This window comes from Crocuta crocuta, unplaced genomic scaffold (assembly GCF_008692635.1).
Source record: "Crocuta crocuta isolate KB4526 unplaced genomic scaffold, BGI_CrCroc_1.0 scaffold127, whole genome shotgun sequence".
Classification (NCBI taxonomy): Eukaryota; Metazoa; Chordata; class Mammalia; order Carnivora; family Hyaenidae; genus Crocuta; species Crocuta crocuta.
The window spans coordinates 8400335-8465322 of record NW_027532008.1 but is presented as its reverse complement, the minus strand read 5'-3'; the positions used below and the strand labels follow the sequence as shown (position 1 = coordinate 8465322).

At 50.2% G+C, this 64988-nt stretch overlaps 2 protein-coding genes across 2 annotated transcripts; one reads left to right on the top strand and one right to left on the bottom strand.

Moving 5' to 3' along the window:
* Positions 1-18587: 18587 nt before the first annotated feature.
* On the bottom strand, positions 18588-24333 carry LOC144241314 (group IID secretory phospholipase A2-like). Its single transcript, XM_077775873.1, has 4 exons — positions 24294-24333; positions 21008-21152; positions 20211-20317; positions 18588-18849 (listed from the first exon to the last, which is right to left on the bottom strand). Exons 1-4 carry the CDS (start codon positions 24331-24333, stop codon positions 18704-18706), a joined length of 438 nt encoding a protein of 145 aa, XP_077631999.1. The 3' UTR covers positions 18588-18703.
* Positions 24334-42759: 18426 nt separating this feature from the next.
* On the top strand, positions 42760-49865 carry PLA2G2F (phospholipase A2 group IIF). Its single transcript, XM_077775492.1, has 5 exons — positions 42760-42875; positions 43493-43545; positions 46508-46652; positions 47519-47628; positions 49654-49865. Exons 1-5 carry the CDS (start codon positions 42760-42762, stop codon positions 49863-49865), a joined length of 636 nt encoding a protein of 211 aa, XP_077631618.1.
* The last annotated feature ends 15123 nt before the right edge of the window (positions 49866-64988 follow it).

Below are 64988 nucleotides of genomic sequence, written 5' to 3'. Positions count from 1 at the left end.
CCCCCTTACAACGCGGAGCTCACCCACTCCGCTGGGTTCCTGAGGGACGCTCGCAGTCCCGGACCTCCCCCTCTCTCCACGGTCCGCGGGGCCTGGCGGAGCCCCACGGCCACACCCCACGTTCGGAGAGTCCCAGGAGAACGACTCTGGTCACAGGCCCCGGGAAGGTCCCCTTGTGAGGTGGGCCCTCTGACGCGGGGAGCCCGCCCCTCACTCCAGGCCGCCGGCTCCCCTCTTGCCCCGAAGACAGCGCCCCTTCTCCAGGAAGATACGTTTACTTTTCAGTTTCTGCAGTCGGATTATTGCTACCACCCTCTAGAGAATTTTTCCTCCAGGCAGAAGCAGAACTGACCCCCTAATTCTGCCATAGAGATGTTAAAAAAATTATTCTTAAAAAAATTTTTTTACTGTTTATTTTTGAGGGGGGTAGACAGAGAGAGAAAGAGAAAGAGAGAGAATGAGCAGGGGAGGGGCAAAGAGAGAGAGGCTCCAGACTCCGAGGTGTCAACACAGAGCCCAACGCGGGGCTCAAACTCACAAACCAAAGATCACGACCTGAGCCAAAGGCAGATGCTTAACCAACAGAACCACCCAGGTGCCCCTAAATAAAATTTATTCGTAAGACACATTAAACCACAGGGGTATTCTCCTCGGCCCTGGGGGAATCGTCTGCACCTCTTTCTCTGTCGCTGGGACCCTCCACTCAAAGTTCACCACAGATTCTCAGGGATAGAAGGTGCAGGTTCATAAACAGAAGGTTTCCTGGGACAAGATCCAAGCCTTCTTTGGGGTTCATCTCCTTAAACCTTGGGGTTCCTCCCTGGCCAACCACTGGGTTTCTGTTTTCCTTGGGGAGGTAGGGGAAAGATGACACAGTCATGCCAGTTTGGGCCTCCAGGCCAGCGAGGGCCACATTCAAATCCCAGCAGTGGCTCCTCCAGCTGTGTGGTCTCAGGCTTGTTACCTAACCTCTCTGATTTCCGGTTTGTCTTTAAAACAAACAAACAAAAATCTATAACGTTTCTTGTAATGTAAAGTGGGAATCCCAAGGACACTTAATGCATATACAGGAACGCTGAGGTTCTGTGATCTCAGAGCAGGACATTTAAAACAATAGAGTTCAGCTGAAGGGTTTATTTTTACCCAGTGAGGATTCTAAAAACCCACCTCATCTATCAGTTCATAAAAGAAGGGACGTTCTGATACAGAGACTGTAGGAAGACAGGACGCCCTCCAAAGCAAAGGAGAGTCCTTTCCAAGAAAGGACTGACCTTTGGCTTCCTTATGCGGACAAACCCCAACCATGTGATAAATGGGGTCTGGAGTTAAAAAGCTCCAATGCTGAACATTTTCAAAATAAAATCTAATTTTACGAGATGACTCCAAATGTACTAGTGTCTTAGAGACATTTGATACGGACCCGGGTCTGTGTTTGATGGTGTTACACAGAATGGGGCTCAAATGACCACTTGGCTCATCAGATTTTTTTTGGATCAAAAGCATTTCCCAAATCCCATGTTAAATGGGTGTGTAGGCGATTTGAAGCTTTCTTTGCCCTAATGCCATGTCTCTCTAGTTGCGATACCCTGGATGGCAGAGAAGAGCCCCCAGCCGCAGTTTCTCCCATCTTCCATCAGGGTCAGGCGGCAAACAGGACTGGTCTTGCCGCCAAATTCTGCAAGAGGGGCTGCGTGCAGGCTACTGTCACCACGCATCCCAGCCTGGAGCACCAGCTTCAGACAGGCGGACAGGCATTTGTGGACAAGGGATGCTGTGAGGTCACGAAAGCAACACCACAGGCTGAGATGGGCATCAGCTGGAAGGGTCCGTGGGGAACTTTTATTTATCTACCAGGAAACTGAAGTCCAGAGAGGTTAGGAGACTTTCTCAAAGTCACACAGCACATCAGTAGCAGAAGTTAGAGTTAGACCTCAGATCCTGGTTCTAAACCCTGGGCTCTGATCACTATCCTGCTGGCTCCGGCCCACAGAGAGAGAAAACAGAATCTGGGGCAGTTCAAGGACTCATTTGTATTCCCCAATTCTCCGAAGGATCTTCTGGATTCCACCTGGGGCCAGGTTCTATTTTTCTTTTTTTGTTCTTAAGGGTTTTTTTTTAATGTTTATTTATTTTTGAGAGAGAGAGAGAGCTCAAGCAAGGGAGGGGCAGAGAGAGGGAGGGAGACACAGAATCTGAAGCAGGCTTCAGGCTCTGAGCTGTCAACACAGAGCCCAATGTAGGTCTCAAACTCATGAGCCGAAGTCAGACACTCAACCGACTGAGCCACCCAGGCGCCCCACGAGGGCCTTGAATAACAGAGGCCATCCCTGGGTTGTTTGTCTGGTGGGGGCTCTGGCTTCATCCTTTGTAGAGGGGGCCCCCATGAGGTCCTCCATCGTGGCTGCCCCGGACCCTCTCTCACTGCGTGGGCAGCTCTGGGGAAAAGATGAAATTCAGCGATTGCTGAAACCTGGGAGGAAGCTTTGACTCTTATTTGACTATCTCTTGCATGATGAGTAAACCTTCCAGGAGGTCATCTCTCAAAATTGCCATGCTCCCTCAAGGGGTGGACCGTCCTGGGTCCTACTGTGTCCCTTAGCTTTGCTGGAACTACATTTCCCAGAAATGCCATCCCCATGGAATTCCAGGTTAGTGTGGGTTTCGGAGACGGTCTGCATGAGATGTGGAGGCAGTCGTGGCATAGAAGCGGGAGCGGAGTCAGAGCGGGGCATGAGACGCCGTCACAGCTGACACATGTTGTCCCCTTTCTGCTGGGTGACCCTGTCAAGGTCGGGAAGCTCTGGAGAGGCGGCGACTCCCAGCCCCGCCAGGTCACCCGCTTCAGCTCCTGTCACCGGAGGCGGCCAGATGGGGAAGGGTGTTCTGGGCTGTCCTCATAGCTTCATCCTCGCCATTCCAGTTTCTGTCACTCTGGCCACAGAACTGCAGGCGGCAGCACCAGCAGAAAAAGAAACCGCCTTTTACAGACTGTTTTACCGGCTCCCACAATCGTGGAAGTCAACCCCCTATGAAAAGTTCTTTATTTTATATATCGGTATCTCCTGGCAGGTCTGATCAAGCCCTGGTCGATGCAGCAGGCTTCCTGGTGCCTAAGTGAATGCTTGACACATAGTAGGTGCTCGGCAAGTCTTTCTTCCACCTTTTCTTGCATCACTCTCTTCCTCTAAGGTCTTCAGTGGCTCCCCATTGCCTCTTCAGCCTGACGTTTAAGGTCTTTCTGCTGCTGGCTGCATGGCCCTTCCATTTTGATCCCCCAATCATTCTCTCCTTCCCCAACACTCCACTCCTCCCATTTTCCCCTGTGTGTTCCACTCTGCCTCCGTTCTCGCTGTTTTTTCCCCTCTGGGATGTGGCCCCCTTTCCTTACCTGTGAGTTGCTTTTTTCCCTTACCGGTAATAATAACCGTAAAAGCTACCCCTTACTGACTGCCTGCCACGTGCTGAGACTTTCATGTGGGTTGTACCCCCTTGATCTTCCCAACAACCTGACGGGCAGGTGTAATTATCCCACTTAATGGGTGCGTAACTTGAAGCTGAGCGTGTAACCTTGGCCACACAACCAGAGAAAGGTGGAGTGGGGATTTGAGCCTGGGACTGTGCAGATCGGGAGCCTGACCCGATCGGGGGCAGGGTCTACACCTTACTGCAGCCTGAGCCCCATACCTTGCTTGGCACACAGGGTCTGACACAGAGGGGGTGCTGGGTAGATGTCCCCTGAGTCAGACCCCCTGCACCATTCTGCCTCTGTTGGTGCCGCCTAAGGTCAGAGACTCCCAGATAGCAGGGCTCGTGTCTGCACCTTCTCAGGAACCACAGCGAAGAGTTGGAATTAGGAATGCAATACAGAAAACCTGGTTTTGGGGGCGGGGCTGACCACAGAGATTCCCACGGGCTCAGTGAGAGCTGTGGCCACAGCCATGACCCAGAGGCACTTTGTGCTTTACGTGCGTCCCAAACGCTCTGAAAACCATGGGATTAGACGCTGTCTAGCTGTCGGGACTTTGTACCCCAAACCATCCAAATACGTCCTCCACACTCGACTGGGTTAACATCCTATTTATCTGAATTTAATCTGGGATAATGAGAAGTATCAGGAACTAGATGCTGGGCTCTAGTTCTGACCTTGGACGCATCTTGGGTGGTCTTGGGCAGACCCCTTCCCCTTCTTGACCTCAGCTTTCCCATTTTATGAAAGCAGGTGTTATTTTTGTTGTTGTTGTTTTATTTTTGAAAGAGAGAGTGAGAGAGATCAAGTAAGCAGGGGAGGGGCAGATAGAGAGGGAGACAGAGGATCTGAAGCAGGCTCTGTGCTGGTAGCTGAGAGAGTGATATGGGGCTCAAACTCACGATGGTGAGATCACCACCTAAGCCAAAGGCAGCTGCTCAAATGACTGAGCTACCCAGGTGCCCGAGAAGAGCAAGTCGGACAGATGATTTGAACTATAGTCCTGGTCCGTTAGTGGATGGTGAAATCGGTTTGGAGGGTGGTATCTGGTGTGTGTGTGTCTGTGTGTGTGCGCGCATGCGCGCACGCGTGCACGTGCACGTGTGTGTCGTGTGTGCGTGCTGATTTATGCGTGTGTGAATATAACACAAGTAGTAAAGTGCTGCCTCAGCAAATTGTTCTCTGCTGTATGGNGGGGGGGGGGGGGGGGGTGTTGGCTGGGTCCAGGTGTAAACATTATTACTTTCTGTGAGTTGTTATCAAAGGATGTGAGAAATGCTTGTTCACGTGACCTCTGAGGACTTGCCTGGGTCTGAGTGGCTGCCATGCCTTAGCCTTAATTGCACAAACTCCCAAAGGTGCCCCTGCAGCCCGGTGCCCTGGACCCCCTCATCCTTCTCCTCAATCATTAGATCAGAAGTGGGCTTCTTCTGCTCATAGATCTCCAAGCCCATGATGCCATCAGTCCCTGAACATTCTGGAACCACCCAGCAGAGGAACTGGACATAAACACGTGTCTTTGGCTCCTTACTGGGAAACAGAGAGCCAAGCTGTGAGTTTAATTAAATCATGGCGAGCAGTGTTTCAGGGCTTTGGACCAGATAGGGGCTCAGGTGGTGGCTCTGTGTATTTCCTCACCATGTGACCCCAGGCCTATGATTCCAATTCTCTAAAGCCTCAGTTTCCTCAGTTGCCAAACAGGCTAATAACACCTTCCTGAATAGGCTGCTGGGAATATTTGATGATATGATGCACATAAATTAGCTGGTGCGGTGCCTAACAAACAGTAGGCACTCAATAATGGCACCTCTCACGGGAGAGGACCACCAAACCCAAGCCCAAGAGTTTGACTCCAACCGGTTGGCTCTAAGCACAAACCTTATGGGGTAGGGTTGGTGTCCAGGGCAGAAGGTGGCCCCAGGTTACACTTTCCCACCTTGGATGTGCACCTACCACATTGGATGTGGCCCTTGGTGACTCTGTGGTTATAGTGACTCCATGGGGAGCACTGTCGAGCTCTCAGGTGGGAGTAGCTGCGGTTGTAGGTGACATAGCACCTGTAAGGACCCCCAAGCTGGGCCTGGGGCAAGTGGGCCCTGTAGCCAGTCAGAGACGGCGAGTTTCTGCTCCTGTGTGCCCCATGTTGCTCTGTGCCCCATGCCGCCTGTCTACCCCCCTCCCACCACCTGCTAAATCCCTCCCATCTGCACACAGGTCGGCTGTGTGCTCCCTCCGGGTGGCATCTGTCCCAGCCTCCCCAGCAAAGGTCATTCCTCTCCAAGGCTCCCATAGAGTACCTGTCATATGTCCATTCGAGCGCCCCCACGAGGCCTTCACTGCACATCTATGGAGTGTCTGCTGTGTCAGGCCTGGGCGAAGCCCCGGACACAGAACAGCAATGATAACAATATATGAATCTTTCCCTCAAGAAGCTCAGTCAGGGAAGGAGATAGGTGCTCCGTGACGTGGCAAGAACGAGACGTCCGAGGAAAGAGTTTTGAATGGAGCCAAGAGGCTGCCGTGTAAGCAGGAAGGCTGTGGGCGACGCCGCATGCAGCCTCTGTCCCCGCGGATGCTCTTGGTTCAGCCTGGGCGGCTGTACTCCACCCCGTCTCCACCCAAGCTGGCAAACAGCAGTGTGCTCTGCGCACAAAGGCCCCAATCTGCACCCGCTTAGGCCTTGGAGGGGTCTCTAGGCCACACCGCCAATACCAGGAACCTGGTGACTAGAGCATAAACATTCAGCATCGTGCACTGTCTGCAGGGATCGAAAGGGTTAGGAACTGAATCCTGGTGGAGATGGGAAGGCTCTGCCCCAGGACACCTGATGCCTATCTAGACCTGACGTCTAGCCTGGCAGCTAAGAAGGGCTGTGGTTACAAATACCAATTCCCCAGGCTGGGTCAGAACTTCTGGTCTGGGGACCAGAAAACTGTATTTTATTTATTTATTTATTTATTTATTTATCTATCTATCTATTCATTTATTTAAATGTTTATTTATTTTTGAGAGAGAGAGTGACAGAGCATGAGCAGGGGAGGGGCAGAGAGAGAGGGAAACACAGAATCCCAAGCAGGCTCCAGGCTCTGAGCTGTCAGCACAGAGCCTGATGAGGGGCTTGAACTCAGGAACCGTGAGATCATGGCCTGAGCTGAAGTCGGACGCTCAACCGACTGAGCCACCCAGGTGCCCCCAGAAAACTATATATATAAATAAATATATATATATATATTTCTTGTTTATTTCTTTTTGAGAGAGAAAGAGAGAGAGGGGAGGGGCAGAGAGAGAGAGAGAGAGACACAGAATCTGAAGCAGGCTCAAGGCTCTGAGCTGTCAGCACAAAGCCTGGTGCGAGGCTCGAACTCATGAACCATAAGATCATGACCTGAGCCAAAGTCAGACGTTTAACCCACTGAGCCACCCAGGCACACCCAGAAAACTATATTTGTAAACAAGTTCTCGGGTTGATGCAGGAAGCAGTGGGGTGTGTGGACACCAGGAGGCTGCGTGGGTCACAAAAATGAGCAAAGCTCACTTGATAAACTCACGTATATCCGTGGGCACAGCCTGCTGACATCCACAGAAACTCGGACGACCTGTGTTCTTCCTGGCCCTAATTTTATACATCTCTAAATTTGGGACGGTGCCTCCAGGGGTAAAGGTGGAGGAGGTGTGCCCTCCTCATAAATACAGAGTTATATATTACCATCCTCTCCACCTAACATATGTACATTTTATAACTTTCCCTTGTAATGAAAAAATTTATTTAACACAGTTGTCATTTTTTACCATAAGACATTTTCTTAAGATGTGTTACCTCTCCACCATTTAAACCCAGTACAACCCCTGCCACCTTGTTACTGAGACAGATGCTCCTTAACCAAACTTTACCCAGGCTCCTCTACGCCCTTGTTTGACTGGGTCCTGTCCCTGAGCCTTGTCCCCAAGAGCAAGAATCCTGTTAAGTCAGTTTAATGAGGATCATTAGAACGTGGCTGGATCTGTAGTGTTCTACTTTCCAGATCTAATGAGCCTCTTTTTCTTGTTTTGAAAGTTGTCTGTGCTCATAACAATTTAGTAGACTATACGTTTGTGAACAGAAATGAAATATTTATGTTTTCTCCTTACCTGCTCCCTTCAAAATTCAGCAACTCTTATCAGGTATTCTCATTTCCATGGCAATATCATGATTTGCCCGAGTTCAGTAAGAATCAGTTCCCCTTGTAACAGATCATCAGTGGAAACGTGGGTTATATAACCAGGGCTCTGGTGGGTATGTCAATTTTGAGAACGATGTGCGTGGAATCAGATATGACAAGAGTTTTGAGAACCTAAGGTTGAATTTATAGTGGAGCCAATGCTCATAAAGCTATCTTGAAAAAACTGATTTGGTGCCTGGATTTACTGGGCTCCTGGCCTTACAGGTGAGTGGGGAAGATCACTTCCTGGCTGACCCAGGGATCTTAGGATATCCTGGGGACCTTGAGAAGAGAGGAATTCACCCAAATCTATAGGTACAGAAGGCAAAGTCTGGAAGTGAGTTCCTGGCTTGGCCTCCTAGCTTCCAGAGGCTTCTACGTGACTAATCTGAGATTCTTCATGAAAGCTTCCAGGTCAGCAAATTCAGAAAGGCGTATGTGGTCAATCACAGTATTTGCAACCCTTATGTTAATAACCAAGCCAAATCTCATGACGCTGGAATAATTTTGTAAACAATTACAAAAGAACAATCATGCTTGGATTATCTTTGGTCAAAATGAGATGTAACTGCAGAGAGAAATTTTGTGGGAGCGCCCGGGTGGCTTAGTTAGTTGAGCGTCCAATTTTGGCCCAGGACATGATCTCATGGTTCGTGAGTTCGAGCCCCGCATCGGGCTCTGTGCTGACAGCTCAGAGCCTGGAACCTGCTTCAGATTCTGGGTCTCCCCATCTCTCTCTGCCCTCCCCCAGCTCATGCTCACTCTCGCTCTCTCTCTGTCAAAAATAAAAAATAAAAACTTTTAAAAAATTAAAAAAAGAAAGAAATTTTGTGTTTTCATAGAAAACTACAGCCTACCCTGAGGGATTGTCCAGTGTCTGACTCTAATTTCCTAGCTTAAAGTTTCCCATTGTTCTCCCACCTTCCTGCTTCGGCATCTCAGAATACTAAAACTGCCCTTTCCCCTCCAATGTCTGGTCAACCGAAGCAGGGTGACTTGACATAAACTTCAGAGAAGGTGCCATAGATGGTGTCCGGGCAACCTTCATGCCTGCTGTTGTGTGAGCTGCTTTGAAGTTTCTGGAACCCTAAGGCCATCACCAGTGATATTGGAAGTGAAAGCCGGGAAGTTTGTTGGATCGACACTGCTGTCCTCACTCCATCATGTACACACTACCAGCCCAATATCCAGAAGTCTTCCACTGGCTGCCTTCTGGCCTCAGAAACTGGGTTCTCAACTACTAAGCTTTGTCTTTTTATAATTTTCATAGAAATTGTCCCCACTCAATACCGCACTGCTCACGCCATCCAACAAATAGCCTCTATGACCAAGTCTCAACTGGTGGGTTCGCCGATCCTTCACGAACAAAAGGAGACCAAAAACAAAAGGACTCATGCTTCTTTCCTTGAACAGGAAGAGGGACTGGTGAAGTCTCTCCTTGACCAAATTTGGTCAGGCTCCTTCAAACCTTTTGTGGCTTGGCCTCATCCTCAGGAGCAAGAATCTTGTTAAGTAGGTTTAGCCGGAACCCTCATCCTCGGTACCTGATCACCTTGATATCTTATCAAATTTCTCATCTCCCATCCTCCTGCAGGTGATGTTTGATCACCCAGGCCTGCCTTCAGCGAGAATCCCATTGGGTCGGTTTAGCCAGAATCCCTCCTTTACCCCCTGATGGATCCTCTTAGTGATTCCTCCCACCTGCTTCTTGACTGCACACCCCCACGTCTCCGTGCTATATTCTGAACTAAGCCCAATCGTACATGGGAGCTCTCATCTCCCATTGGAATCGTTCCTGGTTAGAATCTACCTTTACCCCTCTAACTGCTGCCCAGCTCTGGTTTTCCTTGGACTTTTACCCTTTCCTGGAAGATTCTTGGTTATCGTGTGAATTCCTCCACACTGACTTTCCTGCTAAACTTCAGTGCCCCATCCTTTTTCCAGCAAGGAGCTGGGGAGAAAGGGAGGTGGATCTTCTAGAAAGAAAAGTCTCATCTCAGAGGCATCGATCTGTCAGTACCAAAATGGTGGATTCTGGTGCCACCAAAATGGTGGCAAACAACTCATTTATCAAGTTGGAGAACTCCTGAGGAAGAGAATCAGAAAATTGTTTGGTTGCCATGCCCCAAAACTCTTTGAGTCACTTCTAAACAGCTGATTTAACAAATCTGGAATGTTGCACAATCAGTTTCCTATAAATCAAAGGGAGCCAGCTGTCAGACGCTGAGATCACTCAGGTTTCAAATAAACTTGTTGGTTGTAAACCTTGAACCTCTTATTATCTTCTCTAAGGACCTCTTTATCTAGAAACAGTAGTGCTATCATACTGAGCCTCCAATCAAAGTTCTCACATGTTTCAGCTTCCAGGCTTCCTTTCTTGTTTTTTAGTTTTATATTTATTTTGAGAGTGACAGAGGGAGCATGAGCGGGAGAGGGGCAGAGACAGAGGGAAAGAGAATCCCAAGAAGGCTTCACACTGTCAGTGCAGAGCCGAACACGGGGCTTGAACTCATGAACTGTGAGATCATGACCTGAGCTGAAATCAAGGGTTGGATGCTCAATGGACTGAGCCACTCAGGTGCCCCCAGGCTTCCTTTCTATGTAGAATACTCTAGACCTTTTAATATTTTATGCTTTTCAAAGTGCTGTCAAATCTAGGATCCAGAATAGCCTCAAACCATCCCATTTTACAGAGTGGGAAACAGAGACAGAGAGAAAAGTGGCCTGTCGGATCCCCACCCAAGTTAGTGGTGCCAGGTCTTGAACCAGTTTCTCGGATCCTGAAGGTTGGGTGAGGCTCTCCCTCATGGGAATGGGGATCTCTTGAAGGCCGGGACTAGCACTTCTTTACGAGCCCCACTGCCTCGCCTGATGCCGGATGTGATAGAGCAGAGCCCAGTGTAGACAGCATCTCAAGTGTGCTTCACCACCTCATTTAGGTTCCACTGAATCCTCATATTAACCCACAAAGGAAGTACGATGAACACCCCATCCTGTGCGTGGAGATACCGAGGCACAGAAAGGTCAAGGAGCTTGCCCCAGGAACCACAGCTGGTAAGGAGAGCAGAAGGCGATGAACCCCACCCTCTTTGCCCAGGAAAGGCACACTGAATCAATATGGCTGGTCCCTGCACAAGATGATGCTCAGCCAAGGTTTCAGTTCGGACCGTGGCCAGCCAGCCTGCTGTCTCCTGACATCCACAGGCTGCCATGGCTCCCCCCAAACCACAGTGACAGCCACTGGTGAGGTGGCTGAGGTGGGGTCGCTTCTCCATGGCCTGCTGGCTAATGCCACAGAGCTCCACCAAGCAGGCCTGGCTCAGGACAAGCCCTGGGGAGAAGTAAGAAACATCAACAACCTACAGCTGTTGCGAACATCCCTTCAACAATGAGTAGGACAACAGCCGCTATGGGCTCCACGGGCTGGTCTTTACATGCCGGACAGGGTGCAAAGTGGCTTCCAGGGGTCAGTCATTTACCGCTCCCAACACCTCAAGTAGACCGTGTAATAACTCCCACTTTATAGGTAAAGAAACAGGCTCAAGGAGGTTTAGTGACTTGTGCCCAAGATCCGACAGCTTGGAGTCAGGAGACCCCAGAGCTGACAGACCCTGCGTGTGGGTCCCTGAGCCCACACTCTTGACTACTACGTCAGAGCCTTTTTCCTGCTACCTTTTCACACGGTGCATTTCTCCCATACAGTCCGGATGGACATATTGTTGTACATCTTGTTCTATTCATTTTTCATTTAACATGAGCTTTTTCACCCTAACCACTTTGGCATCGATGGGGACTTGCAGGCCAGTGTTGGTGAAGAAAACTTTTCCCCGAACTTTTTATGTTCTTTTCATGGGGGCCTGCAAATTAAACCAACAAAAGACAGATTAACAGGAGAAAAGGCACAGGGTATTTATTAACATTGACATGCATAGGCGTTCCCAGAAAAGAAAACTCAAAGAAGTTAGACCCAGAAGATTCCATTTTAGCAAAGGAAAGAGAGAGAGTTTGGACTTCAAGGGACATAACTTGGAAGGAGATGACCAGACGATATAGGGGGGAACTATGGAAGAAAGCCTATCCTAGAAAAGTCTATTTATGCAAACGGATCTTGGTGTTTGAGTTCCCAGCTTTGATGATAAGGCTCTTCTCTCCAAGTAGGAGGGTTGGGGGCACCTTCCTCTTAGGGAAATTTGTTTCCTGCTTTTAGGCAGATAAGGGGTAGGCGGAGAACCCTTCCTGCATCTGTCAGTTCTTAATTGCCTTCAGCTCAAATAATTCTTATGCAAAGTGGCACATTCAGGGATGGCACATTCCGGAACCGGAACCGTTTGAGGCCCTGGGGCAAGAGAATGATGGAAGCCAGCTCAGCGTGGGAGTCTCCCAGCCCTGTCTAGCTCACCAGGACCGCCTTCCTCCCCAGCTCTGTCTGGGCTCCCCCAGGGCAGACCCTGTTCCGCCTCCGTGGTCTCCAGGACCTTCTACAGCATCACCCAGCTGGTGTCTCCCACCGCACCCCCACACACCTGGCTGGGCCTCCCCAGAGAAAAGAACAAAGAGTCAGAGAGCCTGACTCCTTCTCTCTCCAGTTCCTTCCGGTTCTTCAGAATGCATCAAGGTCAAGGTGGTCTCTGCGTGGAGGCTGGGGGTCTTCGGCACCTCTCCCGTGTTTGCTAGTTCATCCAACTATTGACTGTGCACGTTTTTGTCTCCAATAAGAGTTTAAAATATATTTTTTAAGTTTATTTATTTATTTTGAGAGAGAGAGAGAGAGCAAGCAGGGGAGGGGCAGAGAGAGAGGGAGACAGAAAATCCCGAGCGGGCTCTGTACTGTCAGCCCAGAGCCCGACCTTGGCCTCAATCTCATGACCATGAAATCATGACTTGAGCTGAAATCAAGAATTGGAGGCTCACCCGACTGAGCCACCCCGGCACCATCCCAAGAAGAGTTTTATTTTTATTGCATTTATGTTTATGGTCATCGTCTGTTGACAACAAGTGATACTGGCTTTCCTTATGCCAGAGTGGAATGAATTTCCTTCTTAAATACTTACTTAGGTTAGGAAACATTAAAAAAAACAAAGCAAATTGAAACATTAAACCAAACATTGGGAAGTGGTGTGTGACGGTCTGGGGCTTGAGAAGCACAATCCTTGCCACTGTCTGATCTGGCAGATTGAAATAGAGGCCAAAAGAACGGTGCTGGCACGGAGTGTATCTAGAAGGTGGGTCTTCAGGGGCACCTGGGTGGCTCGGTTGGGTAAGTGTCCCACTCCTGATCTCAGCTCAGGTCACTATCTCACTGTTGGCTCGCGAGTTTGAGCCCCACACCGGGCTCTGCGCTGACGGTACAGAGCCTGCTTGGGATTCTCTCTCTTTCCCTCTCTCTCTCTGCCCCACCCCTGCTTGCTCACCCTTTCTCAAAATAAATAAAAATAATAAATTAAAAAATAGAAGGTAGGTCTCCAGTCTTTCAGCCCAGTGAGTTGTGCTGGCACAGGATGGGTTATCAAGCTGGTCATAGGGGAGGTGAGGGGATGGGGATCCAGGGATAGAGGAGAGCAGGCCTGCATCCTTTTCAGACTATGGTCCTGAGCCAGAGACCTCAGAATCTCCACAGCGCTGGTTCAAAATACAGATTCCTCGGGGCGTCTGGGTGGCTCAGTCGATTAAGCGTCCGACTTCGGCTCATGTCATGATCTCAGTTTATGAGTTCGAGCCCCGCATCGGGCTCTGTGCTGACAGCTCAGAGCCTGGAGCTTGCTTTGGATTCTGTGTCTCCTCTCTCTATGCCCCTGCCCTGCTCTTCCTCTGTCTCTCAAAAATAAAATTTAAAAAAAAAAAATACAGATTGCTGGGTCTCATCCTTGACTTACAGAATCAGACCTTCTGGGGGTGGGGCCCAAGAACCTGCATTCTAAACACTCTCTGCCGGGGGATTCTCGTCCTCTGTGAGGTTTCAGAGCCTTAGGGAGCGCAGCATCTCGGCTGGAGAGGGTGGCACTGAGGAATCAGAGCGTGACATGGGTGCCCGGACTCTGCCGCTTCTCGCAGAGTGAGTTACTTTGGGCGAGATACTTTACTTCTCAAAGCCGGTTTCCTCCTCNGTGTTATCAGGTTCCTAGGAACTCCAGGCCAGCCCGGGGCCGCCGGGGCTCCAGAAGACGCAACGCTTCCAGAATGATCTTTGACCCCAGGGTCTCCTGGGAGTAAGGGAGTGTTCTTGGCAGAGGGAGGGGGATTGATTTCTGATAGTTCTGAGGGAGGGGCTGGGAGGTGACAAAACACGCCCGCTTTCCAATCTAAGATCAACAAATGGCTAGGTGCGTACGTGATTAAGAAAACCAGCAGAAAAGGTTAGCAGAGAATGAAAACAAGGCAGGGAGACTATCAGGGTGGATGCGGTTGGCTGCTTTGGGTGGAGAGGGTGGGACCTTTTCTCTGAGGGAGAGACTGTCAGCTGAGCTCTGGATGACAGAAGGGGCTGGTCTTGCTAAGAGCCGGGAAGTCCTTCTAGAAGAGACCCCCCCCCTAAAGCGAATGAGGCTTGGCCAGGAACCTAAAACAAGAGAAAGGAAGGAATCTTTCTCTGACCTGCTTCGAGTTTTCACAAACTATTTTAAAATCTCTTCTTCTTCTTCTTTTCTTCTAAGTTTATTTATTTTGAGAGAGCACGGCGGGCTGGGGGTGGGGGGCAGGGTCAGAGAGAGAGAATCCCAAACAGGTTCTGCACGGTCAGTGTGGAGCCCAATGTGGGACTCGAACCCACGCACTGTGAGATCATGACCTGAGCCGAAGTTGGACGCTTAACCGACTGAGCCACTCAGGCGCCCCTAAAATCTCCTCTTTGTTTCAGCTTGGAAAAAATAATAGAGGACCCGCCCCCACCAAGCTCCACAGCCAGCCAGGGCCTCAGTCCCAGGCCTTGGGGCTGCCTGGCTGAGGTGGGATCTAGAGCTGACCTCAGTAGTGAGCAAGGATGCTGCGCACCCCAAGCGAACACCCCCAAACCCCTTCCAGGGGGCACTGGAGCAGGGAGCGGGGTGTGGAGGGGAGACAGGAGCCCCAGCCTCACCTGCACGTCGCAGTGACAGGGAGGCTGCGTGAAAGGAGCGTGGGTATTTGGATAGAGGCTCCTGCTGGGAAAACAGGCAGAGACATGGAGAAGACAGCCACCCATGGGCCCCTGAGCTGGGCCCCCACCCCCTGGAGGTGGCACCCTGGGTCAGGGTGGCCTGGGGAGTGGATCAGCCAGTGGTGGGATAAAGCACTCTCAGTGTGAGGGCTCTATCTGAACGGACTGTCACTGTTGCTGCAATTATCACTCACCAGCCCTCTCCCTAGGCTTCTTGCCTTGCCACACTCACCCTCCCCTCCCCGTCCGGGGGTGTGGCTCCTCCCCACCTAGGGGCACCCGGGGTTGATTCGCCAAGTGTCCCAGTAAAGAGTGTGGGAGGTAGGATGAGACATGACCATGCAGCCAGAGAGGACTGGGTTCGAGTCCCGGCCCTGCCATTTATCAGCCAGTGACTCACACTCCAGTTTCAGTTTCTGCACCTGGAAAATGTAGGTGACAATCCCAAAGCCCCAGGGCGTTGAGGGAAGGGGGTGAGTGGGCACCACATGTGTTCGATATCAGGTGCTCGTGTTGGCTCCACCCTTCCCCCCGGATTGTCCCTCTGCGATTCTGACCCCGGAGGGAACAGGAAGCACGAAGACTGTGTCCTTCTATCTGCCTCCTACATCCGGGGCTGCTGGACAGATGCGGGCGGGGAACAGAAGCTGCCCGTGAGTCTCTCCTTCCTTTGTGCCTCTGACCCAATTCCGGGGATTGGAAATTGGCCCAGAGTGAGAACTCACGGGGTGGGGGGTGGGGAGTCTTGCTTTACTCTGGGGACTCGGTCCTGGCTGCCCTGAGACCCCATCTGTCCATCCCACCTCTTAGTCCAAAGTTCCATGACTTTACCAACCTAGGATTCATTCAGTCACTGATTCATTCATAACAAATGACTGTTGATCACCTGCTGTGACCACCACTAGGCACTGAGCTCACACAGGGACAGCCCCGCTCCTACCCAGCCCCAGACTTGCCCACCCAACACCATCGTATTGCCCTGATAGCTACCTGCCGCTCAAGGATATTAACTCTGTCTCCTCTCAAGGGCAAATAAATCCTGAGGAATCTAAACAGACCAGACTAATCCCACCACCTCGAGCCACTCTGGCTTAGGGTGGCCAGGCTGCGGGGGAGGTCTGCCGGGTGGAGACGGTAAGGCTCATTGACAACAGACAGGAAGGGGACAGCGTGTTCCCTGCTGGCTGTCTTTGTGCCCAGGCATGAGGTCTGGAGCACCGCTGCACCCTGAGGCTGGGAGGAGCCCCCCAGGGGACAAAGCAGCACAGCAAGGGTGGCAGGAGAGACACCAGGTACTGATGACATCACCAAGCCACTTAAGGAGCCACCTTCTCCCTGGACTTCTTGTCCTGTGAGATCATGAACGCCCCCATTGTTGAAGTCCATCCAGACCTAGGAAGCCTCCTAACCGGTACAAATGGGACAGGGTGCCAGGGAGCGGAGCGGGAGCGGGGGAGGAGGGGGGCGAAGTCTGGGGTGGGATCCGGCTGTGGGACCTCAGACGTTGCCATCCCTGTTCTGAGCCTCAAATGGGGAAAATAGCCCCCATCCTTTGCCAACACTGATACTGTCACTATCACAGGCGCCCTAACGGGCGAGCAGGGGGCACCAGCTCTTGAACAAATGAACGTCGTGTGTCAGGATCTAATGGACAGGGCTGCACAGTCGTGTAGAAGGCAGAGAGAAGAACTGGGTGGAAAGAAGGGGGACGTCGGTTAACTCCTTTCTCCTGATTTACCTTGATTCCAGTTTTGGTCATTACAGTGCAGCCAGATCAAGAGTAATACAGTTAACGTTAAAAAAATTTTTTTAATGTTTATTTTTGAGAGAGAGAGAGACAGACAGAGTGGGAGCAGGGAGGGACAGAGAGAGAGGGAGACACAGAATCTGAAGCAGGCTCCAGACTCTGAGCTGTCAGCACAGAGCCCGACGCGGGGCTCGAACTCACGAATCAGGAGATCATGACCTGAGCCGAAGTCAGACGCTTAACCGACTGAGCCACCCAGGCGCCCCTACAGTTAACATATAAAGGAGCATTGCTGTGGGCCAGGCACCGCACTAACCGCTTCATGTGAATTAATCTAGTTTATTACACTGACCTCTGGCCTCATCTTATTTTCTTCTTAATTTCAGATATACTTCACATGCGAGGAAACCAGGATTCCTTAGGCAAGGTCACATGGCTAGTCGGTGGGATAACTGGAATTTGAACCCAGCGCCCATGGTTCTTAACTCCTGTTATCCTGCCTCACATGAGCCCCTGAGCTTCATGTAGAAGGAAAAGTGACGGGTCAGCTGTTTCACTTATGTGCATCGTGGGCTGGAGGACGGAGGTGGCTCCAGGGGCTCTGGCCCTGTTGCTGGTGACACAGCTAATCACATACAAATGACAGAGAGTGGATCCTTATAGGAAGAAGGCATCCATCCGTCCATCCATCCATCCATCCATCCGTCCATCCATCCCAAGTCAGTTTCCCCAGAAGCCGAGCCTGAGACAGGATTCTTGTGCAAGTGGGTGATTTACTGAGGGCGTGTTCTCAGGAGAAACCTGTAAGGCAACAAAGGAAGCAGGCCAGGCCGGTACAAAGGGAGGCAAAGAGGTGTTCCAGACGTCTGGCCTCAGCCTGATCCCACGAGGCGCTCTGGGGTGTGCAGCGTGCCACCCAGATGGTCCTGCACAGAGACAGGGATGGGGCAGTGATGCTCTTCCGGTATCCCGCCCCCTAGTCACCGGTTAGAGGTGGGAGGGCAGGAGGGGTGGTAGCTCCCCGCAGACAGGTAGGAGGAGACAGATGTGAGCCCGTAGCAGCCCGGGTTGGGGGCCCGGGCCAGGAGGGGATGTGGATGAGGCACCAGTAACATCTGCCACCACCTCAATCCATCCGTGATGGGCTCATTGGTCCATAAGCATTAACTGAGCACCTATTATGTCGGGGAGCAGAGGAAACAAAGATGAGGAACATAGCCTCTGTCCTCCAGGATCTCCAGTCTGATTGGAGGGCTTCAGAAAACCCCAGATATTATATATCACTCAAGGTGAAGCTTGGTAAATTGCAGTGCTATGCGGGCTTGGAGGAGGGAGTGAGCCCTTGGAGCCGGAGGGGGGGGAGGGGAGGAGTCAGCCAGGGGACACTTCTGCCCCCAGTAGCCCTTGGGCCCTGAGGAGCCTAGATTGGGACTGGCCACCTGGGGACAGCCAGTGAGGCTCTGCAGAGGTCCCAGCCTGCGCAAGCACCTGGAAGCAGGAAGGGGCGTGTGCGTGCAGAGCTGGGCCTGGAGCAGGACCAGGCCGCTTCAGCTGGCCCTCTGCTTGAGGGGGATTTGTGGAGCCCTTTCTCGGCCGCGGGCACTGCTTTGGGCACAGGGATGCAACTGAATCCAAGACAGTCGTGGGTCCTGCCCGCCAGGACCTCCCAGCCTAGTTGGGGAGAGTGACCTAGCGCCAGAGATTACAGGTCCCAACCTCCTCGACAGGCCCTATCCCGGGGTGGTGGGGGGCTTTGGGGTTTTAAGAAGTAGAGCCATGTGGACAGAGAGATCAACACTGTCCTTTAGGCCACCCCAGGTGCAGCGGGGACAGCGNTGGCGGGGGGCCCCAGCCACACCGTGGCCCCCAAGCCCCCACCCCCGACATGTGCTTCTTCGGCCCAAATGCCACCCCTAGGGGCCTCCTGGCCTCGGCTTTTCCTCCGATCTCAATCCATCCTCAGAAGAGATAGCTGCTGCGTATCCGGAAGACTTTGAAGGTCCGGGAGCAATATGGAGGGTGGGGCTATGCTGGGAGCCTCCCAGGCTGGTGCAGGGGCTTAGATCGTAGGGAAGAGATGTCAGCATCTCACGGGACTTGCAGAGCTCAAGATGCTGAGGAACAGGGTAGGGAGCGCGGGCCGGCCGGGCGGGACCCTTCTAGCACATAGGGGTCTGGCCTCTGCAGTGGGGCCGCCAGTAGAAGTGCAGGCGTTTCTTGTAAGTGTCCAGGTTCTGCTTCAGGCAGAAGGCAATCTCCTTGTCGCAGGCGCACAGCTGCTGCTCACACCAGCTGCCCTTGTCCGCTGCGGGGTGGAGGACACGGGAGCTCAGTGTCTGTCCCTTCCCGAGGCAGAGCCCGGGCGTCGGGGTCTAGGGTCCCTGGACGGAGTTTCTGGAGATGGCGCAGTGATAGCTCAGCTCTAGAGTCCCTTTCCCAGCCGCTACGACTAGCCGCCTGACCTTGGGCACGAACTGTGACCTCCCTGAGTGCCATCGCTCCTTTATTTATTCATCCCTTTCATAAACGATTGAGAGCCCATCATCCTGTGGCAGGGCCCTGGAGGGACCGGACTGACCAGAGTGGGCACCTGAGGTTCACACTCCCGTGGCGGCAGCAGGTATTAGAGGGCCACGGAAAGGAATGTCATATACTGTTCCTCTCGGAAGTAAGAAATGCTGCAAGGGCTACAGGATGGTAAAGGAGCGCGACCGGACTCAGCGTCAAGAGCCATGTGAGCTGAGATCGGAAGGGTCTGCTCCCCAGTGGAAAGCAGAGTGGGGGAGGGAGGGGGAGGGAGCAGTGTTTCAGGCAGATGGAACTGCACGGGCAGAGACCTTGGTACCTCAGTGTCATTATTTGTACGTGGGGGTGAGGGTAGTTACGAGCTGCCTTGGGGCTGTTGGGAGTATTAGATAAGGCAGAGCACTCAGGACACAGTAGGTGCTCAATAAATGTTGGCTATTGTTGTTGTTATTACTGAGACTTTAATGAACAGGGACTGGTGTGGTGAGCCCACGTGATTCCCAGCTGAGAGCTGCCACCTGTCTCCAGGCATGGACCCAGGGGTGGGGGTGGGGGGACCCGAGGTCTAGTCCAGGCTCTGTCACCTGCAGCAGGGTGGCCCTGGGCCAACACCTCTTCACTCTGGTCTCACTTTCCTTGTATATAAAATGGAGATCATCAGGATGGCGCAGCTCCTGGCCGGGCTGCTCTGTTAACTTACAATAGCAACGTAAGTTGTAACAATGATACTAGTAGTGCACTGAGCATGCGCCTTGACAGCAGGCGTGTCCGAGGCTTATTCTGTCTGCTCTCATTTTAGTTCTTGAGTTAACTTTAGCCGCGAGAACACTGTTATCATCCCGAGTTTACAGAGGAGAATACCGATGTTCAGAAAGGTTAAGGGATGTGTTCAAGGTCACACAGCTGGTTGATGGCGGCTCCAAGCTGAGATCCGCCAGCCTTCCAAAGCCTGAAGGGGCCTTATTGGACCTCTCCATACTCCCACCCCCGTTCCTCCACAGCCCAGCCACTATCACTGGACACGTGGGAAAAACAGAGAGGGCGAGCAACTTGTGCCTTGTCACACAGCACATGAAGGCAGTAAGTGCCAGAACTCCCTTCCTCAGCCTCTACCGCCAGCCCCGAGGCCCGGGCACTCACAGCACTGGATGTCCCCCTCGGAAAAGGTGTAGTCGTAATTGTCTGTGTGGACGTGGCATCGGTGCTGCCTCAGGTGAGCATAGCAGCAGTCGTGTTTCTGACAGCACCTGGAGCGAGAGGACAGGAAGCGGGACAGGCGGGGACCACAGCTGCCCCAGGAGTAGAAACCCAGTGCCCCCCACCTAGGAAGAGTCAAGGCCTGCAGGCTGCAGTCGGTATGATCACTCGAGCAGACACCTACTGAGTGCTTTCTACGCACCAGGCGTTTGTTTTATCATGAATGTTCTCTTAATCTTCGCTACCACCCTATGACAGAGGCACTGGTAGAGTCCTCATTTCACAGATGAAGAAACAGACTCAGGGAGGTCAAGCCACATGCCCAAGGTCACACAGCCTGTACGTGGTGGATCAGGGAAGTGACCCCAGGGCCTGGAAGGCTCTCATCTCTCCTAGTAGATTCCTGGGATTATTGTGAAGATTGAATGAGATAATGGCACAAAGAAGTAGGCATTAAAATAACAAAACCAGCATGTGATGGTGACGGCAGTGGGGGGGGGGAGAGCGTGTGGTGGGCATTATAACTAGATCAGGAGTTGTGGGTACAAGGAGGGGCCTTACAGAGACTCTGAGAACCAGCTAGAAAGCAAGTTCCAGGGAGGCTGGAACTATCCCCGGCTGTAGCACACGGCATAGACCGAATTCACAGAATGCATACAAGGGGGAGCAGGGGAGGGGAGGGCCCGGGGGTGGGGCCAGGACAGGACTGCCACTCGCAGCCCTGCCTGGGAAGGGATTACCAGTCTGAGGCATCTTTGGGTTGACCTTTGCCACCAGGTCCACAATGACAGCCATAGGGCCAATAGGAGAAGATGGGGTTTTTTCTGGTCACTTGCTGGACCATCTTGCTCAGGTTCAAGATCCCGCCGTGGGTTGGAATCACACCTGTGAAAGCGCCCAGTAACAGATGTCAGAGGAGGCCTGTGAGACACACGCCTGGCACTTCACTCTGCTGGACCAAACCAGTGAGCTTGGATAAGAAAATGACAACAACCACTACTAGGTTTATTAAAAATATAGTGATAGCGGGGCGCCTGGGGGGCTCAGTGGTTTAGCGTCCGACTCTTGGTTTCGGCTCAGGTCATGATCTTGCAGTTTGTGGGTTGGAGCCATGAGTGGGGCTCCGCACTGACCGTGCAGAGCCTGGTTGGGATTCTCTCTCTCCCTCTCCCTCTCTCTCCGCCCCTCCCCTGCTTGTGCTCTCCCTCTCTCTCAAAATAAACAAATAAACTTAATCTATCTATCTATATATATATTAAATATGGTGATAGAGAGGGGTCATTATGAGTCTTTTCATGTAGTAATTTATTGACTCTGTTCAACCCATGAGATAAATACTGTTTTCTTTTTCAATTAACTAAACTTTTCGTTTGGTATATTCCAGAAAAGTTGCAGAGTTACAGAGAGTCCTTATACATGGCTCACCTAGTTTCCTCTGATGTTATTACCAGCTTGCATAATAATGGTGTATTTAGGGAACTAAGAAACTGACATGGGTACAACGAGAACTGCATTTAATGCCCATTTTATAGATGAGCAGATTGAGGCTTGGTGCCCTGCTCCAGGTCACAGTGGCCAGTGCGTGAAGAAGCCAGGATTGACACCCAAGGCAGCTTGGTCCTAGTCACTGCCTCTGCACTGACTCCCCATTCTGTAACAGGAAGGCTCAACCTTCTCCCCGCACCCACCCCTGCCCTGCGCATCCCTTAGAGAAAACCGCACATTAAAGCCCTGGAGAGACGCACCTGGGGAGGCCGTGTGATTTAGATATCAATGATTTTCATGGATATTTTTCATTTTAGTTATAATTGCTACTGGTTAGAATTGATCGTGAAAGGATTTTATTTTATTGGAGGAGAGGAATGCATCATGTTGAGATAGGAGGAATAAAGTGCATTAAGCCGATGAATTCAGGGGAGACCCGGGGTGGGGGGGACAGACAAGATAAGGAGACTGAGGTGTACATGTGTGTGGCCTGGAGAAATCGTTCAGGAAGACAGATGGAGCTGAGTCTCAGGGGGACTGGGCTGGGCGCACCCCTTCGAGTGACTGTGGACTTCCACCCGATTCCCCGCTAAAGGGTATTATCATGAAAGCTCTATGTGCAAATGAAGTAAACAATAAAGCATGGTGTGAGCCCCAAATTGGAAGAGGTAGAGGTGGGAAGAGGGGGTTTGGGAGGGGCTGGTGCAGCAGGTCAAGGGTGAGATCCCAAACGGGTTGCCTTGGCTTGTGGCCACGGTGACTGGTGGGTGTCTGGTACGTCCAGGCCTACTGTGTCCCCAGTGTGTCCCCTCCATGTGCAGGAATCCACCTTGCCACTCCTGTCTGACGTGGTGGCTCCGGCGGTACCAGTGTTTAAGAGAAACCTTGCTGAGCTTTGACAGAGCTAATGACTGACCCCAGGCCCGCTGGAATCACGGACGCTGTGCAAAGGAACTTGGAGGCAAACCATTGCAAGGTGAGTGGCCACCCACCTTGTGGGCCTGAATTCAGAATCTCGCCTTTCTGGTGTACCTCGTCCCTCTTTCTGCCTTAAGTCTGGCCCTTCCCACGTCAGCTTAGCAATACACAAATAAACTCACTCCCGAATGATGCATCTCTCCCTTGCCAGGCCAGCAATCCGTTTAGCTTTGATTCAGGAAGCTTTCGGATGGTAGTCTTATTGCTTATAATTTTACGGTGAGGCGGACCCAGCCCTGAGACATCGAGAGACCCAATTTGTGGTTATGGGAGCTTTGGTGAACTGGCTTAGCTCTCCTGGTAGCTCTTTCTATCCTTACCTGCCGCCGAGAGGGATGGATCCTCTCCCCCAAAGAGCGAGTATGGGCAACACCTCATCAGGCATTCCCTGTGTGTTAAGCTATTGCTTGCTTGCTGTTACTTAACACTCACTAAACACTTTGGATCCATTTTCTCATTAGAGACCTAACAACCTTACGAAGAAGGTGCTATGATGTCCGTTTTGCAGATGAGGACATAGAGAGGTGAGGTGACTTGGCCAAGGTCATACAAGAGACAGTGGGCCAGCATTTGAATGCAGGTTCATCTGTACATTTTATCTCTACAGTGTATTGCTTCTTTATGTCTGAGAGATGAGTTTCTGTAGCTTGATTGCAAGTTTCCTAACAGTTTTCGCTGTAACCCTGGAGTTACTCTCTCCTCTCTCTCCTGGGAGTCCCAGGAGAACAGAAAACCACATTTTAAAGTACAAATCCTTGGGGTGCCTGGGTGGCTTAGTCGGTTGAGCGTCTGACTTTCGCTTAGGTCATGATCTCGCGGTTCGTGGGTTCGAGCCCCGCATCGGGCTCTGTGCTGACTGACAGCTCCGAGCCTAGAGCCTGTTTCAGAGTCTGTGACTCCCTCTCTCTCTGACCCTCTCCTGCTCACGCTCTCTCTCTCTCTCTCTCTCTCCTAGAAATAAATAAAAAACATTTAAAAAAAATTAAAGTACAAATCCTTTCTAGCACTACATACTTTGAGCTGGATCGAGAAATAAAAACCCCCAATTTGCTGGCAACCACATTTTTACATTTGCTCTGCTGAAGATCAATGGACACCCCCCCCCCCAACCTGCTACTACAGTCAACAGAGCCCTCTTCCCAGGTTCAAGGGAGACAATGAACTTGAAAGAAAGGTAGAGTGCTGTGCATAAGTGAAACATTGTTATTAGCTGGTCAAAGTGACAGAGGGGAGCAGGGTGGGGGAGGGGGGAGATCCCTTTCTGTAAACTGTGTTTAAAGTGCCCCAGGTGTCCGCTCAGCGGGTCCTGGTGTCTGAGTCTCTAGCTGTCCATCCTCACGGCTGACCAGAGGCACGCTGCCCAGCGTGACAGCCCAGAGCTCCCTGGCCGAAGCCAGCATTCCAGGGACCTGGCCGCTGCTCCTGGCTCCTGGCGGGGACAGAAGGGTTGGGACTGTGGGGACCGGGACAGTGGGGATCAGAGCAGAGGACAAGTCTAGGAAAGAGCTATAGCCTCGTCACATCCCACCTTCCCTTCCCAGCTGTGAGTCCTGCCCCACTCACCAGCAAACACCAGCAGGGTGCACAGCAGGGAAGCTTCCATGGTCCCAGCAGAGAGAAGTGGAAGCAGCTACTGGAAGTCTCCTTCCACGCAGGCAGCCGCTTAAATCGGGGCACCCCCACCCAGCTGTGCCCACCCCTGGCCCTCCCAGCTCTGGCTCTGGCATCTGCTCTTTGTGTTTCCTGTTTCTGGCCATAAGGAATTTTATTTTTATTTTTAATATCTGTGTTTTTTAAAAAAATATTTGGATTGCAAAAGGAACACATTCAGTGTAGGAGATTTGAAAATCATCGACAGTAAAATAATTAAAATCACTTATGAATCTGTTAAGCACCATTCACTTTTTTTGACTGAAATGCATTTGACGTAAGTCATTGTGTAAATTTAAGGTGTGCAACATGTTGAGTTGATACCCTTATATATTATGCTATGATTGCCAGTGTAGCAATAGTTAGTACCTCTATCTAGCACCTCGTATGATTGCAATTTCTTTTTAGTGGTTGGAATAAAGGTCTAATGTCTTAGCAAGTTTGATGCTTACAATGCAATATTGTTGTTGTCTGTATTCACTAGCCTGTGCATCAGATCCCAGGACTTACTATTTGTTGCGTACCTGTAAACAATATCTGTCCTGCTTTCACTCTTCCCTGTCGCCTGGTGACCGCCATTTTATTCTGTGTTTATGAGTTTGGCTTTTTTAAACTCCCCATATAAGTGAGATTATACAGTATTTGTCCTTCTCTGTCTCACTTTTCTCCCTTAGCATAATGTCCTCAAGGTCCGTTTGTATGGTCACAAATGGAGGGATGGCTTTCTGTTCATGGCTAAATAATATTCCATTTTAACACATCTACCACATTTTCCTTATCTATTTATCCACGGAGAGGGACTCGGGTTGTTTCCACCACTAATATTCTAGCGTATGCTCTTCTGGTTTCTATTGCTGTATATACTTTTCTGTACTTTTCACTGACCAAATTAGAAAGATGTTACAAGCAACTCAGGCAATAAGAGATGTTGGCGAGGATGCAGAGAAAGAGGATCTCTTTTGCACTGCTGGTGGGAATGCAAACTGGTGCAGCTGCTCTGGAAAACAGTATGGAGGTTCCTCAAAAAATTAAAAATAGAACTACCCTACTACCCAGCAATTGCACTTGTAAGTATTTATCCAAGGAATAAAGGTGTGCTCTTTCAAAGGGGCACATGCACCCCAATGTTTATAGCAGCATTATCAACAATAGCCAAAGTTTTGGAAGAGCCCAAATGTCCATCGACAGATGAATGGATAAAGAAGATGTGATATATATACAATGGAGTATTACTCGGCAATCAAAAAGAATGAAATCTTGCCATTTGCAACTATGTGGATGGAACTAGAGGGTATCATGCTAAGTGAAATTAGTCAGTCAGAGAAAGACAAATATCATAGGACTTCACTCATATGAGGACTTTAAGATACAAAACAGGTGAACATAAGGGAAGGGAAGCAAAAATAATATAAAAACAGGGAGGGAGATAAAAACATAAGAGACTCTTAAATATGGAGAGCAAACAGAGGGTTACTGGAGGGGGGGAGGGGGTGGGCTAAATGGGTAAGGGGCATTAAGGAATCTACTCTTGAAATCATTGTTGCACTATATGCTAACTAACTTGGATATAAATTTAAAAAATAATAAAAAATAAAAAGCTTACAAGTAACACTTTGTAGTCTGTCTTTTCACTTACCCATATAACTTGAACATGTTTCTATGTCATTAAATATTTTTCCGCACTAACAGTTTTCAAGGCGACCTCACATTCTTTTATACATCTACGCTGTTTATGTAATGAATCCCCTTTTGATGGACATGTAGGTTGCTTCCAATCAAGTGTTTACTATTATAGTCCATACGGTGGTACAACAAAAGAAATCCTTGTGGCTAACTCTCAGTTTGTGTCCAACATTATGTCTGTAGGATCCATTCCTTATGTGGACTCAAGAGTCAAAGCACATGCACGATTTGAAGGCAACTGATGTGTGTTGACCACTTTCTCTGCACGTCTGCCCCAGTTTGCATATGAGATCCCTACTGAGGTAGGTGGTGTGGACCCAGCCTAAGCTGGGTGGAGGTGTTGGTGACAGGACCCACAGGCATTATAGAGACGGTCTCTCACAGATGCTCCACCGGCAACCTTCCAAGATGCAACGGAGGGTCCATGGGTAGCAGAAATTGGTTTCCTCCCATGCCCGTTAGATGGCTGTCCAAAGACATAGAACACAGAAGGACCTCTTTGCTGCCAGTTCACCCAAAAGTATGCCACCAAAAGTCACCACTGGGAGTTCTTTTTTTTTTTTAATGTTTTATTTATTTCTAGGAGAGAGAGAGAGACAGCGTGAGCAGGGGAGGGTCAGAGAGAGAGGGAGTCACAGACTGAAACAGGCTCCAGGCTCTGAGCTGGCAGTCAGCACAGAGTCCAACACGGGGCTCGAACCCACGAACCGCGAGATCATGACCTAAGCGAAAGTCGGACGCTTAACCGACTAAGCCACCCAGGCGCCCCTCACCGCTGGGAGTTCTTTCTCTTGAATCTAGTTTTTCCTTTGTTCCTTGACTCGGTCACCGACTGACCACCTCATCTGGGAGAAAATAGTCTGCATGCAAAATAATTAGCCAGCCAGCAGGCTGCATGTCTCTGGCATATTCTTTGACACGCCTCCCTCGTGTGTGCTGTATGGTCACTCCCTTAGACTTTTCCCAACGTGGGACCTCCTTGTACCGTCTTCCAGATCTGGCCTCCCGCTGGGGCACGTGGGTAACCCCCTGCCCCCCGAGTCCCAGTTTCCCCAGATTTGGTTATCATTTGGGCAGGAGCAAAAGTAGCCAGGACCACAGGCCCTTTGTTGATTCCAGAAGGCTTTTTCCCTAACAGGAGAGAAGAGATGCTATTGATGCTATGAAGAGGCCCCAGAAGCGGCTGTACCAGACACCTCCCGAGGCCCCAGGGCACACCCAAAAAGCTAGGTTTGGAGCCAGAGGGACCTGCTTCAAACTCCGGCTACTTCTCTTACCACCTGTGGGGCCCTGGGCCAATCACTTCCCTCCATGGGCTTTCCTCATTTGCAAATAGGGACAATATGGGGACAACAGTCCCTCCCTCCTCTGATTGCTATGGGGTTTGGCGGCCACATGCATTCAGCACACTGTACCAAGTCTCATTCACAGAAAGAGTCACCACAGTGACCTCAGTGAGGGCTGCACTGCATTCGCAGAGGAGGAGAGAGCGGGAGGTAGTGTTCAAACCCAGGCCCTCTGGGTTAAGGCTGGTCTCTCTGGTGCTCCCTGTCCTTCTTTGCCTGGAGTAAGTTGCTCAGCAACACGTCTTCGGCTTCCTCAAGTGTAAAATGGGGCAAGGACAGTGCCTACATCATAGGCCTGTCGCAGGGATCTTTAAACAACATGGCGGGTCAACAGGGCTTGGTCGGCAGCTAGAGGTCAACAGACGGTAGGTATGATTATCCCCATCACCATCATCTTCGTTGGCGCCATCACTGCTGATAAGGACGAGAAAATACCTAGACTTTCCATCTGTATTGTCAAATCTGCCACAGTCCTGTCTACTATTCCTTCCGTAGGAGTGGGTTCTTAAACATACAGAATATAGTTATCGCAAGTGTTTTAATGGCTTTCTCTACTAAGTCTATCATTGGGTCATTTCTGGGTCTGTGTCTATTGATTGCTTTTTTCTTGATGATGACTTTTAGGTCACCTCTGCCCATTATTATAGATAACACTGGCGTGATAAAGCCTCATCTATGTTTAAAGGGCAGTTTCTTGAAAGTAGATTTCCAGAAGTGAAATTGCTGGGTTGGAACAGAGAAGGGCTTTAAGCTCCTTCCACTCTGTGAGGTCTGTAGGAGTTTAGAAACTCTCTGGACTCTGCCTCCATCAGCACATATGAGTTCCCGTTAGGACTGGTCGCTCCTCGGGACTCGTCAGCAAGTCTGTGTTCCTTTACTTGCCTGGAAATGGCAAGAAAAACACTTGATGTTGGGCCACAATCCATCCAGATCTCCAGGTGGGGGGCACAAAGGAGCAGGAGGGGCTTAGATGCTGGAGGGCAAATTCTGTTAGGAATAGTTACCACAGGCTAAGCCTCTACCCCGTGTCAGGCACTGGGTTGTTGTCTCTCTTAATTTTTGCAACCACACCATGAAGAAGATACTGCTTATTCCCATTTTATTTATTTTTTAAATGTTTATTTCTTTTGAGGCGGGGAGGGACAGAGAGAGAGGGAAAGAGAGAGAATCCCAAGCAGGCTCCTCACTGTCAGCACAGAGCCTGACTCAGAGCTGGATCCCACAAACCATGAGATCATGACCTGAACCGAAATCAAGAGTTGGACGCTTAACCGACTGAGCCACCCAGGTGCCCCCTGCTATTCCTATCTTACAGGTGAGGAAAGTGGGGGCTCAGAGAGGTTAGAAACTTGCCCAGGGTCACACAGCAGGTACACGGCAGAATTTGGGTTTGAACACAGATGTGCCAGAGCCACACTTACTCTGTGCTGGGCACTGCTCTAAGTCATTCACATATCGTATGTAAGGTAGGTCCAGCCCTGATTCCCATGGTACAGATGAGTCACTGCGCCCAGGGGCTTGGCCGTACTTTCTTGCCCTCTGAACACAGATGGAAGTGGAAATGAGGAGAGCTAGCAGAGTCTGGAAACCTGATGCCCAAACCTCCTTGCAGAAGAGAAGAAAGTAGACCCCCATCTCCTAAGAGGTACCCCCGTGGGGTTGAGCACATCCTTTCAGCCAGTGATAGAGTCCTCCTCTCCACCCGTCCCTCCCTGCAAAGCTCCATTCACTGGGACGGTCCCATGGTCTGGATTCCATGCACAGGGACCTGCAGAGGGTATTAGGAGGCTCAGAGTCCCCAGAGGTTTGCAGCCGAGGGTGAAGTAGCGGAGTTGGCTTCCCTAGAGGCTCTGAGCTTTGTCTTTGATACTCTGCCCAGGCAGGGGGTGAGAAGGGAGGGAGAGATGGAGATTCCTTCATGGGAGAGTGACCACTTCCATTCACCAGCCAGGATTGAGGGACGTGAAGACAGAGAGCCATTCCCAAGAGGGCTGAGGGTGCTGCTTATGCTTTCTTTGCTTGGCTGTGGGTTATACTGGCGTGCTCACACTGTGGACATTCATTCAACAGCTATCCACTTTTGACTTGTGTATTTCCCTGTATATATGTTATACTTCAATATATTTGAGAGATGATGATGATGATGATGATGATGGTGATAAAATTAAATGGGCTCAAACTTCAGCAGGGAGTACATCAAGTATCTTCCAGATTACCCAGTATCTTTGAGATTATCCAATATTCTCCTAGATTACTTGATATTCTAAATTATCAGGTGCCCTCTAGATTATCAGATATCTTTTAGATTATCAGATATCTTCTAGATTATCAGCCACCTTCTAGATTATCCAATATTCTTCTAGATTATTTTATATTTTCCAGATTACCAGGTATCTTCTAGATTATCTGATATTCTTATAGATTATCTGATAACTTCTAGATGATCGAATATTCCTCTAGATTATTAGCCATCTTCTAGATTATTAGCCAACTTCTAGATTATCAGATATCTTCTGGATTATCTGATATTCTTCTAGATTATCCAATATCTGCTAGATTTTCATGTGTCCTCTAGATTATCATGTATCTTCTCGATTAACTGGTATCTTCTAGATTATCTAATATCTTCTAGATTATCAGATATTCTTCTAGATTATCCAATATTCTTCTGGATTATCAGATATCTTCCAGATTATGGGCTGAGCTTATGTAATAGAAAGAAAACCTCAGCTTTGATATCAGCCAGATGTGGCTTCAAACTCTATTTTAGCAATGGCATTACCTTCATCCCACTGCTTCATCTCTCTGAGCCTCAGGTTTCAAATCTGGAAATTGGGCCAATGACGCATCCCCTGCCGGCTTGCTGTCATGAGTACAAGTGGAATGATGGGGGTCACAGGCACACAGTTGGTGATCAATAAATGCATAGCACCAAGTGACCCCTTCTCCTAGGAGGAAAGAGTCTAAAATCCTGACCACAGCAAGGGGCTGGACAAACTGACCTTCCCACATGACTCAGGCTCAGAGTCTCTCGTTTCTAAATGATGCAACGTTGGGCACACACAGGAAGGGGGTTTCCACTGTGGCCTCTTAGTTCATTCAGAGTCAGAATGTACTTTCAGAATCACTCAAAATCCCCACAGCCAGCGGCTTCTCAGTGGTTATTGCTGGAAGCTTCTTCCATCCTCAGACTCAGCCCAGCCCCTGCTTCCTTCCTCAAGGGACACAGCTGGGAGGCGGCAGAGCCTGGGTGTTCAGAAGGACCTGGGGTCAGACAGGCCTGATGTAGAACCTGATTGCCCATCTGTTTCTGCATCTGTTGATGAAAATGAGGAAAATGAGAACCCCCTCATCAGGGGTTTTTGTGAAGATTCCCAGACATGGGGCATATACAATGCTTGGCTTGTACACCGTCAGCACTCAATAGTGGCAGTTGGTGTTGTTATTAATATAAGCTTATGGGAGGCAAATGCCACACTTCCAGGAAATCCCACAGGAAGCCAGCAAATGATCCCATGCAATAGGCATTTCCTGAGCACCTACTATGCGCTAGCTGCCAGCAGGCCCAGCGTGCTGTGTAGTGTGCAGAGAGGAAGGAGGAAAGCAGGTCCCTGCTAGGAACTTACCATGTCCCTAGAGCAACCAGACACTTGAGCTGGTAGGAACCCAGCCTCTGTAGACCGCTGGTGCCCCATCTGGTGGGTGCACATGGGGGCCTCGCACCAATTTGCATGAGTTGATTTGCATGGAGGTGGGTCGATCTGCCTGAAGAGTCAGAATGGGGTGATGACTGTGGACGCCAGGATATATGTTGGGTGGGTTCGGCCAAAGCCCAGTGGAGAGGACCATGTGGAAGCTCCAGGAAGAGGCTATGGTCCCCAGACAGGGCACAGGGGACAGAGGGGACAAACAGGGCACAGCATGGGACTGGGCGCATGGCCCCTCTTCTGTGCAGAACACAGTGTGGCTCTGAGGCTGGAAGGTAGGGCTGTCCCATCAGGCATTGGAGAGCCTGCAGCTCTGGGGTGCGGAGGCCTCCACGGACAGCTGTGTCGGTCTCACGGGGTCCCATGCAGAGGAGGGGACTAGGAAACGCCTGGGGTTCCCAAGGCTCCTGCAGAGACTCCCAGAATTAACAGCAAGACTTTATTTGGGAAGTGGGGGCTCAAGAGGTTCTGACTTCCACGGGCCGGATAACAAGCCAGGGGCATTTCTTCCTGTTAATATGACCCACCAGGGGCGCACAGCTTCCTGGAGACCCGGTGAAAGGGTTAGCCCGGAGGGATGCACCATTAACTCTGTGAGAAATGACAACACGACGCCTTGCACAGAGTCTTTGCTCTCACTCCCTCCTCAAAGCACAATTTATACGGTGGCAATATTTTCCCCACTGACAGAGGAGGTTAGTGGAGCTTTAAAAGGCCAAACCACTTCTCAAGCAGAGGACTGACCAGACCCAATGTCACTCCCAAGTGTGGTTTTTCCTAATTGGCTGTAGCCATGAGCGATGTGGACAATGGGTGTTGTCATGGGTTGAATTGTGTAAACACCCCCCCCATTTATATGTTGAAATCCTAGCCCCCAGTACCTCGGAATGTCTTCGTGTTTGGAGAGAGAGTCTTTAAAGATGTAATTAAGTCAAAATGAGATCATTTGGGTGGGTCCTAATCCACTCTGACTTGTGTCCTAACAAGGAGGGGGTTGGGACATAGACAGGTAGAGAGGGACAGCCACGGGGGGACATAAGGAGAAGACAGCCATCTGCAAGCCAAGGAGAAAGGCCTCAGAAGGAAATCGCCCTGCCGACATCTTGATCTGCACCTTCCAGCCTCCAGAAGTGGGAGAAAAATAAGTGTGCGTCGTTTAAGCCACCCAGTCTGTGGGACCTTGTTACGGCAGCCTGAGCAGGATAACACAAGTGTTAGGAGAACCCTGGGGGTGGGGGTGGGGAGCGCCTGGGTGGCTCAGTTGGTTAAGCGTCCAGCTTTGGCTCAGGTCATGATCTCACCAATCGTGGGTTCGATGCCCGAGTTGGGCTCTGGGCTGACAGTGCGGAGCCTGCTTGGGATTCTCTCTCTCTCTCTGCCCCTCCCTGACTCACAGTTTCTCTCTCTCTCAAAATAAATAAACTTAAAAAAAAGAGAGCCCAGAGAAAATAATAGATGCACAGGCAGGCTCCCTGGAGGAGGTGAGTAGCTGTCAGTCCTTGCCCTCTTCTTCTGCTTGCCTCGCCACACACACCACACCTGCAGTACAGGGATCTGATGTGACGACTGGCCTGAGCCTGGGGACGCTGCCTGTAGACAGGCCTTCCGTGACTCACCAGACTGAGACACATGGCTTCCAGTTCATGGCCTCAGTTTCCGCCCCCATAAAATGGGAACAGTGTCCTTTGATGCCTCACTCCTCCACAGTCAACTGCTTAATGATTAGGAATGATTTGGCAAAACAATCATTATAGATATGTATATATAAAACATTTTTGTTCTAAAAATAGAAGCAATATGTTTTTCTCATAAAAGTTTTTTGTTTTGCTTTGTTATGCCCAGATCGCGATCTCCCCAAAATCCCAAGACCACCAAGGAGTCCGAGTCACGTATGCAAAAGCAAAGGGCTTTATTACGGGCTTAAGCTCGGACTCCCAGACTTCACCATCGTATGGATCTGTGCTGAGAGCCTCGAACAAGGGCAGAGTAGGGTTTTTATGGGGTTTGAGACGGGGGAGTTACAGAAGTTGTGACATGGGAACAGTGATCCAATCATAATAATTCAACATCATTGACAGCGGGTTTGACCATACACATTGTCTAGAGTATTAGTTACTTTTGGCGGGATCCAATTACAACATTTAGAGTACCTTTAAATTCAACCAATCACAGAGAGAGCCTAGGGTCTTGTTCGGCGACTAACAGGTTAACTTTAACATTAGGTAACAGGGTCCTATCTATAGTTTCTATCTCCAGGCCTCTCCCTTAGTAATGTGGAGGGTGGTCGCTGGACTTTCCTGATTGGGTGTTGCAAGGGTGGTTTCTCCTGCCTTGGGCAATGTGTAACTGCCTGATAGTTTCGGGAAAGCTGAAACTCAGGCCTTCTAGTTCAGAGCGGAAACTTAAAGCCTGTCATGGAGTCAGTTTGGTTTAGACGTTTAGACTTGTGGCCTTACAGCTTCAAATCAACTTTATTGAGGTACGATTTGTATAAAACAAAATGTACCAATAAAATATTTCAAGTTCAGTGGGTTAAAAAAATTTTTTTAATGTTTATTTAGTTTTGAGAGAGAGAGACAGACAGACAGAATATGAGCAGGGTAGAAGCAGAGAGAGACACACACACAGAATCTGAAGCAGGCTCCAGGCTCCCAGCTGTCAGCACAGAGCCCGATGCGGGGCTTGAACCCTCGAACTGTGAGATCATGACCTGAGCTGAAGTCCTCTGGACTCTCAGCCAACTGAGCCACCCAGGCCCCCCTCAGGTCCAGTGAGTTTTGACAAAGGTACACACCTGTTTGACCATTTCCCCAGTCGCCACATGAAACATTTCCATTCCCCAGAATAGTTCCCTGGGGTCCCCTTGAGATGGTGCTGTCCCATGTAACGGGGCTCCCCTCCTTGTAATTGCTGAGTGGTACTCCATCATATGAATGTACCACAGTTTGTCTTTTTTTCCAAATGATGAACATTTGGCTTGTTTATAGTAGTTGGCTGTTATGAATAAAGCTGCGAAGAACATCTGTGTGCCCGTCTTCGTATGATACATGTTTCCTTTCCTCTTGGGTAAAAACCAAGGGATGGGGGGCGGGGCGCCTGGGTGGCTCAGTTGGTTGGGCGGCCGACTTTGGCTCGGGCCATGATTTTGCAATTCTAAAGTTCGAGCTCCACGTCAGGCTTTGTGCTGACACCTCAGAGCCTGGGAGCCTGCTTCAGATTCTGTGTCTCCCTCTCTCTCTGCTCCTCCCCCACTTGTGTTCTGTCTCTCTCTCTCAAAAATAATTAAAAGCATTTTAAAAAATTAAAAACAAAACAAAACCAAACCAAGGGGAAGAATGACTAGGTTATGTGGTGGCGGGTGTATGTTTAACTTTATAAGAAATGGCCCAAGATTTTTTAAAATGTTTTTTAAATTTAATTTTGAGAGAGAAGAGAGACAGCGTGAGCAGGGGAGGGTCAGAGAAAGAGGGAGACACAGAATCCGAAACAGGCTCCAGGGCTGGCAGTCAGCACAGAGCCCGATGCGGGGCTCGAACCCACGAACCATGAGATCATGACCTGAGTCAAAGTTGGACACTTAACCAAGTGAGCCACCCAGGCGCCCCTTAGGCAGTCTAATAAATGTGTAGTAGAATTTTATGTGGGTATTAGCTTTCATTTTCCTAACGGCTATATGATACTGAGCACCTTTTATTTTATTTTTTTTAACACAACATTCATTGTATTTATTTTATTACATAGTATGGTTCAAAAACTTTTTATTATTATTATTTTTTAAATATTTTTTGAGAAGACTCTAAATGGAGCTCAATGTGGGGCTTGAACTCATGACCTGAGACCAAGAACTGAGCTGGTATCAAGAGTCAGATGCTTAACCAACTGAGCCATACAAGCACCCCACTGAGCACCTTTCCTATATGCTAATTTGTCAACTGATATCTTCCTTGGGGAAGTCTGTGCCAATCTTCTACTCATGAAAAAAATTGTATTATTATTGGGTTTTGAGAACTCTTTTTATATTCTGGGTACAAGACCCTTACCAGATATTTGCAAACATTTCCTTCTGGTCTGTGATTTGTCTTTCCATCATCTTAACAGACTCTTTCAAAAAGCAGAGATTTAATTTTCATAAAGTTCAATTTATTGTGTTTTCTTCTTATCTCTTGTGCTTTTTGTGCTGTACTAAGAACTCTGACTTATCTGACATGAGTTTCTCCTGTACGTTCTTCTAGCAATTTTATCAACTTAGGTTTTACATCTAAGTCTATGATGCACCTTTTTAATTTTTTTTTTTTTTTGGTAAAATATACAAAACTAACCTTTACTATCCTCCTACCATTTTTGAGTGTGCAGGTTAGTGGCATCAAGTACATTCACACCATTGCAAACCATCACCAACGTTCATCCACAGAATGCTTTTCGTCTCGCAGAACAAACTCTGCACCCGACAGACACTGCCACCCCCCCCATCCCTTCCTCTTCTCAGTCCCTGGCACTAACATCCTACTCTCTGTCTCTACGAACCTTACTATTCTAGGGACTCCATATAAGTAGAATCATACAGTATTTGTCCTTTTTAGGACTGCCTTGTTTTACCTAACACAATGTCCTTCAGGTTTATGCAGATGGTCTGTATCAGAATTTCCTTCCTTTTTAAAACTGAATAATATGATCCATTAAAACATAGCTTTATTGGGGCGCCTGGGTGGCTCAGTCAGTTGAGCGTCCGACTTCGGCTCAGGTCATGATCTCACGGTTCCTTGGTTCGAGCCCCCGCATCAGGCTGTGTGCTGACAGCCAGCTCAGAGCCTGGAGCCTGCTTCAGATTCTGTGTCTCCCTCTCTCTCTAACCCTCCCCTGCTCACACTGCGTCTCTCTCTTTCTCTCAGAAATAAATAAAACCATTTTTAAAAATTTAAAACATAGCTTTATTGAAATATAATTTGCATACATACCATCCATTTATTTCAAGAGTATAATTCAATGTGGGCTTTTTTTTTTTTATCCAGAGTTACACAACCATCACTACAATCTAATTTTCATTTCTTCTTCTTTTTTTAAATGTTTTATTCATTTCTGAGAGAGAGAGAGAGAGACAACATGAGCAGGGGAGGGTCAGAGAGGGAGGGAGATACAGAATCTGAAGCAGGCTCCAGGCTCTGAGCTAGCTGTCAGCACAGAGCCCAACACGGGGCTCGAACCCATAAACTGTGAGATCATGACCTGAGCCGAAGTCAGACGTTTAACAGACTAAGCCACCCAGGCACCCCTACAATCTAGTTTTCCACATCCCTCAAAGAAATCCTACTCAATCGCAGTCAGTCTCCAACCCACTCTGTCACACACTCCCTCCCCCCGGCCCTAGGCAGCTACCAATCTACTTTCTATTTCTACAGATACATCTATTCTGGGGTTTTTATGTAAATGGAATCATATATATGTGGCCTTTCATAACTGGCTTCTTTAATTTCACATAATGTTTTCAAGGTTCATCCATGTTATAACATGGATCAATATTTTACTTCTTTTAATTGCTGGATAATATTCTGTAGTATAGATATGCCGCATCTTATGTGTCTGTTCACCAGCTGATGGACATTTGGGTTTTTTCCTACTTTTTGATTATTACAGAAAATACTGCTGTGAACATCTGTGTCAAATTTGCATGTGTGGGTATATGTTTTCCTTTGTCTACGGTATATATCAAGGAATGAAACTTCTTAGTCACACGGTAACTCCATGTTTCGTACTTTGAGGGACTGCCAAAGAGTTTCCCAAAGCAGCTGCACTGTGTCACATTCCCACAAGCAATGCACATGGGTTCCAGTTTCTCCACGTCCTCACCAATGCTTTTGATTTGTCTTTTTTTTTTTTATGTTTTATTTATTTCTAGGAGAGAGAGAGAGAGACAGCGTGAGCAGGGGAGGGTCAGAGAGAGAGGGAGTCACAGACTGAAACAGGCTCCAGGCTCTGAGCTGGCAGTCAGCACAGAGCCCGACGCGGGGCTTGAACCCACGAACCGCGAGATCATGACCTAAGCGAAAGTCAGACGCTCAACCGACTAAGCCACCCAGGCGCCCCTATTTGTCTTTTTTTTTTTAAGTTTATCTATTTATTTTGAGAGAGAAAGAGCATGAGTGAGTGGGGGAGGGGCAGAGAGAAAGGGAGGGAGAGAGAGACTCCCAAGCAGGCTCCGTGCTGTAAGGGCTCTATCCCATGAACCTGTGAGATCATGAGCCGAAATCAAGAGTGGACTGAGCCACCCAGGCACCTCTTTGTCTTTTTAATTATAGCCATCTTAGTGGACACGAAGTAGTATCGCATTATGGTTTTTATTTGCATTTCCCTACTGACTAATGATGTTGAACATCTTTTCGTGTGATGATTGGTCATTTGTTTATCTTCCTTGGAGAAATGTCTATTCAAATCCTTTGCTTAGGTTCAAATTTGGTTGTTATCTTTTTATTATTGAGGCATAAGAGTTCTTTGTATATTCTGGACACAAGTCCCTTATTAGACATATGATGTGCACATATTTTCTCCCATTCTGTGGCTTGCCTTTTACTTTCTTGATGGTATAGTTTGCAGGAAAACGTTTCAAATTTTAATGAAGTTCAATTTATCTTTTTTTACTTGTTAACCCCAAGTCACATAGGTTTACTCCTATATTTTCTTCTAAGAGTTTTGTAGTTTTAACCATTCTTTTTAGATCTATCATCCACTTAGAGTTAACTTCTGTGGTATGGTGTGAGGAAAGAATCCAGCTCCATTCTTTTGCATGTGGATAATCCAGTTATTTCAGGACCATCTGTGGAAGACTTTCCTTATTGAATAGTCTTGGCACCTCATTGGACTATGATCCATTCCAATGAGTTTTTGTATATGATGAGAGGTATGGATGGGAAGTCTCTTTTCTTTCCTTTCTCTTTCTTTCTCCCTCCCTCCTTTCCTCTTACTTTCCCTATTTTTCTGCTTATCGCTTGCTTTCTCTCTCTCTCTCTCTTCCTTCCTTCCATCTTTCCATCTTCCTTCCATTTCTCCCTCTCTCTTTCTTTCTCTCTCATTGATAGTCAATTGTCCTCACATCATTACTGAAAATCTATTCTTCCTCCATGGAATTACCTCTGCATCTTTGTCAAAAATAAAATTGCAGTAAATATGTAGGTCTAATTCTGGATCATCTGTTTTGTTCCTTTGGTCTCTTCGTCTATCTTTATACCACTGCACACTGTCTTGATAACAATAATGCTATAAGCCTTAAAATCAGATAATGTAAGTCCAGCAACTCTGTTCTTCTTTTCAAAATTGATTTGATATTCTAGGGTTGTTTTTTTCATTTCCATATGAATTTTAGGACCAGCCTATCAATTTCTTTTCTTTTTTTAATGTTTATGTATTTTGAAAGAGGGACAGAGTATGAGAGGGGGCAGGGCAGAGAGAGAGAGGAGATATGGAATCTGAAGTAGGCTCCAGGCTCTGAACTGACAGCACAGAGACCGACACAGGGCTTGAACCGACGAGAGATTATGATCTAAGCCAAAGTCAGAGGCTTAACTGATGGAGCCACCCAGGGTCCCCACAGCATGTCAATTTCTATAAGAAAAGTCTATAGGATTTCGATTGGGAGTGTATTGACTCTATAGAGCAAATGGGAGATCTTAACAACATGTAATCCTCTGATTCATGAACATGGTATATCCCTACATTTATTTCAATCTTCCTTGATTTTCCTGAACATTGTTTTACAGTTTTCCATGTACATGTCTTCCTTATATTTTGTCAAAATTATTCCTAAATATTTCATATTTAGTGATATTATTATACATGTGTTTTTAAATTTCCAGTTATTCATTGTTAATATATAGAGGTACAATTAATTTTCTTACATTTTTATCTTTTATTATATAAACTGCTAAACTCATTTATTAGTTCTAGTTGCTTTTTGAAAAATCGACAGTATTTTTTACATGTATTTAAACATGGTAGTTTATGCCAGTAGAGACAACCTTACTTCTTCCTTTCCAATATGAATGCCTTTTATTTGTTTTCTTGCCTGGCTAAAATCACCGTTACACTGCTGAGTAGAAGTGGTGAGAGTAGATATCCTTGCTTTGTTCCTAATCTTAGGGGAGAAAGCAGTCATTCACCATTAAGTATGATGTGAGCTGCAAAGTTTTTGTAGATGCTCTTTTTCAAGCTAACAAAATTGCTCTTCTATTTCAGTTTGCTGATACCAGTATCTTAGGATGGGACAATATTTGGAGATACGACTTTAAAGGAATCATTAAGTTAAAATGAGGTCGTTAGGGTGGTCCCTAATCCAAGTGGACTAGCATCTTTGTGAGAAGAGGAAATATGGACACACAAAGAGACAAGAGGGATGCACATGTACAGAGAAAAGACCTTGAGGGTCCAGAAAGAAGATGGCTATCTGTAAGTGAAGGAGAGAGACCCTCAGAAAGAAACCAATCCTCCTAATGCCTTGATCTTGAACTTCAACTTCCAGAGCTATGAGAAGATGAATTTCTGTTTATTACAAATTTAAGCCACTCAGTCCATAGTAGTTTGCCATGGTAGCTCTACCAATCTAATACAATCGGTATTACTTCTTCTTTAAGTACTTGGTCAAATTTACCAGTGGAGTCACCTGAACCTGGAGTTTATTTATGAAAATGTTTTAATCTACATATTCAATTTCTTTAATAGACATAGGGCTATTTCCAGTTGGCCATTCCATCTTGGTTATTGAATATATTGTCTTACATTCATTTTAATAAAAAAATACAAGGAAGAGAATAAAACCACCAGTTACCCTACTGTCCAAAAATAGCCATTATTCACGTTTTGCTATTTACTCTTCCAGATGATTTTTACACATGGGCACACCAGCTTCCTCACTTCCCCCTGCCCCCTCACCCCTATATTTCACAAAATTGCCATCACCCTTAATATCTAGGGTTTTTGTTTCTTTGTCTCATCAGATCTTTGAAGACATGCTTATGGATGGACATTTAGTAATTTGCTTAACTCATCCCCTAACTTCTATTGTTTCTGGTTGTGGAGGGAGCCTGACAAAGAACGCCATAGTCAGCACCTTTTGCATCTGTCGCTGGGAACAATTCAGGTGCGCATCTTGGTTTACAGGCTTAGAAGTGGAATTACTGGGTCGGCCAGTTTATTATTGACTTCTCATGTTGAACACCTTGTGCTCAAGGGGAGGTGGGGGCGGGAAGAGCCCGCTTTCCCTGCCCCTGCCTCTGCACCCCTCCCTCCCCCCTGTTCTCTAGTCTCTGGAGAACAGCCCAACCAGCATAGTCAGTGGGATGTGAAATGAGAAAATGGCAAGAAGGCAGTAAAAAGGCAGTTCCAGACGTCCTCAGGGGTCCCGCCCCTGGCTGTGGCCTCTTGGCCTAGATCGGCAGGTTGGAGGCTGGATCTCCAGTGTGTGGACTATACCTTACTTTTGGGTTCTTCCTCTTTTGGAGTGAGTGATATCGTTAAGGGGTGTTTGCACTTGCACAAATCAAAGTGAAAACTGAAGCCAAGCTTTGTGCAGACGTGTGAAGACAGAGGCCAGCCTCATTCTCCTTTCTCTCTTCTTCCTCAGGGAGCTCCCTGTCTGCTGGGATGGATACAGCCTCCATTCCACAGGGAACTCCTGGCTTTGGGGTAAAATTACAGTGGTTTTTTGTTTTTTGTTTTTTTTTCTTCTCTGCGATTCCCAGTCTGAGTGAAGTGTCAAGACCCACAAACCAAAACATGTGCAGGTACCTCCAAGGGAAGTGATAAGCAAGCGCCAGTTCCCACCTCCTGTGCAGGGGTGTGGTGGGGTTGCTGTAGGGTAACTTCCTGGGAAAGAGGAGGCCCGGGATCCATAGGGAGGACTTGCAACAGGAAAGGTGGAGGCTGGGAGAAGGCGGAATGATGGTCGCTTGGTTTGGTAAGAGCCGGAAGAGGAAGTTGGATGGCTAAGGGTAGGAAGGGAAGACTCAGGGGATTACTTCTGTCCCTTGTCAGCAAGTCTGGGGACACTGGGCAGATGTGAAGGCAGGGGGTTGTTTGGGGTTAATTTCCAAGAGTACTCTTCTCTCCCCTTCCCTGGTCTGCTCCGTAGCAGTCGGACGTTAACTGGGCACTTGCCACAGGCTCCCGGTGACTCGACAGCATCATCTGTTAGCATGATCCTTGCTCGGTGAGGCCTGGTCATAGCCATTCTACAGCTGAGAACTCAGAGGCCAGGCCAAGGCTCTCTCCTGCCGGGCTCTCAGAGCCAACAGGCAGGAGGTGCTGCGGTGGGAGCGCCTATCGGTACAAATGCCCAGACCTCCAGGGGCTCCGGGGCTCCAGCCCCACTCTGCTCTCCTGCCCACCCCCCTCCAAGACCACCTCCACAAGAGGCACCTGACAGCGACTTGCAGGCCACCAGACTTTCAACCAGATACACGTATGCACCCCAAGGTTACGTCTAGAAATGTCTGCAGACATTTCTGGTTGTTACAACTTGGCGAGGCTAAGGAGAGGAGCGTGGGGAGGGGGCCCCTACCGGGTCTAGTGATGGAGGTCAGGGATGCTGCTCAAAACCCTGGATGGCTACGATGACCCCCACCGCAGAGAGGTGCCAGGCCGCGGGCCACCCTGGCGCTGTGGCAGAGGCCCTGCTCCCGGAGCAGATGAGCTCACCCTTCCAGATGTGAGCTGGGAGCCTCCTCCAGTCTCAGCCAGGTGTGGACACCAAGGTGCTTGCAGGTGTGAGTAGAGAGTTCTCTGCAGATGCTGGACTAAGGCCCTTCCAGCTCTGGATGGATGCCCTGGGCTCCGTCTCTTTGACCAAACCCTGCTGGGGCTTCCCTTGAGCTCTTTTTCAAAGAGGTGTGGGCTTTTGGACTCCTGGGTGCATCTCTGTGCTGTCCTGCCTTCTCTGCACAAACCGCACGGAGCCGGCTCAGCCAGGAGCCCTCATCTTCCGTATCTGATCGCCCCTGACATCTGATGGGGTTCCTCTTCCTCCGCCACCCCCGGTGATGTCTGGCCCGCCTTCTGCCAGAGTCCTGCTAGGTGGCTTTAGCTGAATCCTCTTACCACCCCACCTCCCGTAGTAATTTTCCATCTGCAGACCCCCATCCTGCTGCTTGGCTACAAACTCCCCTTTTCTTTGTTGTATTTGGAGTTGAGCACAGCCTCTGCCCCCCCCACCCCCAAGCAAAACTCCCCTGTAGCGGTCCCACACCTCTTCAATGCCCCCTGGAGTCAAGCCCACAGCACTGCTCAGTTACAAATGTGACTAAATAATGTTTTGTTTCACACCCTTTTGGGTGGGAACCGAGAGAGACCTTTGGCTGAATTTCCTTTCAGATGCGTGGGGAGGGGCCAGCTCCTGGTCAGGTGTGCAAACTCTCACCTGCAGGTGTGCTCGGGGGCGGGGATTGGGCCGGGCAGCTGTGGGCAGGGCGGCTGTGGGAGGGAGGAGGTGGAGCCTCCTTTTTCTAGGGCATGTGTCGGCTGCCTCCCACCCAGGGGCATTGCCCCAGCACTACCTTGCCAGAGGGCGTGCGGCAGTGTGACACTGGGGGCTGCTCCCCGGAGTCTTCAAAGCGATTGCAGACCTTACGAGCCATATGTCGCTGGATCCCCAGAACACCGACCATGGCAGATGGGGCACAGGCCAACCCCAGAGTGTTGAGGAAGAAGGAGCTGGTTAGACACCCCTCCAGGTGGAGGGGCCCAAGTCTCCGGGCATCTTTCCCTTGGAGAACCTCGAGGTATGTGCCTGTTACCCCAGGATGGAATCCTCCACAGAGAGGAGCAGGGGTGGGGTCGGGGAATTGGCTCCTAGAATCTATGTCTCCAAAGGGAGAGCTCTAAGTCTCCATGAGATACATCAGTGTGTTTTCAGCACCAGAAGGGCCTGAGGGATCATCCAGTCAATCCTCATGAGGCACTTGAGGCCCAGAGAGGCTAAGGGATCTACCTGAGATCACACAGCATTTTGGAAGAAGAGCCGGGACTAGAACTTAGGGACCCAGGTCTCTTGGCTCCAAGTGCCAGACCCAGCCACCAGGTTGGGTCATGTGACTTCCTGGAGCACCTGTGGAGAGGGGCTTGGTTCTGATCGGTGATAGTGGCCCATGAGGCCGTGAGCTTCCTGTCTCGGAAGCCTGCTCAGGGTAAGAAGGAAGGAGGCTCCTGGTGCCTCCAGGCTCTGCCATCCTGGGGACTGTTTTTTCAGGAGGTGCAGGGCAGGCAGGAGGAGCTCATCACAGAGCTGGGGCATCGGAAGCAGGGACCCCAGAGGGTGGCATTGTCGGGCCACAGAAGGGAGCTGCAGGCCTGGGAGTGGAAGGGACGGACTCAGGGCTTGGATTCTCTTTTCTCTCAGATCCAGCCTGGGTATGAAGAAATTCTTCACCACGGTCGTCCTGGCCAGCAGCGGTGAGTAAAGGCTCTGGGGAGACTCCTCTCTCTCCCCCTCCCCTACTTTTTCTGCAACCTTGGGCACCTGGGTTCTCTATCCACCGGCTGGCGGCAAGGCCGTGGGCCCGCCCTGCCTCTCTCTGGGCCTCAACTTCCCAGCTCAGCCCCTGTCAGGCCCTCACCGATGTGGGTCTGTTTGCGCCTCTGGCCGACTATGAACACATCAGGTGCCGTCGGCATTTACGAGCCTCCAAGGCAGCAGGGCCCGGAACTGAGCAAGCATCGTAAAACGGTAGTGTTTGCTGGGCGTCTGGCCGCCCCCGGGGAACCCTGGGTGTTTGTGTAGATAGGAGTGTGTGTTTGTGTACATGTGTGCCGTAGACCAGAGCTAATGGGTTTGTGTGTGGATATACGCATGTATCTGTGTGTGTGTGTGGGGGGGTGTCTCAGCCCAGTGACTTCTGTGTGTACCCCACAGGTCACTAAAACGTGTGTGTTAATTGCAGGTGCACAAACCTGTGTGTGTGTGTGTGTGTGTGTGTGTGTGTAGCAGGGCTGTCTGTGTGAGGCAAAGAGGGTCTGGGGGCTCCTTTCCCAGGACTGGCACCCCTGGGCACACGATCGGGGGCAGCTGAGGCTCCTGACACAGATGTGACGCTGTTGCACATCCAGGTGTTGTGGTGGCAGGTGCCTCAGGGACGTGGAAGGTGAGCTAAACGTGTCACTGACTTCTCACCTGGCCTGTGGCAAACCGCCTGGGCACAGCCCGCTCTGGGGAAAAGAAAGAACTACCGGAAAGAAAATAAGGGTAAACGTGGCCAGGCGTGAGAGATGGCTGGTTGAACCTGACTGCTGAAGTGTTGAGAAAGCAAGCGTCTGAGTTCAGCCCAGACTGCCGGCTGGTAGAGCTTCAGCCTGACTCACTCTTCTCTGCTTGGAGCGTGAGTGTGCACGTGGCCTTGGCTTCCTGGGTTCACCGTGGGCACTGCATGTGAGTGCGTGTGTGTGCGGGTGTGGGTCTGCCGGTGGGTGTGAGATGTGCGTGTGAGATGTCTGTGGGCGAGTGTGTGTGTGACTGTGTATGTGACAGCGTGCCTCTGTGTCTGAGTTTATCATGAGTGTGTGTTTGTGAGCCTGTGCGAACATATGCGGTGGATAGAGGCAAGTGTGAGTGTGCACCTTGCACGAGTGTGCAGTGGGTGAATGTGTGTGAAGTGTGTTTCTATGTAGAGTAGACACGGGCATGTGAGGTGTGTGTGTGTCTGTGCATGAGTGTGAGGGTGTGTGTTCCCGTGTGTGAGGTGTGGAGGGCTCGCGTGATAACGTCCCACCTTGTCTGTGGCTGCTGGTCAGAGGACCCTGGGGATGGGAACTGCCCCCCAGGGGGGTAGCACCTGCTCAGCCAGAGGGTGGCCAGTGGGCGGCCTGGGCTTCCGGCCAGGGAGCGAGGAGGCCAGACCTCGCACAGGCTGCTCCGTGCTCACAGCCTCTGCTCCCGGTGCGCAGCAGGAGAGGGGCGTGGTCCCTGGGTTTGACAGTTGAGGTCCAAGAGCTTATGCAACCTGCCCATGTGGTCACTGCAGGCCCGGGGAGACACCTGTTCATGAACCCAGGGCTGTCTGGGTCTGACTCCCAAGGTCTGATTCCAGATCTGACTCCCACGCTGCGTGGCCCTCACGTCTTCCTCCAGCCGCAGGACCCCAGCACAGCGGGAGGAAGGGCTGGGGGACAGACCTAATGTCTCCTTTCCCCTACTCTCGCCGACAGCCCGCACATCCCTTGTGCAGCTCAGGGATGGGCTCGGGCCCACCGGACACAGGGTCCCCCCTCTCCCTGCTCCGGACCCCGCCTGAGACGTGTACCTCTCTCCCCACCATCCCCTTAAAGCCGCCTGTCATTTATCCCAGCTCCTTCCCTGTCTCCTCTCTTGTTTACCCCTTGTTTGCTGCAATGATGAAAGTCACAAACTCAGTAAACAGGAAGACTCGGGTGCAGCGGGATTCCCAAGGCCCACTAAGTGGGGCTAGAGCGGCTCTCCTGTGTGCGGGGTGGCCTCACGCAGGACGGACTGAAGCACCAGGCTCGGGGGCGGCTCAGCAGTGAGCCAGGAGCAGATGCCGAGTCAGCACAGGCCCCAGGGGCTGAAGAGCCAGGGAGGAGGGGAGAGGAGGGTAGTCGCTGGGGCAGGCCCACCTGGCAGGTGCCGGGAAGCTGCTGATTTTGCTGGTGTGGGCAGGGGGTCATTGTGCTACTGCTTCCTGTGAGACACATACCAAGAGAAAGGGTGTGTGTGTGTGTGTGTGTGTGTGTGTGTGTGTGTGTGTGTGTGTGTGTGTGTGTGTGTGTGTGTGTGTGTGTGTGTGTGTGTGTGTGTGTGTGTGTGTGTGTGTGTGTATCTGTCTGTCTGTCTGTCTGTCTTCACTGAATGACCAGACCACCAAATTGTCTCTGGATTCATCGTGAGATGCACAAACCCTCAGACTGTACTAGGGACACAGGGTTCCTGCTGGGGGCCGAGGACCCAGAATCAGACTCGTGTTCAGAAGAGCACGTGGCATTTGTGAAGCCCCTTGCAGTGGACTGGTCACTCGGGACCTCACTGCCCGGGTACAAATTCTACGCCTACCACCTTTTTGATTATGTTCTTGGGCAAGTTACTTGGGTAAGCTCTGCGCCTCAGTCTTCTCATCTGTAAAGTGGGGATAACAACAGCACTCTGTGACTCAATGCCTGGAAGGGGTTCAGGACAGTGCCTGGCACAGAGAAGCCCTAAGCAAAGAGTAATAGTTATTTCCTTCTGAGGGCCCTGGTACATCATAGCTTTTTATACATTGCTTCCTTCCTCCCTCTCTGCCCACCCTTCCTCTGCTGCTCCCTCCCTCCCCCTTTCCCTGGCCCTGGGGTATGGGGAGGACAGTCAGACAGGAGGGGCCCCCTCCACCAGGCAGGGAGCTCACAGCACCCCTTGGTTCTCTTGCAGTCCTGCCTGCGGCCCGCAGCAGCCTGCTTAACCTGAAGTCCATGGTGGAAACCATCACGGGGAGGAGCGCCATCTTGTCCTTCGTGGGCTACGGCTGCTACTGTGGGCTGGGAGGGCACGGGCTGCCCATGGATGAGGTGGACTGGTAGGTCCTGGTGTGCCTGGGCCTCTGTCAGGCCGGGGAGGCGGGCTGTGAGGGTCAGACTGGTCTCCGTTTCTGAGACATGCAAGAGGGTCCTTTCCCCAAAAGATGACGCTTGTTCAATGAGTTAGGGACCAAGAGCCTGACCTTGACCCATGTCCTCCTCAACTGTCTTGGGTACTTTCTACTGTGCATCTTCAAGTCTTGGGCTTGGAGGCATTGGAACTCCCACTCTTGCCAGGAAGGAAACTCTGACCTGCCCCACACACCTGAGAGCAACAGACACATAGCTCAAGTTCAACACAAGCAAGGGCTGTGACCCCTCTCACCCCCATTACCCTAGAGGCCCTGCTGGAGGGCTGTGCTTCCTCCATCAGACTGAAGACTGCAGCCATGGCTTAACTTTCGGCTCTTATCTCCCCAAAAGCAGCCAGCACCAATCTGGTATCATGGGGCGCTTAATAAATGCATGTTGACTAATTGCCTTCCTCCATCAGAGGGGATGGGGATGGCCACACTACGTTTGCTTCCTGTCCTCCACCCCCAACCCCCACTTAGCCCTCCAGACTTTTGTCTCTCCCTGGCCATCATGCTTAGCCAGGCATGACCTCCTCATATGGTCAGGCTCCTTTGACACTGACTTAGTCTTAACCCTCCTTCCCATCCTGACCACGTCATCTGACAGCCTGATGCCCCCTCCCCCACATCTCCTGCAGCTGAAGCCAGGGCTCCAAGGTGGAGAGCTGGGCTCTGCCTGGCTGTGTGACTTCAGGCAAGTAACTGCCCCTCTCTGGGCCTCAGTCTGAAGGTCTGATCCATGAGGAACTGGATGGGGTCTCTGGGGCTTGCTGACCTCTGTCTGCCCCTAGGTGCTGCCACGCCCATGACTGCTGCTACCAGAAGCTCTTCGACCTGGGCTGCCGCACCTATGTGGACCACTATGAATACACCATCGAGAACAATACTTCCATCATCTGCAGTGAGTTCCTCTCCTGCCATTCCTCCCTCCCCCACCCAGGAGAAGGGCTCAGACGACCCGTCCCCTCCAGCCTGTGCTGGGGCTGTGCACAGGGTTGCCAGGTGAAATACAAGATGCCCACATACATCTGAATTTCAGATAAACAAAACATGTTTTCACATAAGTATATCCTAAAAATTGCATGGGACATACTCGTACTAAAAATTAAATATTAGCATAAAAACAATTACTATTAGCATAAAACTAAGAATTAGCATAAGTATATCCATGTAGCATTTGGGACATACTTATACTAAAATATTTACTGTTTGTCTGAGATTCAAATTAGCCAGGCCTCTTGTTTTTGTTTGTTAACTCTGAGAACCCTAGCATGGCCCTAACACGTCTTTCTGTTGTGCTCTGATCCCCCAAGCCCGAATCAGCAGCCTGCTTCCCTAGTCCTTGATTCTTAAGCTTCCAAGAGCTTGGAAGTGAAACCGATTCAGTGGGTCTGGGTGAGGGCCCTGGAATCTGCTTTTAACCAGGTCATCAGGCGATGGTGAGACTTGGTGACATGCTGGCCTGGGTTTAAGCCTGGATTCTTCCAGTATCTCCTGCTGTGTAACCCTATACGGGGTGCTTCCCTACCTGGCCTCAGTCTCCCCGTGGGTATATGGAAGGGTTTGGATCAGAGAAAACCTGTTCCTTTCCAGTTCTGTGCTTGGGACCCCACCAGGAGGTGGCCTCAGTCCACGACCTTCAGTGTTTCCAGGATTCATGTTACAGGGACCAGGACCGGCTGGGCTACCATGGATGCTCCAGGCTGTTCCTCAGCTGAGGGGTGTGGCAGCCACGTTAATAGCCCAGGTGTCCCTGTGTGCCTCCCCTTAGGCAACAGGTGTCCCCTGGCCCAGTCTCATGGGCAGCCCCTGGCTCCTTTTGTCTGCTTGTCTTCACCAGGTTCTACTCACCACCCCTCACTGAAAGCCCACAAGTAAGCCCAGGTCTGCAAAAAAAAAAAAAAAAGAAAGAAAGAAAGAAAGGCGACCTGGGCACATCTGGGGCCCCCTGGCAGCCCAGGCCACTGTGGTCCTCACATTCTGCTGTTCAAACGCAGGGTGGAGGGCTTGGCTTGGGAGAGGAGGGCGTCCCCTCATTAACGCATTTCAAGGATCCCCAAAGGACAGTGGACGAACCAAGCAGCGGTTTTCACCTTGGGTTTTGGGGGCTCCTGGTGTCGGCTGATGGGGGTGGGGGTCCCGTAGTGGTCCAGCTGGTCCCATTAACCCATTTCATAGCTACATGGTGTCTCTTTTGGCCATTTGATGTGTTGGCCTTCTGCAAAGAGCTTCATTTGAGAGAAAGAATTCTGCTGATAGAAACCTTCGGACCACTGAGCTAGTGAGCTGTTCTCAGAGGGTGTCCCCAACCTGCAGTATCGGCATCACCTGGGAACTCACTAGCAATGCAGATGAGCAGGCCCCACCCAGACCTACTGAATCTGAAGCTGTGGGGCTGGGGCCCAGCCATCTTTGTCTCAACTAGCCCCCCCCGCCAAACCCGGGTGATCCTCATGTACCCCTAAAGTTGACAGCTCTTAGGATAGATGATTTCAGGAGGCTTAAGCACTTGCTCATGGGAGGCCCTGAGCTAAGATCTTTTAGGAGCCCCTCCTCTGTGGCTCCTCACCACGAGCTCCCTCCACCATGGGTCGTCCTGCGATCCTGTGATGGAAGACAGGGGGTCTGGGGTGAGGAGTCCCTGACACCTGAGTGTCTATCCCAGCTCTGCCTTGGGTTTGCTGGGTGACTTAGGTAAACCCGTCCCCTGGGCCTCAGTTTCCCCGACTACAAAATGACAGGTTGGACTCTTGGGGTCCCCTGATGGAAGTATGCTGCAGAGCCACCCGGATGGCGGTTCCTGCAGACCGCAGGGCCCGGCCCAGAGCTCTGGAGCCCGCAGGCCTGGGCTGAACCGCCAGGGACGCTGGTGTTGCCCGCCAGGGGACCACACTCCAAGGCCCACCGGAACCTCTCCCCCACACAGGTGAGCTCAACGAGACAGAGTGCGACAAGAAGACCTGTGAGTGTGACAAGAACGTGGTTCTGTGCCTCCGGGACCAGACGTACAATGAGAAGCATCGCAACTACCTCAACATCTACTGCCAGGGCCCCACGCCCAACTGCAGCATCTATGAGCCGCCCCTCGAGGAGGCGGCCCACAGCCACACCGCCCCCTCTCCCCCTGCGCCTCCCTAGTGCCCTCTGGGGCTGACGGAGAAGAGGGATGGAGGTTCTGGCTCGGGGGCCAGGCAGACAGAGCAGGTGGAGGTGGGGGAAGACTGAGAGCCCGGGGGCTTTCTGGACGCTTCCTCCCTAGAACCTTCCAATGAGACCGGCCCCAGAGGACTCAGGGAGGCCAGGCCCTGACTGTGGCCCCCAGGCTCCTCTGGCCCAGTCCTGGGCGCGGCTGTGTCCTACCGCTGACCCCAGACTTGGCAGAGAACTTGTAGCTTGTTGCGGTCTCTCTTGAGTTTGGAGGGCAAGTCCTGAGTTCCCCAGGGCAGGTGCTCCCCAGGGTAAGTGCTCCCCAGGGATGGTGCTCCCCAGGGTAAATGCTCCTCAGGGTAGGTGCTCCCCAGGGTAAGTGCTCCCCAGGGAAGGTGCTCCCCAGGGATGGTGCTCCCCAGGGTAAATGCTCCTCAGGGTAGGTGCTCCCCAGGGATGGTGCTCCCCAGGGTTGGTGGTTCCTGGGCCTGACCGTCAAGGTTAGAAACCAAAATCCTGAGCTGCCCCACAGCCCCGGAGCTTGGTGTGCCCTCAGACAGGCTCCCAGACAGACAGAGTGCTGATCCCAAGGCCTGAGTTCTGAGGGCCTCTTGGCCGCTCCTAGGAGACGACCCAGGGCGCTCCTTGCTTTGAGGGCCTAGTGGCTCTTTAGGCCCCATTAAGGGCAGGTGGCCCGTGAGTCCAGGCCTAGACATCACGGGAGGGCCACAGGGCCTAGTGTCCCAGCCCTGAAGTCTGGCCTCAGAGCAGCCTCCGGCGCACCGACAGAACCCTGTGCCCAGTGGCACGCCTTTGGGGGTGCATGGGGACCAAGACAGGGCCACAAATATGTCCCCAGCACCCTCAGATCTCCCCCACCTCCCTGCTGACCCGGCCCCACCGTACGGCATTGCTCTGAGGTACACCGGACCCCACCCCTGTGCTTCTCCTCCTACAGCAGCCCGGCCGGTGGGTGGAAGGACCCCAGACCCCTCTCTCTCTGCCAGGGAGACGCGAGGCTGCACCCTGGTGTCAGAAGGCCTGTCAGTGGGGAGGAGGCCGAGGGCTGGGACCCCGCTCCGTGAAGGGGAAACAAAGGCAGGAGGGTCCAGGTCCAGGCAGGAGGCTGTGGGGAAGATTCCGGAAGGCAGTGGGGAGGGAGCTGCATGAAGACGGAAGGGAGGGGAGAAGGTGGGAGAGAGGTGGGACAAGGTGAGACATCCAGACCAGAGTGGTCTTGGCAGAAGTGGGGTGAAGGAGCCTTGGGGTGCAGGGCCCCCTAGGGCCCAGGTTTCTGGTGAGGCCCATGGGGTTGTGGGCAGTGATGGAGGAGAGTCAACCTCAGTGGGGCCAGCTCTCCTGACTCTGCCCCAGCACTGCTGTTTCTCCAGGTGCACCTGCCCCTGTCCTACCTTGCCTCACCTCTCCGCCTCAAGGTCAGTGGCCTCCAAGTAGCCAGAAAGCCCTGCCTCACCCCAAGGATGCACTGACACAGCGCCGAGACCCACCCGGACACCAGAGGCCATTAGGAAGCTTGGCCTGCCCTGGGAGTGGCCTGTAGACCACTGTCACTGGGGACAGTCATGAATGGTGGAAGCAGGAGAAGAGTGCGGGTGGGGAGAGAATCAGCTTCTAGAACACTGGCCTTGGGGACTGAGGATGAATCTCGTGGTTGGAGTCAGCTGTCACTATGTGTGAGAGGGGGCCCTTCTACCGCTCATCTCCTGCTGGCCCTGGTGTGGTGGCTGTGGTCCCCAATGGGTCTCATCACTGATATCTTCTTCTTTTTTTTTTTTAATGTTTTATTTATTTGTGAGAGAGAGAGAGAGAGACAAACAGACAGAATGTGAGCAGGGGAGGGGCAGAGAGAGAGAAGGGGACACAGAATCTGAAGCAGGCTCCAGGCTCCTGATGCGAGACTTTAACTCATGAACTGCAAGACCATGACCTGAATGGCTGGATGCTTAACCGACTGAGCCACCCAGGCGGCCCCTGATATCTTCTACGCCAGCTAACTAACTAACTAATTAACCTCTCCTGACCATCTTGGGCCTCTTATCTCTGAGCTGAAGCCCCTCTAAGCCAGCATGGAGGCAGAATGGGGCAGCCACAGTCCCCTGGAAGCTGGGGTCTGCAGAGACCCTGGCCCTCACCTGTGGGAGCCCAGGTTGTGCCCCTCCACCTTGCACACACGTCCACTCGCGAGAGTCTAGGCTAGTGTTTTAGGATGAGATTCTGCTCCCAAAGAGCCTCGCCTTCCCCTCCCCACCTCACCTTCCCCCAGCCTGTCCAAGATGCTGCACCCCAGAGACCCTCCACAGGACCTGGCACCCCATCTTCAATCTCATAAAGGCCTCCTGCCTCAGCTTGGTCCTCCTTGGCTGGGCATCAGGGGAGGGCACAGCGACTCCCTCTAGGGCCTCCAGCTCTGGGAAAGCCAGGCTCCCTTCCCGGGCCCCGGCCTGGGCAAGGTGGCCCTGCTCCAGCAGAGAGACAAGTGTCAGGAAGGCTGGACAGCGACATGGATCAGGGGTTGGGCAATGATAACTGTTAGGCTGGTGCTTGTCAGGCATCAATCTCCACCCCATCCTTTTCTGTTGAACATCATAGGCCCAGAGTGGAAAAGGAACTTTCCTAGAGTCACAGAGGTTGTAAGTGATGGGGCTGCGACTGAATCCTCAGCATCTGACTTTGGATTATCCCTCTTTGTGCCTTAATAATGATGCGGGGGCAGCTGGAGACAGTGGGACCAGCAACTGAGAATCCAGCAGGTCACCAGTCCTGGTCCCGACCCTGGCTCCTTCTCTGACTGAAGTCCTTTCCCTGTTGTGGGAATCAGTTTCCCCATGTGCAGAGGGACCAGAACAGCTGGTTTCAGGTGCCCCCCAAAGCCACGTGCTTTCCTGGGTACATCTGGGATGATCTCTGGGGCTCTGCTCCCCACCCCCATCTTCCTCTTCAGTTGAGCAGCTCTGCTTTTCCTGTATTCTTTACTGAGCTTCCACCTGAGCTACTGCAAGAAGAAAAGACATTCTTCAGTAATTTTTTTTAAAAGCTTGAGAACTCTAGGTCAAGATCATCCATTGGTTCATTCATTCAGGGGACCTATACTGATGGTCCTCTATGGACCAGGCACAGTGCAGGGGTTCGATGGGGATACGTCCAATCAGACACAGACTGTACCTGCAGGAATCCCTTAGGCTGGTAGGGGAGTCAGGCATGTGATAACCTTGACATATGTTGCCAAGCAGTGTCATGGGGAGCACGGAGGATGAAGCCCCAAGTGTGTCCATCATAGTCCCGGAAGGGGCCCCCAAGGAGATAAGGTGTGGAGCAGGGATGGCAGGTTTGGAGAGGAGGGGCGGGTCACATATTTTGAGGACAGAGCCCTTGCTTCTGTAGTCCGGGGGGCTCTCTGCTTCTTCAGGACCCCCTCCAAGTTAGTGAGTTATTTTATGCTGAGGCTTGAGGAAGGGATTGTACTGGTCTGGAGCTGTCATTGACAAAGACTGTCCTTGGCCAAACTTCAGCTAGGCTCCCGAGACCTTTCTCAACCAGGCTTAGATCTTAGGGTTTCCGTATCCATCTTAGCACTGCCCAATTTTAGCAAGAATCCCCTCCTGCCCTCAATATCTGATCAAATTCCTCGCCCTCCACCACTTCTCAGGCACCTGATCACCCGGGCCTGCCTTTAGCAAGAAACCTGTTAGGGTCAGTTTAGCAAGAATCATCCAGCCCTCTTAGCAATCTTCCATCCACCAGCCCCTCTCCCTGCTCCTTGGCTATAAACCTCCACCTAAAAAAAGTGAGGATTCGTAATTGTTGTAACCTGAATTGAGTCCAGTTCTATACTGACCCCTGCTGCGATCATTCCGGAATAAAATCTGTTTTTACCACTTAAACTACTGTCTGCTCCGGTTTTCTAATAGCCGCAGTACCATGACTCACATGAGATCAGATTCATTGTTGGGCCCCAGTCATTTCACCTAGGGACCCCCGGTGGACATCTGGAAGCCTTTGTCTTCAGTCCTGAGTGACTGAGGAAGGGAGCCCGACTCCTGAGTCAGCGCTCCGGGTAAATGTCTGCTGAAGTACAGCTAAGACAAGGTTTTGGTTCTAAGGTTCTAAGTATATTCTGTAAAGCTGGATGAGAGGTACAGGCTACTTTGTCTGACAGACACCTACTGAGCTCAAAGTCTTTCTTCTTGGCTCTTTCTTTTGAGTGGGGATCCCCTCCCTGACTCCCGAGACTGGAATATTTTTCCCGACTCTTTGGGAAGCCTCTCTCTTCTGTCTGATACTGCTTCTTCCAAGGAAACTTCTCAGTTGACTGAAGCCCCTATTTCCAAACCTGCTGAATTTGGAACTTCACTGCTCCCTCTAAGACCTCCCCCCTCCCATCTCCCTTCCCACCATCTTGGATCTTCCCTTCAGGTAGGTCCCTTGAATCTGCTGATAGGACCCCTTTAAACTTTTGCTTCCTCCCTCCCTCTGTCTCCTTTTACCAGACTTTTTCCCCCTGTCCATTCTAGCCCTTTGGGCATTTGAATATTCAGCTTCCTTCCCCCATCAGGGGTTCTCAAGAGACTCAGGGACCCCTAGAAGCAAGTACTTGAAACTAAGAAGAAAATGCTCTTTGGAAACAGATGGGATATTTTAACCACTTATGGGCTTTGGAGACATCCAGGTGGCTGCTTGATGTCTCCTCAATTTCTCCCCTAAAATGTATTCCACGGCCTCCTGAAATTTTCACATCAGGGCAACTGAAAAGCTTAAAAGTCTCCACAAACGTTGGTAAAAAGCTTTAGCTCTCACTGAATCAACAACCCTAACTTGTTACATCTGCCAGAAACACAATTCACATAAAAAATATAAAATGGAATAAAGATGAGGTCTATTTTATATCAATCAGGGAGCTTGTGTCACTATGTTTTACTGATTCATGGTTAAAATTTTAGAATGAAACCCATAAGATCTGTTCATTGTCAGTTTCTGTGTATGATGTGATAGTTTTCTACTCAAGATAGCATTACCAAATTCATTGATGAAATCCCTTAATGGAGTTCTATTCAAAATGACGGAGCTATAAATCAGCACTTCTATAAATTAAGTATTCCTGGGGTGCCTGGGTGGCTCAGTTGTTTGAGCGTCTGACTCTTGGTTTTGGCTCAGGTCATGATCTCAGGGTTCCTGAGTTAGAGCCCTGCATCGGGCTCTCTGCTGTCAGCATGGAGCCTGCTTCAGATTCTCTGTCCCCACCTCTCTCTGCCCCTCCCCCCTTGCACTCCCCCCCCCTCAAAAACAGATAAATATTTTTTTAAAAAGTATTCCTAAAGAGGCACCTAGTTGGCTCAGTTGCGGTTGTGAATTCAAGCCCCACATTGGGCATAGAACCTACTTTAAAAAAAAACCCAAAATTTTAAGACAAAATTAAATATTCCTAAAACACCTAGAAATATAGAAACTAACCCCAATATTTTTCACGCTCTTTTGATTTGAGCAAATCTTGATAAATAAGACCAGTTTAATTGCATCAGTTGAACAAACACAGCCGTGTCTTCGGAGTTATCAGCATTAAAGTATAATATGGGTATGTGTTTTAATTCTACTTGGGTCTCGCAGTTAAATAAGGTAACGTCACACCTACTAGATATTTAAGATTATAACAATTGTAACTTGAACCTAAGAACAAATGTATAAGTAAAGGTGCAATAAAGATAAATTGCTTCCTACCCATTACTTCATGGAGATCAAACATAGCAGTAAAAGAAAACTCAGGTCTTTAACTTGTTTAGCCTTTTGCTTTTATGATGCTGGGCTAGTTTGCATGGACTGTAAAAATAGTTAACAGGGAAATAACTTGAAATGCTAGAATATGCCTGCCTAAAAACAGTGTCCAAAATTTTTTTAGTAGTTTGCAATCTTAAGGGTTATGCTAAATTAAATTAAGTAGTAGGTATTCATTAAATACCTAAATCATTTCTCAGCCAGATAGACCACTAATACTTTACTTACTGAATGCAAGTTTAGGCTTATATATTTTGGGTTTTTATTTTTATACGATATAAAGAAATATCTTTGGGCCCATTAACAAACATGAAATGTTGTACTAGAAGAAGCAAATGCTTCTAGAAATTACGAGATGGTATATTCATAAAAATTACTGATTTACTATAAAACGTTGCTATATAGCAGTGGTCTATTTCCTTGTTTTCACTGGAAATTAAGATTACTGAAAGTTAGAAATTTGAATCAATATATATAAATGAATTGCTAGAAATGTCTATGAATACTAAGGGTGAAGAAAAAACTATATAAAATATGGAAGAATGTGGGATATATTTCTGTTAAGGAAAAAGGAGAGTAATTCTGTCTTCAGTGTACAAATTGTTCAGAGATTGCCTTAAAGTTGTTTCAGAATGAGAAAGAGGAAAATATGGGACAAAAACAAAAAACACCAACAAAACATTTGAGTGGCTAAAGAAAGTTGGAGGGGGTTTGTGGAAAAGGAATTTAATGTGTGGTCCATCTGGCTTAGATTGAATTGATTTATTTAAAAGGCTTTAAAAATGAGCCCCCTAGCCTACAGATATAGAATTAGAATTTAGTTTTCTTTCTTTTGAAACAAAAAAGTTTTCTTGCATTATCGGTCTGCTCTTTGTTAAGATATTATAGAAGGGTTTTCTTCCCCTTTTAGGTCAAACTACTTAGGAAACAAAGATTTTGTTTTATCAGAATAATTTCCTGGGCTTACACTAAGCATATCATGTTATTGATTATTGAATGAGAACACAGATTTCTCACTTTTAAAAGAGATACAGGTTTGTTTGTTTGTTTGTTTGGTTTGGTTTGGTTTGGTTTTGTACTATTTTTACATTGTTAACAATTTTGTCTTCCCCTGAAATCAACTCCTAAATGAAATCTTGATCTTAAACTGACCTTGAACTGGGTCCCTGGAAAATCTCCAAGGGTTTGTTATTTCAATACCCTTATAAAAAGATAGAAAATAACTTGGTTTATTTGACATGTTGAATTGTATGGCACTGTCAAATTAGAAGAAGTCAAATCAGAAGAAGTGCTTTAATGGGGCCAGTGGTTAAACATCTGACTCTTGATTTCTGGTCAATTCATGATCTGTTTATGGGATCAAGCCCCACATCAGGCTCTGCCTTAACAGCACAGAGTCTGCTTGGGATTCTCTCTTTTCCTCTCTCTCTGCCCCTTCCCCCGCTCACAGTCTCGTGCCTTGTGTTCATGCTCTTTCTCTCTCAAAATAAATAAACATTAAAACATATTTTAGGAATTTCATGAAGTTCATAAAAATTTGTCAGTGCTTTGCTGCTTATGAAATATCCTGGCGTAATGTCATCCATCATGATTCTAGTTATTATCTTCTTGTGTCCTATGGCCCAGAGAAAATTACATTCCTTTGTCAGTTAATTGCATTATAATGAACTCTCATCAGATCTTTAACTATGGCCATTTTAAGTCTTTTGTCATTTACAGATAGTAAGTTTTCCTCTGATGCTTTCTTGAAAGCTCATTCAATCAGCTGGCAGCCAAAACGCTCCATCTTCAGTAGCAAGATCCCTTTCAGAGACTCCTGGAAGAGACTAGGACAGGCATTCTGGGAAATAGCCTTCCGATGACACTGAATAACTTTGAGATCACATCACTGATCGGTGTAAGGATTTCCAGAACTAGCGGAGAAGCTAATGAGTTCATCAAATTGCTAATGCAACATCAAGGAGATCAAAATGAATTACGTGGGACTGAATGAACCAGGGAAGGAAGATTCCAGGGTTCGCTTAGAAAGTTGCTGTTTTTTTTTTTAACGTTCTATTTTTCTGAATTTAAAGAACACCTTTCCCTCTTATTTCAAGCTATATGAGTCACGGCAATTTAGCAGACGGTAATTTTGCAGACAGAAACAACAGGTATCTTTTCTCCCTACCTGATCTCTCCAGAATTTGGAATCTCGTCTCGAGTATTCTTATTTTTGTGGCAACATAATTATTTGCATACGTTCAGTAAGAATCGGTTTCCTTATGACAGAACATCACTGGAAACTGGTTATGGTCCCAGGGCCTTGGCTGGAATGTCCCATTTGAGAATTAGGTACATAAAGCGCAATGTAAGCAACTAGAGTTGATTTATGGAGCCAAAGCCTACAAAATCCTCCTGGAAAAACAAGCCTAGTACCTGGAGACTCCCGGCATTGATGGGGGCGGGAAGGAAGTTCATTTCCTGGCGACCCAGGAACCTTGGGATATATTGGAGACCTTGAGAGGAGTGGAATTCACCCAAATCTATAGTCATTGCCAGAAAAGTCTGGCCGTGAGTTCTTCGCTTTGCTTTCTAGCCTTGAGAGGCTCTTCAAAGTCTCGTCTGAGATTCCCTTATGAAAGATTATCCAGCACAGCAGAGGTCAAAAAGGCCTATGTGGTCAATTGCCATTCTTGCTGCCCTTGTGTGGAAAACCATGCCAAATCTAATGGGATCAGACAGATTGTGTAGACAAGAATCGAAAAGAAGGGTGACTGCAGTGATAGGTTTTCAGTGTTTCAGTGGGAGACTGTGGCACACACTCAGGGGTTATTAATAGTCCCAGTCATTGTCTGTGAGCTGTTTTTACCCCCTTGGTGAAACTCCATTTTCTTGTCTACTTTGTCACCTACCTGTAAACCGGGCTGAATCCTGCCACGTGTGTATTGTGTCAAATCTTTTAGTTTGCTCTGAGATCCAACCACAGCTCTCCAAACTGACATTTCCAACTTTCCTGCTAGTCTGGAGCCACGAGAACTAAACCCCGCTGCCCAGCTCTTTATGGGAAGTAATCTAAAGAGGCCTGGGAGCTGAGGCTGGACACTTTCCTGCTGTTCTTGGAGAAATAGACGTGACCAGAACACTGATGAGTGTGCCATCACCAAGGACATTCAGGCCACAAACCAGCAAGTCCTGGGGATTGCCTCTGTTGTCTTCGCTTCAACTATCTGAAGATGCTCCAAGTTCAGCATCTAGAAATCTCGACTGGTTGCTTTCTGGACTCAGAGATGGGGTTTCGTCTCCTCTCTTTGGTTTTCTTTGAGTTGCATAGAAATCTCCCTCACTTAGGGGCGCCTGGGTGGCTCAGTCGGTTGAGCGTCCAACTTCGGCTCAGGTCATGATCTCAGGTCATGTTTCGTGGGTTCGAGCCCCATGCTGGGCTCTGTGCTGACAGCTCAGAGCCTGGAGCCTGCTTCAGATTCTGTGTCTCTCCCTCTCTCTGACCCTCCTCCGCTCATGCTCTATCTCTCTCTGTCTCTCAAGAATAAAAAAAAAACATTAAAAAAAAAAGAGATCTCCCTCATTTAAGTGGCTGGTACTTTGCAGCATCTAGCAAACCTCTACTTCGACCAAGTCTATCTAACAGATGGTTCGGCTGGTCACTTTTGAACAAAGAGACTGATGAGAAATGGATTCATGTTGTTCATAAAGGAGAACGTCTTTTCTTTCCTTGAACAAGCAAGGGGACTGATTGACCCTCTCCTTGACCAGATTGGGTCAAGCTCCTCTGTGACCTCTCCTCAACCAGGACTGACCCTTGGGCTTCCAAGTCCATCTCGCATTGCCGCCATGTAGCAAGAACTCTGCCGTTCACTTTGGCAAGAACCCCCACCCACCCTCAATATCTAGTCAAATTCCTCCCTCCCCCGCCCCCCCAGGTGACGTCGGGTCACCAGGCCTGCCTTCAGCAAGAATCCCGTTAGGTCAGCTTAGCAAGAACCCCTCCACCATCTTAGCAATTCTCCATCCACCGAAGCCTCGACCTTTCCGACCCCTCCATGGCTGTAAATCCCCGCTTTCCTTTGTTTGTTTCAGCTGAGCCCGGTTCTATACTGAGATCTCTTTCCCCTTATTACAGTAGTTCTTGAGTGAAATGTTTTCACTTGAACTTATCTTCGGCTCTGGTTTTCCACATCAGCATCTCTGCCCAGATCTAGGTCAGAATTCTGCATTTTCTGGAAGCACTGCTCCCCCTACCCCATTCTTCAGAGCCCTCCAGGGAGGGGCTGCCAACTCTTTTCTAGAACTCGGGTGACACCTAGTGGCCATTCTAGGTCACTGCCCATGCTGTGCTCCACACCCCTTGCCGCTCTGCTTCTGGACCCAGGCCAGCACCTTGCCTCGAACCAGCAATGCCCAGGCGGGCACAGGACATCATCAGCATCAGCTCCGCCACCCTTTATTGCCATCAACACCATCTCCCACAAAGAGCAGGCTGGGAGTATCTCTGGCTCTGCCGCTCACCTCTCAACACACACACACACACACACACACACACACACACCCTCCATTTCTCTTTCCTGTAACATGTGGATCATAATGAAGCGCACATTGTGGGGTTTGAGAGTGAAATGAGGCCACGGATGGCCTAGCACAGGGCCCGGCATGGAGAACGGAAACCGTCAGCACTGGTGACTCGTGCCCTCCGCTGGCGGCTGAGATCAAAGGTCCTCAGGGCCAGATGGGCAAAAAGCAGGAAGTAGAAGGAAGAAGGAGCTAATGAATGGTCATGGGGGACATTCTCCCCAAAATGGAAACCCGGCATAAAGCAAAGCGGCGGTGTAGCAAGGAAATCTGGCTCCCTGCATATGGGTGTGAGGGGGAGAGGGAGAGAGGCGGAGAAGGAGGGGACAGAGGCGGTAGGAAGGCTCTGTGGAGCCATTGTATCCCCAGACCTGCAGCCAGACACCTGTCCAGCCCTGGTCTCGGGGTGGGGAGGGGGGCCGGGAGCCGCCATCCCCTCACACTCAGGACTGGACTATGCATCCAGACGGCAAACCTTTCCTCCCCAGAGGTTGGCACAGCAATGCTGGCTGTCAGCTACCCAGCTGTGGCTTTCTAACAAGCAGCTGATGCCACCCACTGTGACAACAAGCGACGTTCAGGATGTGGGGGGGTTGGTTCATGGGCGCTGGGCCCTGTCGACAGTGACCCTGCTGGAACAGCCACCAGCTGCCTGGGCAGGCTGTCCAGGCCCTCAGGATGTCAGGGCCCAGTAAGAAGAGCAGGATTTATTAAGTACTTATTGTATGCCAAGCACTGTGCTTGGAGCTTCATGTGTGCTATCTCATTCAATCCTCTTAGCCACCCTAGGGCATGGGGGCTGGTAATAGCTTTGTTTATAAAAGGAACAGACCGAAGCACAGAGGAGTTCAAGGTCATACAGAGGAAGCAGGGTTTGAACCCTGACTCTGATGCCTTAGCTTCAGAGAGCACCAGGCAGCCCCTTCCTCTAGAGAAAAGGGATGGGAGACAAGAGACCTGAACCAGAAGACATGGGTTCGAACGCCAGTCCACCTGCTCTCTTGGGCCCTCTGTTTTAATCTGTAAAGTGGGGATGAATAATTCCTGGGATCCCTCTGATGATAAATAAGACAATGGACCAGAGGCACGTGGGGGACTCAGTCTGTTAAACGTCTGACTTCGGCTCAGGTCATGATCTCGTGGTTCTTGAGTTCAAGCCCCATGTCGGGCTCTGTGCTGACAGCTCAGGGCCTGGAGCCTGCTTCGGATTCTGTCTCTCCCTCCCCCTCTCTCTCTCTCTCTGCTCCTCTCCTGCTTGCACTCTGTCTCTCTTACTCTCAAAAATAAATAAACATTTTTAAAAATTTAAAAATAGAAGACAATGGGTGAGAAAGAGCCTCTGGAGGGGGCAGATGTACACTAACACTGGGTGTTCGAAGAGAGGCTTGTGTGAGGTCATCCTTTCCCTAGCTTCCTTCACCGAGACATGGACTCTATCTCCAGCCTCACGGTTCGCCATCCCCCGCGTCCCTCCCACCCCTGACCCCCTCCAGCTTCACCCCTGCTCTGCACTTACCTCTGCTCCCGTCCTCGGAGCACCAGCCTCCCTCATGGCCTCTGCTCGGGCTGGCCCCTCCGCCTGGAGCACACTTGCCTGGCTGACTCCCACTTGACCTTCAGGTAGCTCCAAAGGCTTCACTGACCAGCAGGGCCGGATGGGGTGCCTGCATCCGGGCTCCCCGCTCCTGACTGTCTTGTTATCGCCCATGTGACCCCATCTGGGCTGTGAGCCTCAGGCTGAGGGGGGTCCCCTCCTACTCCAACTGAATCCACAGTGCTGAGCCCCATGTCCCACACTGGATATTCGTGCAGCGGATGAAAGAATGAGTGAAACAGCCCAGTGAACCAGAACCTAGGCCTCGCTCTAGGGCAAGTACTTAAACCCTTGAAGCAGCCTCGTTGGTCACTCCCCCTCCTCCAAGTCTCTCTAGTTCTGGATTCCTTCTGGGACAAGCCTGCTGAGGGGGACTTTAGGGTGGCGGGGAGGGGACTGAATGTGGCAACGCTGGGCTCAAGTCTCCTGCTCTGGACCTGTTAGGTGCGTGGTCTTGAGGTAAATTGGAGCCTTTGCACAGTACCTCCTTGAAGATGGGGCAGGTGTTGTGTTCAAGGGTAGCACTGTGTCTGGACAAGGTGAGGGCCCGGTCCCTGGAGACTGCTTGGGCAGGAAGGCGGGCGCATGACTCTCCATCTCCCCACTCAGGGTCCCGGGGCTTGGGCCATGCCCCCACTTCATTCTCCCATCCAGATGTGATTCTGCTTCCCAGGGAGCTCAGTAATGCCCGACCCAGCCCAGGAGCCACCAGCCGGGGCCCTCGCTGACCCAGAAACCCAGTCACCTCACTGGCCACCGCGTCCCAGCCCCCCGCCCCCCGCTAGGACCTACAGCCATGCCCACGCTGCCATAGGCCTCCCTCTCCACATCTGCTCGTCCCTATGCCTTTCACAGTTGCACAGACACCCCGGGAGCGAGAACGGGGGACAGTGACTCCACAGACTCCGCCCACCCGCACACAGTCGGCCCAAAGCAGTGACAGCTCCTCCCCGGGAGGGAACGGAGCTCGGCGCCTGCCCTCGGTGGAGGGTGCGCCCACTGCCCTACCCCCCTCACCGGCTGACAGCTTCTCCAGGCATCAAGAGACAGCTGGTGAAAAGCTATGGAGAGCTGTTGTAAAAATACATCTACATTCAGAGCCTGTCCCCTTCGAGGCGGGTGCTTCCTCCAAAGGGGCCAAGTGGTGAAGCGAATGAATGCACTGAGCCCTTGCCATCTCCACGCGTGCCTCCCTGTCGCCACATGCCACGGTCTCGGACGTCTGGGTTGCCTGTGAGGACTCTGGGGCTCAGGATGCTTGAGCTGCGCAGGTTCACACGGGTGGGAAGTGGTTGAGTTGCAGAGACTGTGAGGACCCCCACTACTCCCAGAACTGAGCCCAGACTTCTCAGGGGGACCCTAAGGCTCGCCTTAGCCCAGCCCTGCCCATCTCCTCACTTTTGTTGGCTCTAGAAAACCACTCCCCACATTCCATGCTCCCCACTCTGAGCTACTTTAATTCCTATGCGTTCCACATTCTTTCTTGGCCACCTGTCATTCAACACATACATCAGTGCTTTTTAAAAAAAGGACAAAGATTCTTGCCCTCTTGAGCTTCCACTTCAGCAGGGTAGACAGACAAGTGCAGATGACTCTGTGGTGCACTGAGTAACAGAGAAGAGAACCGGAAGGGCAGGGAGGGAAATGGGAAATGCCAATGGGGGGGAGGTAGTATTAGGCTGGGTGGTCCACATCAGCTTTATGAAGAAGGTGGGATTCCAGCAAAGTTGGAGGAGAGAGGGAATAAGCTGTATGGGAGGCGACTTTCAGGCAGCTGGGGCAGAGTCCTCAGGCAAGAAGGTGATGCGTGTGTTCAAGGAACAGCATGGAGGCCAGAGTGGGTTAAGCGGTGTAGGGAGAGAGTATAGGAGGTGAGTCAAGAAGTGGGCGGCATGGGGACCTCCCAAGCACCAGGAGGACATTGGCTCTTAGAGGAAATGAGGAGCCATTGGAGGACATGAGTAGAGCAGGGACACAGCCAGAGGCCAGGCACTGGGCCCACCAGCTGCTGTGTGGGGAAGAGATCCCGGAGGCCAAGTGTGGAGGCAGAGAGAATGAGGAGGAGCATTTGCTGCAGCCCAGGTGATGTTGGCTCAGACCAATATGGCAACAGTGAAGACGGTGAGAAGTGGTCGGATGCTAGATGTTGCCTCTCTCGTTTCATTTTTTTAATGTGTGCATTTTACTAAGTATTTTATAAATACATACAGAGTCTAGTTTTATTTTGAAAGGAGAGCCAACAGATTGGATGTGGGATGTGAGATATGAGAGAAAGAATTTGACATGCAGATTTTTGGCCGGGGGGTGGTGGGCAGGGATGGAGGTGGGAGGGCCCCTCCACCAAGATGGGGAGAGGCAGGTGGCAGAGGCACTTGCTTGCGTGAGTGCATGTTGATTACCTGCTGTCTACTCAGAGGCTCTGCACACCTCACTTGACCATCCTGAGTCCTCCTCATGTTTCAGCTTGCAGGTGAGAGGTCAGGCCCCCAGCATTACTCTGGGAAGCCGGGTCTGGCCTCCCCAGATGCTGGGCATTGCTCTCCGCACTGAGTCCATTCCAACACTCCCCAGCCTGCTCTGTGATTGCCTGTTGACTTGTGTTCCCCTGATCTGAGGGCCTCTTGGAGTCGGAAGCATCTTTATGTCTCTGCTCTTAGCATAGGGCCTGGCTTGGAGTAGCCCCAAGCTGGGTACTTGTTGATGGGCGAATGATTGACCATCCAAGAGAGTAGGCTTTCCCACTGAAGGTCAATGACAATCTCACACCTCTCAGAACTGCAAGGACTTGGATGCCAGCACGGGCCCTTTCTCTCGATTTTATACGTTAGGAGTTGATGCCCGGGAGAAGAAGGTAGCCCGGACCTCTCACTGGCACCCCTGTCTTCCATGCTGAGAGCAGCCTTGGTTCCCATCCTCCTCTGTGGCACATGGTGAGATACAGCTAGAGTGCTGAGCTGGCCTCTGCTGTGGCCAGAACCCCTCTAGGAGCAGAGGTGCCTGGCTTGGACTCAGCCACACTACTTCCACACCTGCCCTTCTGCAACCACCTGCCTTAAAGACCCTTGTTGATCAATGTCTGTCAATCTCACGCTCCTCTGCAGTTGCAATTACTACAGCATGTGCAGGTAGTGAAGGAAGGAAGGAAGGAAGGAAGGAAGGAAGGAAGGAAG

Coding starts and splice junctions, on each gene's coding strand:
- LOC144241314 (XM_077775873.1), bottom strand. CDS start 24,333: ATGGAAGCTTCCCTGCTGTGCACCCTGCTGGTGTTTGCTG. Junction 20,318..21,007: donor CCCAAAGATGCCTCAGACTG/GTAATCCCTTCC, acceptor CTCTCGCTCCAG/GTGCTGTCAGAAACACGACT. Junction 18,850..20,210: donor CGAGGGGGACATCCAGTGCT/GTGAGTGCCCGG, acceptor TCCACCCCGCAG/CGGACAAGGGCAGCTGGTGT.
- PLA2G2F (XM_077775492.1), top strand. CDS start 42,760: ATGGCAGATGGGGCACAGGCCAACCCCAGAGTGTTGAGGAAGAAGGAG. Junction 42,876..43,492: donor TTCCCTTGGAGAACCTCGAG/GTATGTGCCTGT, acceptor CTTTTCTCTCAG/ATCCAGCCTGGGTATGAAGA. Junction 47,629..49,653: donor CAATACTTCCATCATCTGCA/GTGAGTTCCTCT, acceptor TCCCCCACACAG/GTGAGCTCAACGAGACAGAG.